Source organism: Lontra canadensis, unplaced genomic scaffold (assembly GCF_010015895.1).
Source record: "Lontra canadensis isolate GAN:19392208 unplaced genomic scaffold, GSC_riverotter_1.0 scaffold162, whole genome shotgun sequence".
Lineage (NCBI taxonomy): Eukaryota > Metazoa > Chordata > Mammalia > Carnivora > Mustelidae > Lontra > Lontra canadensis.
The window spans coordinates 927,293-999,381 of record NW_022631156.1 but is presented as its reverse complement, the minus strand read 5'-3'; positions in this window follow the sequence as shown (position 1 = coordinate 999,381).

Below are 72,089 nucleotides of genomic sequence, written 5' to 3'. Positions count from 1 at the left end.
GTGTACCTCACATCTTCTTATCCATTCATCCATTGATGGACATCTGGGCTCTTTCCATTGTTCGGCTATTATAGATATTGCAGACATTTCTGCAAAGAAGACATCCAAATGGCCAACAGACACATGAAAAAGTGTTCAGTATCACTTTGGATCAGGAAAATAGAAATCAAAAACTCAATGAAATAACACCTCACACCGTCAGAATGGCTAAAGTGAACCAATCAAGAAACAACAGATGTTGGCAAGGATGCAGAGACAGGGAAACCCTCCTGCATTGTTGGTGGGAATGCAAGCTGTTGCAGCCTCTCTGGAAAACAGTATGGAGGTTCCTCAAAAAGTTGAAAATAGAGCTACCCTGTAACCCAGCAAATATATTATGGGTATTTACCCCGAAGATACAGATATAGTAATCCGAAGGGGCATGTGTACCCCAATGTTTATAGCAGCAGTGTGTCCCCTGTACTTCTGATTTCTACAACTTTACCAGTTTGGTTTTGCCTCTGAGATATTTATAAAAGTTATTCAGCAACAAGTACCCTTGTCCATGAAGCCATCACTTCTCACCTGAACTGAAGAAATAGCTTTATACAGATTATGTCCATGTCAACTAGAATGGACCCTGTTCTCCAGTCTTCAAGCAGAGCAATCATTAAAAATTCAAACACTGTTGTAAAACTCACCTATTTAAACTATCAATAGCTACCTCTCATTCCAATGGCCTAGACCAAGATCCTTAACAGGATCCTTAATCTAACTACAGATCCTTAACTAACTACAAGCCCCCTCCCTTCCTGATCTTGGGCCATGCTGCTTGATTTCTGTGTCATTTAAACACCAGGCTCTCTATACACTCTAACCCCTGCACATGGGGTCTCTTTTTCCTACAGTGCATGCCCCCTTCCCATCTCTGCTCTTGACCTAATTCCTTCCTTGCCTCCCAATCTTAGCTCTAGGACAACTCCTTCATAAATACTTCCCTTCCTCGTTCACCTACTCCAGACCAGAGCAAGCCCATGTATTCTGCACTTATGTACATGTTGTCCTCAAGTTTGCAGCCATGTTTCCTGATAGAATTCTGTACTGATTTTCAGTGATTTTGTGATCTCTATCTACTTATCAATATATCTTAATAGATCAAGCTCCCGGAGAGTAAATTCAGCTGTTATCTTCTCTATGAAGACTTACTTCAACAATTATTGAATAAATCAATAATTTACTTGCAAGAATAAATTAACTGATAAGTACATGAAAGCCAATTTACACGAACTATTGAGAAACATTTCAGTAAGATAAAGCAAAAGCTTTAGAGAATTTCAAAAATAGATCACATTTCTTTCCTTTCTTCCTATTTTCTTTAATGTTCTTTTCTTCCTACCTTCATTCCTGCTTTTTTCCCCATTCACAACTGAGTACTTAGCACAGAGCTTTGTGTACCTCAGATGCTTAATAAACTATGATGAATGAGTTAGTGAGTCAGAATATTCAATTCTGTTCTTAAAACTTTCTAGCTGTATAATTGGGCAAGGTTATTTATCCTTCATAATTCTCAGCTAGTGGCTTGTCAAATAGAGTGAGAAATAGAAAAATCTATTAAAATGGCTGTTTTAAAAACTAGAAAAACAACTCATAGAAGTACTCTGTAAACTTAAAAGTTGACACAAACATATTTGTCATTATCATCCTTTTTGAATCTCTATTACCATAATTTACTTTGTAAAATGCACAAATCAAATCAAAGCCCCATATGGGCTAAGCATTGCAATCCCTATCCAGATATCAGCAGCATTTTTCACAGAATGAATAATATTAATTTTCATGGAACCACAAAGGACCCTGAATAGCCAAAGCAATCTTGAGAAAGGAGAATAAAGCTGGAGGCATCATAATCTCAGATTTCAAGATATACTACAGAGCTGTAGGAATCAAAACTGTGTGGTTTTGGCACCAAAACAGACACATAGAGCAATGGAACAGAATAGAGAGCCCAGAAATAAACCGACACTTACACAGTCAATTAATCTTCAACAAGGGAGGAAAGGATATATGATAAAAAAAGAATACAGTCTCTCCAACAAATGGTGCTGGGAAAACTGGACAGCTGCATGCAAAAGAATGAAAGTGGACCACTTTCTTACACCATACACAAAAATAAACTCAACATGACTTGAAGACCTAAATGTGAGACCTGAACCCATAAATATCACAGAAAGGAGCACAGGCATTAATCTGCCATTGGCTGTAACAACATTTTTCTAGATATGTGTCTAGAGGCATGGAAACAAAAGCAAAAATAAAACTTTTGGGGACTACACCAAAATAAAAAGGGTTTGCACAGAAAAGAAACCTGTCAATGAAATGAAAAGACAACCTACTAAAAGGGAGAAGATATTTGCAAGTGATATATCTAATAAAGGGTTAGTATCCAAAATATATAAAGAACTTCTATGACTCAATGTCAATAACAAAAAAAAATTCAGTTAAAATATGGGCAGAAGACATGAAGACATATATGACCATCAGACACATGGAAAGATACTCAACATCATTCATCATCAGGGAAATGCAAAACAAAACCACAATGAGTTAACATCTCATACCAGTCAGAATGGCTAAAATCAACAACACAAGAAACAACATGTGTTGGCAGGGATGTGAAGAAAGGGAGACCTTTGTGCATTGTTGGGGCAATGCAAGTTGGTATGGTCACTGTGGAAAACAGGATGGAGGTTCCCCAAAAAATTAAAAATTAAAAAATTTTTAAAAATTAAAAATTTCCCCCCCCAAAATTAAAAATTAAAAATACCATGTCATCCAATAATTCTACCACTGGGTACTTCAAAGAAAACAGAACACTAATTAGAAAAAATATATGCACCCCTATGTTTATTGCAGTATTATTTACAACAGACATGAAAGCAGCCTGTATCCCCTGACAGATGAACGGATGAAGAAGATGTGTTCATATCCATACAGTGGAATATTACTCAGTCATAAAGAAAATGAGACCTTGCCATTTGTAACCACATGGATGGAAATAGAGGATGCTTTGCTACGTGAAGTAAGTCAGAGAGAAAGGCAAATACTGTATGTTTTCATGTATATGTACAATCTAAACCATAAAACAAAAAGCAGAAACAGACCAATAAATGTGGGGAATAAAGTAATGGTTGTGGGGGGGGTGGAGGCCAAAGTGTGTGGGGGTATGGGTGGTACAGACTTCCAGTTATGGAATAAGTCACAAGGATAAAGCATGTGCCCAAGAGTAGTCAATGATACCGCCGTAGTGCTGTGTGTTGAGTGAGCCCAGCAACACCTAAGTGTGAGATCTCCATGTTGTACACCGGACGCCAACATCGCATTGTGTGTAGCTATGCTTCAATTAAGTAAAATAAATAAAATTTTAAAAATAAGCCCTAGATAAGAAGTGACTTTGAATATACTAATGTTTGAAATTTGAACTGAATCCTAACTTTTAGAATTCTTCCACGAGTTCAAATCTGAAACCCCAAGAAATCAAGCAAATGCCCCAGGCTCAGAAAAGTCCACACAAATCTCATACAACATAAAAGGCTGTCTACACTTTTCTAATGGGACACGTGGCTCTTTTAGGAGTTGTGTGTGCTTTACAGAGATGCTCAGAGCCACATGACAGAGGTTAAAGGTCTCAGAGATCACTCTCAACCCCTTTTAACGGGGCTGTTACCAAAGGCAGTTGCCCCAGTAAATCAGGGCAGGCTGGAGACCAGCAGTAAACTCAATTCCACTTTGCTCTCAACTACATTGAAAGTAAATTCTCTGTGGGGAATTAAGATGAATTTCACGATGAGAAGAAGTTTTCTTAAAGGGATTAAAGGAAACGGAGCTTATCATTCAGAATCTGTGCAGTTTTCCTCCAAAGAGTAAGTTATGGTCATAAAGGTGGAGGGTATGCAGAAACTCGAACAGAAGATGGTGCTACAGCTATGACTCTGTACTTGTCTCTTACTTGTTTTGTTGCTGTTGTTGTATCACGGGTATATACCAATAATTGACTCTAATGTGTCACCCAATCTGCTTTTATCATAGCAAAAATGATAAGGTCTCTTTGTGTACTAGACCAGCATTTAAATCCCAGTGTATTTGTTGGACTTCAATACTCCTGTATTACTTAAAAAAAAAAAAAAAAAAAAAATATATATATATATATATATATAATTTATTTACTTGAGAGAGACAGACATAGCAAGAAAGCATGAGCTGGGAGAGGGAGAGGGAGAAGCAGGCTTCCAGCTGAGCAGGGAGCCCAATGTGGGACTCAACCCCAGGACCCTGGGATCATGACCTGAGCTGAAGGCAGACGTTGAACCGACTGAGCCACCCAGGCGCCCATATATTATGTCTCATGTGCCCATAGTCATGCTATTTGGCCAGGAAAGCAAGAAGCATAATTATCATGGGAGGTTACAAAGGCATCAGAACGAATGCCAAAGTCTCAGTGTATTTCTTTAGGAACATTAGATAGTTTGGTAATGCTAATTTTTGGCTTCTTCTAAATATCCACTGGAAATCAGATCTCAGAAAAAGAGAAGAAATGGTCAACAGGTGGTATAAACAACAGGAGGATCCCAAGTTTGGAGAAAGATATAAGGAAACTGTGAACCCCTCAAATTTTAATACAAAGTAAATTAAATATTCACTAGAGACCAATTGTTTTCTCAATCGGCCCAAATATATTGAGCTTCCAATGTATACTTCTACAATTCTTTTTTACCCTAAATAGAGATTTACAGTGGGTTATATGTTCTCTGCTGACACGCAAAAGGCAAAAACAAAAACAAAAACAAATTAAAAAATGAATTAAATTCTCTCCTAATACCAAACAGAGATTTAAAAATAATAATAATAATTCTTGTTTGGTATGTATATAAACAGTCTATTTAAGAAGATACCATGTGCACCCTGTATATTAACATTGCTTCACAACATCATTTTCCAGGCACAGTGACATTTAATTTGAAGCGTATCTTTTAAGGTTAACCCGCACTCCGTTACAAGTTAGAGGATGTTCAGATTCTTTTTTTGTTTTTGTTTCTTGCCCCTCCCCCTTCCTATTACAGAGACCCCTTAGATTAAATGTTTGTCTCTATTTGATACTGTTTCTTTTGGATAAATTCTACAGCTCACAAGCCTGGGTAAGGTGAGGTGGAACATGCAGCATATATTTGTAATTATCAGTAAAGAGTGAATGGAGGGCACCTGGGTGGCTCAGTGGGTTAAGCCTCTCCCTTCAGCTCAGGTCATGATTTCAGGGTCCTGGGATTGAGTCCCGCATCAGGCTCTCTGCTCAGCAGGGAGCCTGCTTCTCCCCCATCTCTCTCCGCCTGCCTCTCTGCCTACTTGTGATCTCTCTGTCAAATAATAAATAAAATCTTAAAAAAAAAAAAAGAGTGAATGGATAATTTTAAACAAAGGGATGCTTGCAGGTGCAGGTTCCTTCCTGAATGCCCTCCTCTCCCTAAAGGATTAGAAGCAATTGGCAGTGGGGTGATCATTCTAGAACTGGCTGGCCGGAGGCCAGGCTCGTTCTCCATTCAGTTATACAACTCATGAAATGGCTCAGTATGGCCAGCAGCTTCCTTCACCAGCACTGCTTTAGGGAAATAACATACAAGTACTGAACTCAAAAGTCTAACACAGATGCACTTGGGAAGGAAGATGTTCTTTCATTTATTTATTTATTTATTTATTTATTAAAGATTTTATTTATTTATTTGACAGAGAGAGATCACAAGTAGACAGAGAGGCAGGCAGAGAGAGAGGGAGGGAAGCAGGCTCCCTGCTGAGCAGAGAGCCCGATGCGGGACTGGATCCCAGGACCCTGAGATCATGACCTGAGCCGAAGGCAGCAGCTTAACCCACTGAGCCACTCAGGCACCTGATTTATTTTCTTTTTTATGTATTATTCAAAGATTTAAACAATAACACCTGTGAAGATCAATTCTGAAATGTTATAAAAATGAAATTCTACATTTTTTTCAAAGATTCACATGGCAATCACCTCGCCATAAACCATCATATAACATCTACTGATTCCCCCCCACCCCCATTAAAAATATCCAAACTGGAAAGAAAAGTCTGCCTTTGGAAACTTCACTTGTGGGCTCATATCATGCAGCAGTAACTTCCTGCATGAAGGCGCTACTCAGCGATAACTAGTTTCCAGAACACACTCTCCGTAGCTTATTTCAGCTAACTGCTGTCATACCACAGGTCTTATCTTCCCTCTCACGAGATATGTGAATGAGACCCTTCCAAAGTTATGTTATTTCTATATATAACAATGAAGTTTGTGATGCGCAATATAACTTAATAAAAGGAAACTACCAGATTTGGTTATATCTGAGTTTATCTATGCGATGTTTTCTTTCCTTCATTCAACAATCATTGAACACCACAGGTGAGGCCCCGTCCCATGCACTAGGAATGCAATAAGGAATAAAGCAGACAGAAGAGCAAACTTGGTTCCAAAGTTCTATTTCAAAACTGGCCCTAGACTGAGACCTAAAGGAGCCCCCTATTTGTCCCCACTCAACTGTATCCATCCAGTCCCAGTTGGCCTATATTTTGCATAATCATTTTTTATACTGAAAAGTGAGACTTACTCTATTTCCAACGCTCATGATGAAGGATAATCCTCTTTATATCCTTACACTTTCACGTTTTATTACATTTTTCTTTCCATGCATTTGTATGAAACAAGCACTGATTTAATGGACTTGCTATTTTAGGTTAGATTTGTTAAACCCTCAATTTTCTTTTAAAGTCTCAAATCAGTTCTGTGATTTGAAACTAGCCTACTATTACTCACTTATTTTTGCCTAAAATAGAGCCTTATTTTATATTTAGAACTCAGAAGTAGTCTTCATTAATACAAATGCAAGCTAATCCATAAAAGCTATTGATTAGGGTATGTTAACATTCACAATAAGAGAAAAGAACTGCAGTTTGGAGTTGTCACAGCATGAAAGAAAAGAGTCTTGTGTTGAGAGGAAGGTTCTACTCAAAAACGGGCTCCAAGTTTTAAGTTTGATGAGGCTGTGACTTGTTTCGCTTAGAAGTCAAATTAAAATGTGCATGCAAAGGGACACCTGGGGGGCTCCAGGCAAGCAGCTGCCTTGGACTCAGGTCATGATCCCAGCATCCTGGGATGGAGTCCCACATCCTGCTTCTTGCTCTGTGGGGAGCCTGTTTCTCTTTCTGCCTCTGTCTGCCACTCTACCTCCATGTGCTCTCTCTCTCTGACAAATAAATAAATAAAATCTTTAAAAAAATAAATAAAATGCACATGCAAATTTTATAATAGATTGTGTTCTACCCATCTGGATAGCCCTTGCTCCCATTACAGTGTCTAACAGTCAATAAACATTAAATATTAACAAAGGAATGAATAAATGGATAACTAATTGATATAAACCAATAGCGGTTGGTGACCTAGCCAACACAATGACTCTAAGTCACCAATTTGAAAAGTTTTTTGAAAAATTACTCAGGTAAAGTTAGGCTTTTCTGCTTAATTATTACACAAAAAATAATTAAAAGTAAGAAATTTGGCCAGTAGGTGGACTCCGGGCACTTGCTCAGTGGGCTTCCGAGCAGGAGCACGCAGGGACAGTGGACGGTGAGCCCTGGGATAGAAGCTTCTCTGTGACCACAAGAGAGACAAGTCTGCGTTGACTGTGTGCGGGCGTGTGTGTGTGTGTGTGTGTTCTGCAGGCTTTTTCCTTTTTGGTCCTGGGCGAGTAAGTCAGAGGAAACAAGGTACACCTTAGATGGGAACACGCATTAAAAACAATTCATTCTTTGGCTATGCAAAGGAAGTACTGAGATGTGAACTTTCCAGAAGCTAACACACCTTGCTTTCCACTCTTATTTCAGCCACACCAAATTATCATGAATCTTTACACAATCCCATTAAAACAATCAGGTATCTTGTTTAGCAGCATAAAATCCAGAAGAAAACAGACGAATGGATCAAGAAGATGTGGCCCATATATACAATGGAGTATTGCGCCTCTATCAGAAAGAATGAATACCCAACTTTTGTATCAACATGGATGGGACTGGAGGAGATTGTGCTGAATGAAATAAGTCAAGCAGAGAGAATCAATTATCATATGGTTTCACTTACTTGTGGAGCATAAGGAATAACACGGAGGACATTGGAGATAGAGAGAAGTGAGTTGGGGGAACAAACCATGAGAGACTGTGGACTCTGAGAAACAAACTGAGGATTTGGGAGGGGAGGTGGATGGGGAGATGGGTGAGCCTGGTAGTGGGTATTAAGGAAGACTTGTATTGCATGGAGCACTGGGTGTGGTGCATAAACAATGACTCTTGAAGACTGAAAGAAAAAAAAATACAAAAAAAAAATTCCAGAACAAGATGGAGTTTCACTCAGCTAAGTCATTACTATTTGAGGTGCTGAGATAGGAATCTTAATCGTACCACAATGGTCCCATCTGTAAAATGAGGATGATAATGGCATATACTCCACAGGGTGGTACTGAAGCTTATGTAAAATTGTATTTGTAAGTCTCCAAGACCAGTCCTGGCAAATAATAAGCCCCACATATGTGCACTGAAATCTATGATTGGATGGGTGAATAAATACATATATGAATAATATGTTTTCTTCTATTTAGCAATATTCTTGTTTCTCATACTATAAAGTGCTACAATCTTTTGTGCTTTTTATATCCCAATGTTTAGAGTATTTGGCATGAGTAGTTTGATTTAAAAAGAAAAGTTGGTATAAAAAATAATACTTGAAGGCTACATTTGCCCGAAGTCAAAAGAAAATGTTTATGTTCAAAATGGACAGTATCATAGAAAGTAAGCTATTTTGTTTTGACAACAGAACAATCTCAACTAAGAAGCTAAGTCAAATAAGCCCATATATAAGCCCATCAGAATAAAAACTAAGACATTCAAAAAGGTATAAAGGCAACCATATGAAGGAGACAGACGACCCAGAGAGGCAACCATAACTTGAGGGCTCCTCAGCCTGATCTGATATGAGCTCCTAACAAGATGTGCACATATGAGTCTAAAAGTTCCCTAAAATGCTATGCAAACAGCATCAATTAATCTATTGGTCCATCTAAATGTCTATCAACATAGTAAAATATATATTTCATACATGAATTTTGTACAAGCAACACATTCTTATACATATACATGTGTCTGTTGACAGATGAATGCATAAAGAAAATGTGTTTGTAGACATAATGTAGGCATTAATAAAAACACATACACACAATGAAATATTCAGCTGTAAGAGAAGAAAATGTCATTTTCAACAACAGAGATGAAGTGGAGGACATTGTGTTCAATGAAATAAGCCAGACAGAGAAAAGCCAAAAAAGCATGGTTTCAATGACATGTGAACTCTGAAGGGGCTGGAGGATGTGGCAATCACAATGGAAAACATTTCTGGTCACGAATGAGTACCATTTTCCTTTTACACCTGTGATGTTTATTACCGCATGCCTTGTTCATTAAGCCTTGCTGACAGCAATCAGTTACCAAATCTCTGTGATGCTGGGCTTCAGTTGTTTGTGGTTCACAAGAAGCCTAAGAAAATCCTGAAGTCCGTTATACCAACCCAGGAGTGGCTAATACTGAACTAATAACTAAGACTGAACCAAGGAACAGCTGGCCTTTCAGATGTGATGTGTATTCTGAACCACGGCTGATACACTCATACTAGCCAATATCTGAAAGTTTCCCAAAATAAAAAATAGCTTACAGCTTTAGTAGAAGACCAAAAAACATCAAGACTGGTTTTCTTTGGTATTACATAGAATGCTTTTTCTGATCTTGTTAGAAGTAAAATGGTACTTTTCCTGAACATTTTTTGTTAAAATACTAGTATGAAATATTTCACCTGTTTAAAAATTATGTTTTCTCAAAAAAATATTTTTTAAATCAGATGTTTTAAGGCTGGAGATTTTTCTGGACCTTTTTTTTTTTTTTTCTAATGATGTTAGATAAACATGAGAGTGCCTTTGTGTTAACATCTATTGAGAGAAAAAAACCATGTCTAATTTCTAACGTATGAGTCCTTTATAGAGTCTCAATTATACTTTCTATTTCTCTTATTTCTACTTAACGCTTCCATTCAACCTCTAAAACGATTTCAAGCTTAAAAGTACATGAAAAGCAAAGATGGTCTGAAACTATAGCTTCAGCATTAACCTTCATGGAGCAGAGACAACTCCTTCCCTCCTTCCCCATGCTTTCCAACAGCAAGCTTCAGCGAGCCCATATGCAAGTGAAGTCAGACTCAGCAGGGATTTCTTCCAATTTGTGGAGAGACACCAGCAATGTGATTAATAAAAATTATTTACAAAGTATAGCAAAGCAAGATGACCAGAAATATTTTTCCATAAACTTCCAATGTTCTCACCTTCTTTGTGGAAAAGGGAGAAAGGACCAGGGTTACCTAAACATGGTCTTGGATATACACATTCTCCCTCACATCCTGGGACCATACATAAGAGATGTGCTTCACCTCATCTTTATATATCTCCAAATATTATTTGAGGCATTTATGCATTAATTTGCAGACTTTTTTTTTTTACTACGGCCTTGATTTTTAATTTCTTTTTCAAAAACTTAGAGATAGTACAATTCACCTTTTTGTGTGTATGCATACAGTCCTATGATTTTTGACACATTGTCATATAATGATCATCTCAATTAAGATATGGAACAATCTCATCACTCCCTGCCCCCCCCAAAATCACCATAAGCTGTCCTTTATAACTCCTTTTTTTTTAAGACTTTATTTATTTGACAGAGAGAAGGAGACAGTGAGAGAGGGAACACAAGCAGGGGGAGTGGAAAAGGGAGAAGCAGGGAGTGCAGAGCAGGGAGCCCCATGCGGGGCTCAATCCCAAGACCCTGGGACCACGACCCAAGCCGAAGGCAGACACTTAATTGACTGAGCTACCCAGGTGCCCCCTTTATAACTCTTTAATATAAAAACAAACTTTTTTAAGATTTTATTTGACAGAGAGAGAAAAAGCATGAGTGCACGAGCAAGGGGAGTGGGAAATGTGGCTCCGCTGAGTAGGGAACCTGGTATGGGACTTGGTCTCACTCAGAACCCTGGGATATGACCTGAGCCCAAGGCAGATGCTTAACTGACTGAGCCACCCAGGTGTCCTAAAGCCAAATGTTTTTCAGGCCAATTTCATTGTTTCTATTTTATAATCACTTAATATGATCCATTTTAGTTTTTAAAAAGGTTTCTAGAAACAATCCATTTATTTTTCAGCAAAGAGTAGTAACTGCTACTTAGCAGGAACTAGGTCAGGCATATATGTCAGTCTTGCACTGTACACATATTTCAGTGGGGTCAGGTAGGGACCAAGTGGTTAAACAATAAACACAACAAATAAAAACATTATGTATTATATTGGAAAAAAATGTCCTATAAAGTCTGTAGGTAGAGTTGCAGGAGGAGGACTGAAAATTTAAATAAAATGGTTGCTGAGCAACTCATTCCATAAAGATTTTTAAATTCTGGGAAATGGGAGGGGAGAGATGAACCATGAGACTATGGACTCTGAGAAACAAACGGAGGGTTTTGGAGGGGGATGGGGAGTTGGGAGACCCTGGTGGTGTGTATTAAGGAGGGCACATATTGCATGGAGCACTGGGTGTGGTGCATCAACAATGGATCTTGGAAATTGAAAAAAATAAAATTAAATTTAAAAAAGAAAAAAAATAAATCTCTTTGTGACATTTAATCTGAAATTTTAGCCTATTTTTAGTGAATTTACATAAAAAGTCTTAATTTTAATGTCCTAAGTATATCCTACTTTGACTTTAATTTTCTCTATATTGCAATTTTTTAAATTTCTAATTAAATTCATCTCTTCTATGTATATTTGAAAATTGTATAGGCAGAAAGGCAAGGGAATCAAGGGCAAAAATGAAGTATTGGGACTTCATCAAGATCAAAAGCTTTTGCAAAGCAAAGGAAACAGTCAACAAAACCAAAAGATAACCAATAGAATGGGAAAAGATATTTGCAAATGACATGTCAGATAAAGGGCTAGTATCCAAAACCTATAAAGAACTTATCGAATTCAACACTCAAAGACCAAATAATCCAATCAAGAAATGGGCAGAAGACATGAACAGACATTTCTGCAAAGAAGACATCAAGATGGCCAACAGACACATGAAAAAGTGCTCAATATGACTCAGCATCAGGGAAATACAAACCAAAACCCAGTGAGATTCCACTTCACACCAGTCAGAATGGCTAAGATTAACCAGTCAGAAAATGATAGATGTTGGCAAGGATGCGGAAAAAGGGGACCCCTCCTACACTGTTGGTGGGAAAGCCAGCTCTGGAAAATAGTATGGAGGTTCCTCAAAAAGTTGAAAATAGAGCTATCCTATGACCCAGCAATCACACTACTGGGTATTTACACTAAAGATACACATGTAGTGATCTGAAGGGACATGTGCACCCGAACATTTATAGCAGCAAAGTCCACAATAACTAAACTATGGAAAGAGCCTAGATGTCCATCAACAGATGAATGGATAAACAAAATGTGAGACACACACACACACACACATATACATACAATGGAATACTATGCAGCCATAAAAAAGAAATCTTGCCATTTGCAATGATGGATGGAACTAGAGGGTATTACGCAAGTGAAATAAGCCAGTCAGAGAAAGACAATTATCATATGCTCTCTCTGATATGAGGAATTTGAGAAACTAGAGAGGACCACAGAGGAAGGGAGGAAAAGATGAAACAAGACCAGACCAGGGAGGGAGACAAACCATAAGAGACTTTTAATCTCAGGAAACAAACTGAAGGTTGTTGGAAGGTTGGCAGGGAGGGATAGGGTGGCTGGGTGATGGGCATGGGGAGGGTATGTGCTGTGGTGAGTGCTGCGTGTTGTGTAAAACTGAAGGATCTCAAACCTGTATCCCTGAAACAAATAATACATTATATGTTAATTATTAAAAAAGTAAAGAAAATCACATAGGTATGAAAAATAAAGAAAATCACAAATATAAATTTGTCTGAAGTTTTCTATTTGTTTGCTTAAATTTAGACATGTGTTGATAAGTGATTTAGCCATGTACAATTATAATCCCATCCTCTCATACCTAATTAACATGACCTTAAGTGACTGAGAAAGTTGTTAACCTGTATGTTTGAGTGATGCCAACACATAAAGTTGGACTAAAGCAAACTAAGGGGGAGCCCAAATAAAACCCAAACTGCCAATCTGAGTTCTAAGACTCTAGATAACAGAATGATAAGATCCCATAAAATAAAACATTAAACCTGAAACAGAAGATCAGAAAATCATGAAGAGTACAACACACACACACACACACACACACACACACACTCATACACACATCTCTGGGCACACTTCAGCCCTCCTGTGATGTGGAGAATGTAAAGAGATTTGGGACTCAGGAACATGAAGTGTAGACAGGAATGGACTCAAGTAAGGGGCTATGGCAGGACTAAGAAGAGATGCAAAGGCATGAACTAAATATTTGGACAAATTAAATTGCGAGATTATCTAACTGCGGAATTCTCCTCATCCACTGGCAACTGTAGGGAGGACTCGACTCCAAGCAGAAGACTGAATGCAAGGTTCTCTGTAGGGATCCTCACTGGTCCAGGAGTACAGATACCCAGAACAGGAGCGTATACTGGTTTCCAAAGACAGGGACACGCTCACTCTTGATTGCTCGACAGCAAACACTGCTGGCCCACACCGTGCTTCTCAGCAGGTTTTATGGTGTCCCTCTTCAATGTGAAATGATGGCCAGGAATCAGAATTAAGGAAAACCTCCAAACAAGAAAGAATCCAGAACAGGTACATAAAGGAAAGGAGAAAATAGGACAAGTGGAATGGAATGTTTATGTTATTTACTAAAAATTTAAAAAAAAAATTCTGTTTTATTCCCAGAAATTTGGCATTAAGCTTAATATATAGGACTTACCCAGTAAATTTTTGTGGAATGTTATAACAAATTTTAATGTACACATTAATACATATGTACATATATATCTTAAATACCACTTTGTAAAATATTATATACTAATATAAAAATCCACATTTCTAGTATGCATTTTATATAATTCAAATTGGCACAAAAATGTGTTTTGAGAAACATGTACTTTTGTTTTTATTAATATTTTATTTATTTTATGACAGAGAGATCACAAGTAGGCAGAGAGGCAGGCAGAGAGAGAGAGGGAAGCAGGCTCACCGCTGAGCAGAAAGCCTGATGCAGGACTCGATCCCAGAACCCCGAGATCATGACCTGAGCCAAAGGCAAAGGCTTAACCCACTGAGCCACCCAGGCGCCCAGAAACATGTACTTTTATGCTTAATAAGAAATAATAGGTAATAATTATTGAGCTTTGCAAAGTGCAGACACAGTTCTATATAATTTACATAAATTAAATGATACAGTCATCAGACCAAATAGTTTTCAAACTGAGATAGAAAGAGGTCAAGTGATTTATCCACATACAGAGAGCAGGAAATTATAGAGCCAGGATTTAAACCCAGGGTTTCTAAAAAAAGCTTAAAAATCTTCAAGAACAAAGTAATAAGAAAACATATTCTCAGTATTCCATGGGATCACAAAGATTATAAATTCAGTCATTTAATCACACGTGGTTCTTAGGATCTTCTTGATATGGTTTGGAGTGTTACTGGGGTCCAGAGCCCACAGCCAAGAACAAATTCTTAAGACTTCTTTGGTGCAAAAAAGGTGGTTTTATTAAGGCATGGGGACAGAACCCATGTGCAGAAAGAGCTGTATTGTAAGTATGAGGAGGGACTGATTATATCCTTGGGAGCTGGGGGAGGTGAGGACAGGGGGTGTCCAAGAGAACTCTGATATGCTAAAGCTGACTCCCAGGATACTGGAGGCCTTGCTCTTTCAAGCTAAGGTTGTTTCTTCCTCTAGCAAGGCATTAACACGAAGACAGATGGGAGTTCCTGGAGGAAGGTTATACTCTTCCTGTCTCAAGTATTCGTCAACGGCTGCAGGTTATAAGGACATTTAATTTCATCTACATTCTCTTCTGTCTGTTTCCCACATCACTGTGGAAGGGATGGTGATGTCAGGGCCCCAGAAAATTGAGTCTATGGGTCTCTGGAAGGTAGACTAGTGATAAGAACGCTTTTTTCCCTGTAAATCACAACACTGGTGAACTGAGGGAGACTCACGTTCCATGGGACTGTGATCCTTGTCCATGAATCATTTGCTTTTTCCTTCCCTTAGTTTTAGGGCAGGCAAGAGAGCCTGGAGAACGTCACGCAGATCCCACCTGGGGGGGGGGGTGGTGTCAGCTTGTGCTTGCCCTCAGCTTGCCTTCTGCCCCCTCATCATTCAGGGGCAAAGATACTCTTTAACCAAGAAGAGGAAAACTACAGGTTTTCCTTAGGTAAATCCTAAAGCATCTGGGCATATAGTTGAATAGATGTGATTTTAAGACCACTGAACTCTGAAAATGTGAAAAATAAACCTTTTCATGTGGGGTACAATCAATGGGAGAGGAGAAAATAGCATCAAGCACTTTATTGCAGGATACCAATTAGACAGTGTGATTAGAAATGTAGGTCCAATGTCCTGAGCAGCTTCTGTAATCTTCTCATTATTAGATTAAACACCATGTATCTAGAAGGCCTGCCCTGCAGTTTCTCTGTGAGAGTGAGGAGGGAAATGACCTAGAGCAGGCCCAGGCTGGCAGGCCCCAGAAGATGGGAAGTTACTAGCAACACTAAGAGATAACTAGACCCTTGAGCAAGAGATAACCAGTGGCTTGAATAAGAGATAACTAGCTGCTTGACCAAGAGATAACCAGCTGCTTGAGCAAGAGGTAACCAGCCCTTGAGCAAGAGATAACCAGCCACTTGAACAAGAGATAACCAATGCCTGAGCAAGAGATAAGCAGGTCTCTTGAGCAAGAGATCACCAGCCTTCAGCAAGAGATCACCAGCCACTTCCACTTCTGTAAACAAAGTTCCAGACACTGTCCTGATCACTGTTTCGGCCTATAGCACCCCCCCACCCCATTTAACCCCATTACCAGCAGTCAGCACAGCCCTTGGGACCCGACCTCCTGGACTGCCCTATAAAAGCTCTGTAACCCTACTATCCGGGGCACAGAATTTCAAGTACAAGGTCCTCTGGGTCAGCCAGTGCAAAATAACCCAAGTTCTCCTACTTCTCTGAGTGTCACTTGGTTTCTCACTGGTCTGATTTTTATTTTCTGCAACAGTAGCAAAGAGACAGCCATTTATGAGATGGTATGCTAACAACTAATTGTTTATTATTACTTCACTATACAGCCCATCTAAAATCCAATTTTAATGTAACCAATGTAAATAAATAACCTGTGTTCAGTCCTGGGTTGGTCCCTTTTTATGATTTATTCCTGACTGTACAAAAGACAGCTCCTCCTTCCTGATAGCCCAGATCTATGGTACCCTCCCCTGAGGGAACAGTGGAAAGGGTACAAAAACCATCCATCTTCTCCATCATTTAAGAGGCAAATTAGAGCCCAGCAAAATCATTATGCTGTGACTCTTAATTAAAGGTGTTACTTATCAGTCCATAGATGAGAAATGCTATGACACTATTCCTCTTGCAGAAGAAGGAACAGCTCGGGTCCTATCTGGGAAAAGTACATAAAGAAACCTCATTTACAATTGAGTCAGGAGGCTCTGGGGGGGATTCACACTCGGGTCACCTGGTACAGCGTGTACAGCCAGCAGAAAGCAGGAAGAACACTCTTCACATACTAATTTCATCTCCTGTTTTTAAGAAAAATAAGACCCCTCCCTCCCCAGCAAAGGCTCACTAACCACTGCTTGCAGCCAATGAGAAATTGCCACTGGTTGATTTTCTGTTCTTCTCCAAAGAACTTTTGTTTCAAACAACTCTCCTAAAACCTAAGAAAAGCTGGCTTTCCCTTTGTCTCTGGAGACTTGCCTTTGGTTAGCAGTAGTTTGCTTGGACCGAATAGCCATTCCTCTGCCATTCCCAGTTCCCAAATTAACTTGTTCATGCTACTAAAATAATGACTTTACCTCGTGACCCTATTTCCATACTGTATGACCCTCTTTTTATAAATTAGATATATCACAAAATGATGTCCTTCTTACTGTACAGCAAAGGGTTGAACTCATGGCAAGCAATGAATAAACATTTAGGAAAAGGATCTGAAATCAGAGAGCTCTTATTGCCAAACTCAGGCAAAATTTTTATCTGGCTTTAATTAGTAAATTCATACCTTTCATAGTCACATGTCTTTGAGATTCTTTACTATTCTCAGTAAAAGAGTTTTCCTGCCAGGAGGACAGACCCTCATTCAAATGCCAATATTCAGAACTGCAATCCCAAGGTCAACAGTCAAGAGCTAGGTTACCAGATGCTAATATAGGTCTTTAAGAATGGTTGAGCCAGAGGGTATCTGGTGTATGTGTTTGAGGGGGGGCATGGCTCCCAAAGTTGGCCTTCTTCTGAAGGCAGAAACCCATTGTTCCATTGTTTATATACAAATTAAGTTGGGTTTACACTGAATGATTAAAGAAGAGATACATGCAGCCTGTCCCTTGAAGAATACAGAATTACATAACTTAGAACTATCTAAATGCATCCCTGATCTGTTAATTTCACACTAATAAATACACCAGCATATGTTGGTAGCAAATATTCGACAACTCTACAAGTCTTAGCTACTTTAAAAAGTACTCCATAGTGTCTCTTTCTAGAGAGACCTGAGATTATTTTTTTACCACCTCCCTTTGGAAGCCAGAGTTTAATCTCCATTCACTTTTGAAATATCTTTTGTCGTCCACTGAAACTGCAACCCAAATTTACCCTCCATCCATCATTGACATTTTTCTTTGTGGCCACCGCTGAAGAGGGAGTGCTTCTTTTCAGCAGACAGAAGTACCATCTAAGCAGCCTGCTAGGTAATTTTAACCTTCACCAGAGAGTGCCGTGTTGATGTGCAAGCTACCAAAGGCGCATTAGGCAAGCTGCACTCACCAAAGAGATACAGTGAAATCCAAGACAGGGAGAGAGGGATTCTGAAAACCCTGTGTCATGTCTTCCATCAGACAGTGTACCTCTCTGCATGTTACACAGACAGTGTGGCTTAGGATAGCACATTCCCTTACACAGACAAAAAATACAGTTTGTTTTGTTTTGTTTTTTAAATGGAAATGTGCTCAATATTTAAATCAGGACTTGCATGTTTTTATCTAAACGGGGATTCCCCTTGGTGTTCTTTAACAAATGAGCTCACATACTGCATTTCAATTTGATTCAATTGAGATAAAATATTGTTTATAAGAAGTTGGAGTTTTCCTTATCACATGTTGTAACACCAGTGATTAGAGCCAACTTGATTTTTTTTTTCCTAATGTGTTAAGCTCTATTTTTAACTAAAATTTGGAGATAAATGTAGCTTTACACATTGTTTTAAAAAACAGTACAGGGGGATCTTACATGCCTTTTCCCCAGTCACTACCAATGGTAACATGTTGAAAAATCAAGTGACAATATCACAACCTAGACACTGACTGTAACACAGTCAGGAAATCAGAATACTTTCATCACCACCAAGATCCCTCATCTTGACCTCTTCTAGTCGTGCCTACTTGCCTCCTGCCCTTACCCATCCTTTACTCCTAGCTCTAGAGGCTGCTTTCAGGCAAATGGGCTGGAGCAATAGAATGTAGAAATGGCCACAACCTACCTCAGAGTATCCACAGGCCCTGACTGACTTGTGGGCCCCTTACAACCAGGCAGAGTTCCCAGAAAAAGGAGGATCCATAGTCACCATACCTCCTCACCACCTCCCCACCCCCCCACCCCCCCGGAAAAAAACAGCCTCCTGGCTGACAGCCCCTCCTCTGTGGGCCTGCCCCAGCTCCCTTGCAGTGTTTCCATAAACTTCTGTTCCTTTTGTGCTGCCTCGGGTGAATTCTGTCACCTCCCACGGGCCACTGGCATCCACCTGACCGTCACCCCATCTCCGGGGGCTCCCTTCCGATCAGGGGTTACATCGCGCTTAGACACCCCACTTTACCGCCCCTTATCTGTTTTCCAGGTTTACGGTTTTGCCATTTCAAGAACACTGTATCAGTAGGCTCATACGGTACATCCCCTTTGGGTTCGGCTTCTTCACACCCGTTGTTCTCTGGAGACCGATCCAGGCTGGTGCACTCACCCACAGTGCATTCCTTCTACTTGTTGAGCGGTATTTCACGACATCCACGTGTCAGCTGCTGTTTAATCCTCCACTCACTGAAGGGTATCAGGATGGTTCCCAGTGTGGGGCTGCTCTCCATAAAGCAGACTCAAAGGTTTGAGAATAGGTTTTTGTGTTAACGTTTCCTCTTCTCTAAGATGAAGGCCAGGAGTGCAATTGTGTGTCATACTGGAGTTGCTTATTCAGCAAGAAACTGCCAAAAATGTTTCTAGAGTAGTTGTACAATGTTACAATCCCACCAGCGATGTGTGCTGAGCCTGGTGAGCCCGAGTTTCTACTTCTTCACCAGGATTTGGTGTGTAACTGTAACTCATCTTAGTCACTGTAACAGGTGTGCAGTGATACCTGATTATGGTTTTAACTTGCATTTCCTTAATGGTTATAATGTTAAACATCTTTTCCTGGGCTGCTTTGTTTAGATCTTTTGCAAAATATCTCTTTCTGTCTTTTGCTCATTTTCTACTCAATTTGTTTTTATTGTTGTGTACTGAGTTCCTTCTATATCCTAGACACTAGTTTTTTTTTTTTTTAATTAACATAAAATGTATTGTTTGTTCAGGGATACAGGTCTGTGATTCATCAGTCTTACACATTTCACAGCACTCCCCATAGCACATACCGTCCCCAGTGTCCATCCTCCAGCCACCCCAACCCTTCTACCACCTTCCCCTCAAGCAACCCTCAGTTTGTTTCCTGAGATTAAGAGTCTCTTATGGTTCAGATACACAGTTTGCAACTCTTTTCTCCCAGTCTGAAGCATCCCTTCCCATCCACTTAGCAGGATCTTCGGCCGAGCAAAGATCTTCATCTTGATGAAGCCCAATTTCCCACCTTCTCTTAATGGATCATCCTTTCTGAGGTCAAGTCTAAGAACTCTTTGCTTCTCTTTGGATCTGAAAGAACCTTTCCTAAGTTTTTACCTTAAGAGTTTTATAATTTTATTTTTTGTATTTTAGCTCCTGATCCCATTAAGTTTTACATAAGGTGCAAGACTCGTGTCGAGATTCATTCTTTTGTACAGGGATGCTCAGTAGCTCCAGCAGATTGTTGAAAAGTCCATCTCCCCTACACTTGCCCTCAAGCAAGCACCTCAGATGCTTGCGATTCTTGACATGTGGGGGTGACCCAAAACTTCATTCCCACAGGGGCTTGGGCCATCAGTGCTGCTACCTGAATTATTAGACTGTGGTCATTTTCCAAGGACTTAATCACAGGGCCTGACCCTATTACAAGATCTCCTGCATTGCAGACATGCTCATCTTTGCATCTACCCATTGTGGCACAGCTGTCTACTCCCTTGGGACTCAGTACCAACCACCCTGGAGCATAGTGACTCCCTTCTCCGCCGGTTGGTTCTGAGCTTTGAGTCCAAAATGGCCCAGCAGTGGTCTTTACTCTCAGTGCAATACTTTTAATAGTTATGGGGCCATTCATATGATCCATTTCCTATCAGGTAAATTCTGGTATTCGTTGATTTTGGAGAAATTGGTGCATTGCACGTAAGTTGTCTAAGTTAGGCCACAGAATTGTTAGTAGCATTCCCTTACCCTTTGGATACCTGCAGAGTCTGATCTGATATTCCTGCCTTGCATCCCTCTCTTTGTCAGCTTGCCAAGAGGCTTGCCAATTTTATGGGTTGTTTAAAATAAACCACTTTGCTTCATTGATTTTCCTATGGCTTATGGAGTCCCTTTTGTTCTCAGTTTCATTGATTTCTGATCCTATCTTTATCATCTACTCCCTTCTTGCTCTGGATGTATTTTGCTTTTCATTTTCTACATTCTTGAGGAGGGAGCTTGCAGGATTGATTTGGGTTTTCCTCTTTTCTAATGGATGTGTTTAATGCTATCTGTACATTTCCCTCTGACCACTGCTTTAGTCATGTGTTACTGATGCTGATACACTTGGGGCACACCGTTACCAATGTGGCTGGGAGGGACCACACGTTTTCTGTGGCGTTGGCTACAAGTTTTCCATCTTGCTAGACTGCCTCCATATTGGTATTTGGGAAAGCAAGAGCTGATTTTCGAGGGAGACTTTTTTTTTTTTTAATCTGAACCCACTGAGTGTTTCCAGGTTGTCATCTTCTTAGCACACACTTTTGATACGTGAGGCACAGAGAAAACCCAGGGAAATCATAACAGCAACTTTCTTCAGTTTCCAAAGTCCCTACCCATATGTGTTACTATCTATCATCTATCAATCACATATGAGGAACATACAGAAAATATTACACATCAGAAAAAAAACATACAATAAGGAAAAATATGTCTACTCCATCTTACTTCCAACCTGTTTTTGATGGACACCGAACTGCTTTCACAAATCTCCTGGACAAGAAAAAAGAAAAGAAAGAAGTGCTTTCGACCCTATATAATGTCGTAATGACATAAAAATTCTAAAATAATTGGCAAAAGAGTGAAGTGCTTATCTGTATTCAACTACATGGTTGTTTGAGCTAGCTTCCATTATTCAAGGGTCCCGGCTTCAGTGTTCACTTACAAAACGGGGTTAATTATAAGTTACCTGCTGAAGCCCACGATCTTACCCTGCTTGGCCATAGCTAAAAATTCTTTGCACTTGCATGTTGTAAGGCTTTCTTATATCTTACTTGCTGATTATGGAACAGATATATCAAATTCTAATATACAAAATAATAGTTTAATGGATTGAACTATTTATCTGAAATATACAGAATTTTCATAGTATTTCAAACACAGATGGTTTTGAAGACTCATAAAACCAAAGGGCTTGCACCTATGATTTTCCAAAAGAAAGTAAAGCAGTGAAAAATGTAACTAAAACAGGCACTGCTCCTCTATTCCATCCAGAACACAAAAGTAAGTATCAAATTGGTTTATTTCTCAAACAGCCAGTGCAAATGCATAAAAGACATTGGGTCAGGCACTGCCAGAAATGTAAGAATGAACCAAAACCTGTACCTACAGTCTAGCTCATGACCCACTGGTTGAACGGGGTCTGCCTGGTGTTGGAACACAACCCCCATCCTCCCTAGTGTGACTGGGGTTGCGTTGGATCCTGTGAGAAAACTCTAAGAGATGGAGGGCAAGAGTCTTCCTGGGCCAATGCCCCAAATAAACATGGGAGGATCCCAGAGTGCTTTCATGTCTTCCTTTAGATGGATATGGTAAGTGTGGAGAATCCTTAACTTGCTTTTGTCATTCAAAGCTAAGAGATAATCATCATTGTTCACTTGTCCCACTTGATTGCCTGCACATAGCCCACATCCCACACATAGCCCACGTCCTGCACGTAGCTCACATCTCACATGCAGTTCATGCTGTGCATGTAAATCTATATCTTGTTTGTAACCAGATCTTGTGTAAAGTATAAAAGAAGTGATTGTAAGAAATAAAGTTGTCTACTGATCATTAGTCGGTAGTCCCCCCCATCATTTCGGCTCTGATCACCAGGATCCCCACCTTGCAAAGACGACAGCCTGGCTTTGTTATGTAATTTTAATTGCAACCTTTGGCTCAAACAAAGCATTTGAATTGAAGAAGCTCTCACCCCGAGGCAGAGATGAAATATTTTAGAATCTCTTACCACCAACTACCATCTTCCTGCCAGGCAGGAACATCTGTTGCAGCAGAGGCTGGGAAGGGCGGTGTGGCATTGTCCTCACACTAGAGGGAAGACTCAGAGCAGCTGGGCCTCCTGGCACCATCACCCCTAATGGCATAGAGCTCCTGTGCCATCAGGGGAAGAGACACAATGAAGAGGAAATTAAAGGAGTCCATGTGATTTATTTCCACATCCTCTGCAACTATCATCATGCCGGGTGGAAACAGGAGCTGCAAACTTTTACAACAGGAGTGGCATAACCTGATTTCAACTCCCTTCTCTTGCTGTCCAACACTAAGGAAGGCAAGAGCATCACTAGAAACATCAGTTTTCATCTTTGAAATATAGGTATGGAAATCACTTACAAAATTGTGAAAAGGACAAAATTTGAAGATGCTTTTTATAAATACACTTTGTGAACTTTAAAGTGCTATGACAGCATAAGGGAGAGGAAAAGCATCAACTACATCCACATTCTCCTCTGACAACCAGATACGAACACTAGTGACAAAATATCATACCATTATTCTCTTTAATACATAATTTAACTTTCAATAATTGCACATGAGATATCATAAAGTAGTACTTTTAAATTTAGATACAATTGTAGCTTGCAAGTGATTCTACCACTGAATCTGCAAAAAAAGTATTTAAAAATTGGCAAACCTATATAACTTAAAATGGTAATTTGTAGATCCCCCAAACTATCACTAAAATCATGAAAATATTGATAACTTGTCAATTACATCAATCTATCAAAATAGAGAATCTACCAAACTGAAAGTTTAGAGAAAGGCCACTGATTCGAAGTGGTTTTGTTGTTGTTGTTGCTGCTGCTGCTGTTGCTGTTGTTTGTTTCGTCTTTTAATTTCCTATAATAAAAGTAGAAACAGAAGTTTGAACCAACCAAAACATTTTCTATCCCCAGATGGTTGTAAGGTCAAATGTTTTCCCATACGCAATCCCTAGGAGTACTTCAGTTTCTGTATTTATTCTGAATCCAGAACTTCTAGGAAACAGGGATACATTTGGTAAGGACACAAATCATGGCATGTGCCCTTCTTGGAGAGTCCAATCCTCAGGAAATAAATTTCAAAAATAAAGCAGTGGCAGCAGAAACAGATAGGAGAGCATCCTCAGGATGGCAGAATTTTACATGTTCCATAAATTCAAAGTGTCAAGGGAGCCTGGGAGTAACAGTAAGAGAAGCTGACATTTAATCTAATAGAGGCAGCATAGATTTAATAAAATCTCAAGATACTAAGTATTGGAACTCGTAAAGAAGATCATATTGATTGGCTAGAGTGCACAAGTCAAATCTCACGCCATGCACGCTGGAAATCTCAGAATGGAAGGTTCAGATAAATTTTAATGTGAACACGTCGATATTCACATTCAAGTTCAAAGGTGACAGACAGTACGGAAGAAAAGAAATGGCACAAGTCCAATGGCAAAAAAATTACACGGCAAAATGAAGGAAAACTATAACTCCTTGAAGATGCAGAGTTCATTATTAAATACCTGCTGGAGAATCTTCATTAATATGCAAAAGATTTGTTCCAACTATGGTTAGAAATATGTGTATGAATTATGGTCTTTAAACTTCTTAAAGGAGGGGCACCTGGGTATCTGTCAGTGAAGTGTCTGCCTATGGCTTAGGTCAGGATCTCAGAGTCCAGGGACAGAGCCCCACATCAGGCTCCCTCCTCAGTGGGGAGCCTGCTTCTCCTTCTTCCTCTGCCCCCCACTCATGCTCTCTCTCTCTCTCTCTCAAATCAATAAATAAAATCTTAAACAACAAAAACCAAACAAATTTCCTAAAGGAAAGTTTATAAACAAGGCACAATTGTGTCTCAATTTAGTACAGTGAATATATTTTACTATTAAAAAATTGCTATCATTACATTAATGAATACAGTTGACCCCTGAACAATGTGAAGTTTGGGGGCATCAACCCCCCTCCTATACAGTCAAAAATCCATGTGTAACGTTTGACTCTCCCAGAACTTAACTACTAATCATCCCCTGTTGACTGAAAGCCCTACTGATAACAAACAGTTGAATAACACACATTTTGTATGTTATGTGCATTACATTCTATATTCTTACCATAAATAATTGGAAAGGGAAAATGTTAAAATCATATGAAAGAGAAAATACATTTACTGTACTGTACTATATTTATAAAAAAAAATCTGCATATAAGTGCACCCATCCAATTCAAACCCATATTGTTCAAGGGTCAGCTATATATAAGATGTATATAATATGTTTTAAATAAAATATATATAACAGACACTTCAAAATCTTTTTCTGGTATGTAACACATATTTTATATATAGATAGATAGATAGATAGATAGATATACACACATATGTGTATATATATATATATATATAGTTCTGCATTTCTCTCTGATCGTCTTGGAAAGATCAGATTCTTTTTAAGTTATGTAAGAGGTATTTTATATTTCAAATCCCTGGCTCCCTTTTAGAGATTCTTATTTTCATCCACAAAGTCAAAGTTAATCTTAAACCAAACTTACAAAATGGTACATCTTATCTCTTTTCTTTCCTTCTCTCCCTCCTTTTCAATTATTTCTCATTTATATGGAACTAAGAGCTTTTGGGCATCTACTGCTTACCTTATACTCCTCTTGATTCAACTTGCCCTCCACCATTACAGCGATTTGCTTATATATTTTTACTCACAAATTATAGAAACCATACTTGTTAAGAAATCTAGATATCTACTCAAGCAATCATTTATTAGTCTATGAATATGGAAAATACAGAGAACTACAGAAAAAGAAAAACAACACTGCAAATGTAATGTTTAAAATTATTTTATTTAGGGCGCCTGGGTGGCTCAGTGGGTTAAAGCCTCTGCCTTCAGCTCAGGCCATGATCCCACTGGGATGGAGTCCGACATCGGGCTCTCTGCTCAGCAGGGAGCCTGCTTCTCCATCTCTCTCTGCCTGCCTCTCTGCCTACTTGTGATCTCTGTCTGGCAAATAAATAAATAAAATCTTTAAAAAAAACATAAAATTATTTTATTTGAAATAATAAAACTTACCTTTGTAATTGGCCCATGTTAGATAAAAAATAACTTTTTTAAAAGATTTTATTTATTTGACAGAGATCACAAGTAGGCGGAGCAATCAACTACATCCACTGAGCCAGTCAGGCGCCCCGATAAAAATATAATTTTAATAAAAACTTTGGAAATTTTATATTGAATGATTGCCTCACCCTGAAGGAGATGGAGCATAATGAGAGTCACATTAACACCTACTCCTGGGTTCCTCCTGGATCAGTGGATTAAGCCTCTGCCTTTGGCTCAGGTCATGATCTCAGGGTCCTGGGATCAAGCCCCATATCCAGCTCTCTGCTCAGCAGGGAGCCTGCTTCCTCCTCTCTCTGCCTGACTCTCTGCTTGATTGTGATCTCTGTCAAATAAATAAAATCTTTAAAAACAAAACAAAACAAGAAAAACACCTACTCCTATTTGCTAAGCACAATTACCATTAAAAATAATTTAAGAACTAGGATTATTTTAATGGGTCAGCATGAACTGTATAGAATATGTTTTAATATATCAAACAAGTTTCCCTAAGTGAGATAGTTGTGCAGATTATGAGAAGACCTAATCAAATTGATTGAATTAAAAAAAAGAAGCAGTAAGATTCTCTTTCTGAGCCCTTGGTTGTGATAGGTGTGTTCTTAGGATAAGTGATCAAATACTTAGCCTTCCTCTCTCAGACAGGACTCAGGAGTAGAAAAAAAAATTAAATACAGTGAAGATGAATGCACTTTAGTAGGCACTAAACTCCATTCTCCCCAAATGATACCCTGAGACCATTTCCACTCTTCTGCCTTCTGGTTTGGTGACTGGCAGGGGAACAACATTTGTTGAACAAGGACTACCAACAAGAGCCACTAAGTTCAAAATCTATTGTAAACCCCACTATTCTGAATGGGAAACACCTTATCAGTAAACACCTGCATTTCACAGTCTGGACGTCAGAACATTAAATTGTGATTCAAGGAAAAGAATCTGTTGAAAACATAAAACAAATAGAAAATTAGATACTTCAAATCTACTTCTATTTTTGCTGTCTCTGTATGATTAAAAAATCACCTTTTCTGCTGCTTCATTATTGATGTAGAGAAATGCAACAAATTTCTATATATTGATTTTGTATCCTGTGACTTTATTGAATTCATTTATTGATTCTAATAGTTTTTGGGCAGAGTCTTAGTGTTTTCTATATACAGTACCATGTCTTCTGCAAATAGTGAAAGTTTTACTTCCTCCTTACCAACGTGGATGCCTTTTGTTTCTTTTTCTTGTCTGATTCATGTGGCTAGGACTTCTAGTACTATGTTGAATAAAAGTACTGAGAGTGGAGATCCTTACCTTATTCCTGATTCTGGAGGAAAAGATCTGTTTTTCACCATTGAGTACCATGTTAGCTGGTTTTTTTTAAAATATATGGTCTTTTTTATGTTAAGGTATGTTCCCTCAAAACTTCCTTTGTTGAAGGTTTTTCTCATGAATGGATGTTGTACTTTGTCAAATGCTTTTTCTGCATTGATTGAAATGATCACATGGTTTTTATTCTTTCTCTTGTTGACTGCTGGTGGAAACGCAAACTGGTGTAGCCACTGTGGGAAACAGTATGGAGGTTGCTCAAAAAATTAAAAACAGAATTACCACATGATCCACTAATTTCACTACTAGATATTTACTCAAAGAATACAAAACCACTAATTCAAAAAATTTATGCACCCCATGTTAATTACAACATTACTTACAGTAGCCAAAATACAGAAGCAACTCAACTGTCCATCCATAGATGGATGGATAAAGAAGATATGGTATACACACACACACTGGAAACGCACTCAGCCATAAAAAAGAATGAAATCTTGCCATATGTAACAACATAGATGGAGGATATAACAGCTAAGTGAAATAAGCCAGCCAGAAAAAGACAAATGCCATATGATTTCACTTATATGTAGAATTTAAGAAATATTTCAAACCATCTATGAAAAATAGAAACAAACCAGAGGGGAGGTGGGTAGGGGAGTGGGTGAAATAGGTGAAGGGGATTGAGTACACTTATCATGATGAACATTGAACAATGCATAGAACTGTTGAATAATTGTATTATATACCTGAAACTAATGTACACTGTATATTAATTACATTGGAACTTAAAATTTAAAATAATCATCCCTTCACTTACTTCAGTGATATCAGGGAGCAACTATTCCAAGAAGGCTAAGCTATACTTATATCTAGTTTTCTATTAAACACCCAAATCCTCAATTTCAGAGTTTTAGCAAAGTAAAGCCATGTTGCTAGAGTTTTGTGGCTATTTATATAGGATTATAATATAGTTACAAAGGTAAGCAGTATACAAAAATATCAATTCTAGCTCTTTTCAACATGTAGCCATGCTTTATTTGGAAGTCAGTTTACACAGAAAGCAATATATTTATTATTTTTTTTTATATCAGCATCTTGAATGTGAGTCACAAAGCAATACAGATGGGACCATAAAAAACAGTCTAAGGCAAAAACTGCTTAGCTTGAAGAAATAAGCTAAAAGGGCCAATATATTTTAATGTTGTAAGAATAGTACAACTCAGGCATATTTCATTTTTCTGGGTAAAACCCAATAGTGATAATTTAAACATCTCTTAAAATGCTGCTCTTTTAGTTTTTTTTTCTCCGAATCTCAATGTTAATATATTTATGTTATATACTATTCTGTATCCATGATACACAAATTAAAAAGACATGTCATTTCTACATGGTGCTTGTACTAAACCTCATATTTTTTCAAGAGCCAGAAAAGTCACTGAACTCAGTTGAAGATATAACATATGACTCACAGGAAAATTGTAACAGGAAAATCAAAGTTCCTTATTCAACATGTAGCAGAAAATCTATACAGAAAAAAACTCAGACCAAGACAACAGATTCCCAAGAATGGTTCTACTCTTCCCCCTCCAGTCTATTTTCTCCACAGTAGAGTATCCTATGAAAGGGCACACTGATCCATGTCTCCCTTTGACTTCAAATTCTGTAACTGCTCTCCTTATATGAGATAATCCTGACCCATTACCATGGCTAGAGGGACTTTGGTTGGTCTTTGCATTGCCTGTTTCTTCAGCCTTTCATGACTTTCTGGCTCCTTCTCCTTACCTATATCTTCTCTCTCAGGGCTTAGCTCAAATACCTTCTAAGAGATTTCTAACCCCTATAAAATGCATCTCTCATTATTTACTTTAAAATCCCATTTGTTTTTATCACATTAACAATCTATAATTAGTCCATTTCTTTATTTCTTGTAAATCAGCCTCCCCCACCAGCATATAAATACCTCAAAAGCAGAAAATACACCCATTTTGTTCACTGCTATGTCACTAGTATATGGCTGGCACATAATAAGTTCCTAAAAATTTTCCTAATTATTGTATTCATTTGGGATTATTTTTGAATAAAGCTTATATACATAGTGAAAGTAAAATGGAATGAATTTGATTACCCAGAAAACTACCATAACCTTTTCTCTTACAAAATGTCATGTTAATTTTAACCTATTTATAATCCAACCCAGATTAGTTTTATATTTAAACATTTTTATTCTGAACTGGTTATGTTACTGAAACAGTCAGCTTTCACTGTCCTTTAAAGAAAGGAATTGAACATATACATGAATAGCCATATGTATGGGCACACAATTTTATTACACCTGTTCTTCACAGGATGTATCACAAAGTTGGAAATTAACCAGTGAATCTGAGATGGGTAGACCGTTAGTTTACATAACGCATATAAATAATGCCAGAGGTTGGTGATCTGTGCAATTCAAATGCAATACTGTAAATTACGGTGTGTTATAAGAGGTGCCTTCCACAGAAGATGGCTTTTGTTCATTCATTCATACATTGTCTACTAAAAAACGGGTTCTGTTGGATTTCCACAATGCATTCCCGAATAAGAGAAAATCCTGTAATCTACTCTGAAGTCTATTTTGCTTTAAAATATTCTGATTGAGCAGCTTCTCTAGATGATTTTCCATCCTAAGAATGGAAGGGCATCAAAGTGAGTAAGTTTGAAACCATGAGCTTGGTAATAACGGACACCCTTAAAGAGGGAGTCCTACAACTGTGGTCAGAGAGAAGTTCCCTCCTAGCACTAACTACTAAATATCAGGTGACCTCAGTACAATGATTGTAGCTTATTTACTTATGTTTCCCTCCTGTCTATCACAGTGTTTAGTGTTTATGAGGGCTCCATAAATGGCATTTAACCAGATCCATTAGCCAGAGCCTATCAGCATTCTTGAAAACTTATGAAACAGATAATCTCACTTTACTGGCTTTTATGAAACAGACTTTACTGGAAAGTCTGGGAGGTAAGGGTTCTGAAGATTACTTATTGGGCAGACTGATATAACTACAGAGTCACAAAGGAAGATTCAGTGGAAATATGTTCTGGATTATCACCTGGAATCTTCTTTTCTCTGTAGCAAAATGATGCTGGAGGACACAAGTCAAGATCTAGGCTTTAGCCCAAACTACAGCTAATTTGCTGTGAGCTCATGAAATGAGAAATGTAGACTAGATGTCCACCAATATTGGTCTAACATCAAAAAGTTATGATTCTGAAATGTTCCCTCTTGTATGTGAAAACAGTCTGTTTTCAATATTTATGCACTCAATCTGTTAGGTGACCTTTGGTGATCAAGCAGTGAATCATTCAACTCTACTAAGGTCTGGGCACAAATGCAAAGGGCCTCTGCTGTTTACAAGCTGTGAACACAGGGAGTGACACTATTAAAAGAGGCTGTAGTATGGTGACTGTGAATTTCAGCTGTTCTGAGTCACTCTCATGGTAAAGTTTTCTATTAATTGTGTTTTCATGTTGCTTCGGGGCAAGGGGCTAAAAGGAGATTATTGTAGTAAATAAGCCCTTAGTATAAAAACCCATGCATGCCCTATCCAAAAAAAAAAAAAAAAAAAGTCAAAGGAAACTATTAACTTTGTTTGTCAGCTAGCTATCTAACTCATGCATCCTAGAGTTTTTGTTGTAGTTAAAGGTAAGAAATGCCATATGAAGCCAGTAGTAAAGTAGATCAATCTTAAGAATAAGCAAGAAACATGGGAGGGAGGTGGGAAGGAGGGAGGGAGGAAGGTAGGCAGGCAGGCAGGCAGCAACTGTACTGCCTAGGAGATCCTGAAACCTTAGGAAATGAGAACACACAGATATACCTGTAAGGATGAAGGTCTTAAGGTCTTATTGCATAAATGACAATGCACTGGTCTCATTGCATAAATAGCAATGTGCTAAGAGACCGGTGAGGGCTCCCATGGCCTTGGGTTTTTAAAAACAGGCAACATGTGAGTTTCCCATGATGTTTTTATTGACCGCCTAAAAGGACCAAGAGCACAGATTCTTCGTCATGAATCCTGGCTGTTCTAAGGAATGTGGAATGGAAATGTTTTACAGTTTTACAATAAGCCCCTTCTGCTGTGTTTCATACAGAACCACAGGCCAGCACCTCAGATCTAAGGACTAGATTTCTTACATTCATGATCGCTATTTTTAGCATGAAAATAATAGCAGAATAATAGAAGGATGGAGGAAGCCCTAGCTTCATAAAAAAGGACAACTAAAAATTATTCACCTAAGGGGGGGTGGGAGGTTGGGTGAGCCTAGTGGTGGGTATTATGGAGGGCACGTATTGCATGGAGCACTGGGTGTGGTGCATAAACAATGATTTCTGGAACACTGAAAAGAAATTTTAAAAAAATAAAAATTTTTTAAAAAGTCTAAAACAATTATTCACATAAATAATACAATAATTTCACGGATGTTTATTGGATACTGACTAGCAGAAGGGGCTGCACAGAGAAAAACTTCCTGCCTTCCTAGAACGTAACCTCAAACCACGAAAGATCATTAATTTCCAGCACCATGAGAACAGTCCTTTAGCCATGGAGGCTCACTTCCTCACTGTGGAGGTTTGACAAGCAGGGAATTCACAAAAGATAAGGTTCTTCTTTGTCCTTTTTTTTTTTTTCCTGGAAATTCAAAATTCCAATAAAATCTCTGCTTAGAAAATTATTTTAAAATGAAAGTTTGGGGGGAAAATGCAAGTATGGAGAACTGACATCTTACCAGTTGATTCTGTCTGAAGATTTCCCTGTGGATTGTTAGAACAGGTGTTTAAAACCTAGAATAGTCGAAATCAAGCTTTGTTGTTGTTGTTTTTTTTTTTCTTTTTCAAGTTTTGAAGTTGACCCCACTGCTGTCCAGCACGTGTAACAATTAATCTTTGAATTAATAGGCAAATACAAACTTACAAATGGTTTTTGAATAAATTAGAAGTGGATTTCTCTTCACATAATTCTTTTGGTTTATCCACTACATGTTGATTTATTACATTGTACAGACTGATGTGAAGTGTTATATTGCAAGGCTACTGTGTTCTCTAGGAAAGTGAAATGGAATAATTTATAATGGCTAATTAAATTTTAGGAATGTGAATAAAATTACTGGACCAATTATGTTGAAAAGCATACCATATAAGTGAATTAGAGTAAAATAAAATGCATGTTCCCATAAAATACACAGCATCTGTACTATGTGGAGGAAAATGACTTCCTACATGGGATATAGATGGTACAGGGGTGCAGGGAGGGGGAGGCCAGAGTCACTTGTGGACATTTCTCACAATACACCTGGATGGCTGGTTTCCAGCCACAGGCAATTAAACACCCTGTGCAGAGTATTACACTAAGCACACAGTCTACAGTTATCTCCTGCTAGCCTTAAAACATTTTCATAAATTAGGAGTATCACCTTCTGTTAGAATAGAAAAACTGAGGTTTACTAAATTAAAATTATTGAATTAATGATGCACAACCAGTTCATGACAGATATAGATTTGAGCCCCGGTTTATCCTGCCTCCAGATCCTATGTTCTTAGCCACCTCACTGCACATAGGAATACTTTGATCTCACACTAGAAAGCACATTACTGTACCTGCTCACCCTAGGAAGCCCCTCTTTCTGTAGTGTAATATATTATACCCACTTTTCCATTTATACGGTTTTCTCTAAGATAGACTTCCTTCAGGGTTTATCGTGGGAGAGAGGACATCAAGCCAGTGGAGGAGGAGAAAATAAAAATTGGCAAGTGGAAATAACTGAGATAGGAGCAGAGTTCTCTAGAAACTCTGGCCCTCAAGGTGATGTTGGAAAATTCCAAGTCACTAATTCTTGGACTAAAAGAGTTTGTAACCATTTCTTGGTACCCCTCATGCCCTAGCTTTGCCACCATGACTGTTGTCACTTTAATATCCCAGGGTTCTCTGAGGAGGGAGAAAATCTCTACGACCTTAACTTTCTACAGTTCACTTCAATGTAGCCAACCACCACCATGGATTAAAAACTCAGTGTCAATTCCTTAAAAACTAAACAAAAGAAAGCACAGCAAACACAACGTGATCATCCCCTCCTATGTCCTTAAGTAGCTCAGCTACGTTATCCATATTCAAGTCTGAGTTTCCATAACATATCTCTTGAAAATTATCTACACAATATGAAGAGGCATTTGATATTAAAAACACACTATTTAAAAATATTTTGCTCCATGATGACATTCAGAATAAAATCACTGCTCTGCCAAATGTCTTATTCTCAATGAATTAAAATAATTGAGTATTATATCAGAATTGTGCAAACTCCCACTATTAATACCTGGTTATTCATGACAGATATCTATCATAAATAATAATAAATTACATATATATATAATATGTATAATTTTGTATAATAATGGATTATTATATATATACATGAATTATATATAATTGATGTACCTTTTATTTGTTTATTTATAACTAAAGCAGATAGGATTTGCCTTCTACTTAAAGACTAGAAAGAAATACGAGATGGTCTAACTGTTAAAGTAATAATTCATCTTGTGACCATGTTCATAGATATTTGTCAGATAGATGTTATAATTTATTCCAATAATAGTAGATAATGTCGGATAATATACAAAGTGATACCTGAATTTCTAAAGAAATCCACAACTAGAAATATGTTATTTTTTTCTTAGACTATATTATAAAACTATATCTTTTGGAACACTGCAAGAGTTTTGTAAATTTCTTACAAATACAAATGTGTAAAATGAAAACAATCAGGAGAAAAGATGACATTCTTAAGATGGGTTTTAAAAAGACTAGATATAGAAGAGAAAGTCTTCTTGAAAACGATTTTCAAAGATGGAAGTGATAGGCCAAGGTCACCTAGTTGACTAGCAGTCACACTTCTCTCCCTCAGCTTAGCCCTCCTGCCTCCAGTTAGCCCTCCTTCGGGTTGCTCCTGGGTCTATGTGTTTGGTCCACTCTGCCCCCATCACAGCCTGTACTTTCACAAATCCCATGCACCAACCTCTGCACAAAGGCATAAAGACCAGGGGGTGCCTGGGTGGCTCAGTGGGTTAAAGCCTCTGCCTTCGGCTCAGGTCATGATCCCAGGGTCCTGGGATCGAGCCCCACATCGGACTCTCTGCTCAGTGGGGAGCCTGCTTCCCTTCCTCTCTCTGCCTGATTCTCTGCCTGCTTGTGATCTCTGTCAAATAAATAAATAAAATATAAAAAAAAAAAGGCATAAAGACCAGAACTGTATACATAGCACTTCTCAGTAGTTGGGAACTCTGCAATATTTCTACCGAAATACCAAATGATTCTAATCAAGACGGATCTCAGAGAAGATAGATCTAAAATCACTTTCTGTAAATAGCTTATGCTCCATGATTTTTCTGTTCTCTATATGTTTGTAACTACTTAAGAATAAGTAGAGCACACACAGATGTGAACACGCAACTGTAAATTACACCCTTGGTTCTGGTGGTTAACAGAACTTGGAAACTAAATGCCAGTTAGAGTGTCTGTTCTCAAACCCACTGGGATTACTTGCTCAGTAAACTTCTATCTTGGCATGACATGATTAAGAAAGAAATGACAACTTTAATGCATTATTTTAAACCTACAATTAAACAGAACTGATTTTCAAACGACCATAAATGGCACAAATCCTACCATATATAAATAAAATCTCTAGAATTGTTAGAGGCTAGTTCCCAATATATTCTTGAGAGGACATGCTGAATTTTAATAACAACTGCAGAGGATGAAGAGCATTGATCAAGATTCTTATTCCTTCTTGTTAACCCTTTAAAACAATCTATCACACTCATGAACTTTCTGCAGCCCTTTCTGAGTCCACTCCTGGTCTGTGCCTGCATTTCTCTTGGGACCTGTGTGAATGAAGACAAAGTCTATAGAGGAACTAGGGCATATTTTGAAGTCAGATACCCAAGATACTATTCCCATTTCTAATTTTGGTGTTTTTTCTTTTTTCTTTCTTTTCTTTTTTTCTTTTCTTTTTTTTTTTTTTTTACCAAATTACTTCTAAGTCTTGGTTTTATTGGTTTCCATAATGTTATTTTAAAAATGAAAATGAAAGACTATACTTTCAGGGATCATTTCTATAGTTTGTTAAAAATGAAAATGAGAAAATATTTGCATTAAGTGTCTTAGCAGATTGCCTTCAACATAGTTAATATTCAACAAGTCAGTGGCTAACATTGTTCCAGTTATTCATCTAATTCTCACACTGAACTTTTCCGCAGGCACTAGACTCGAGGTTATAAATTTCACTAGCTTCTAAGCTGCAATTTTTCTAAATCAGAATTGATTCTCCTCACTCATATAAACCAGCTCTTCCTCAAAACTGGCTTATATCATCCTCCTGACACAAATACCTACTCTCAGTCCTACTCTTGAAAATCTCAGGTATTGGCTCCACTACCCACTGGGAACCTGAGCAGGTGGCAAGAAACATAATGTCATTGTCTGAAAGGGAGCCACAGGGGTTTTGTTTTGTTGTTGTTGTTTTTTAAGATTTGCCTCATGGAGTTGTTGTGACTAAATATGTAATATACATAAAATGTTTAACCTTTCTAGCCACAAAGCAATGATTCAAGAATATTAACAAATACTGTTACAATATTACATTATTAGCGTCTTTTTTATAATCTTCCTTCTTCCCCTTTCAATTCTACAAACTCATTCATATATTCAAACCAAATCCAATGGAAATCTAGATTTTAAAAGATTATTTGGTATTAAAAAATTTAATTTTCAAATAAATCTTTGGAATAGAAATTCTTCACCGTAACTTAGCATTTTAGGTCCGTGCCCTGTCCCCCACCCCCACCACTTTACCACAAATACATTTCCCATATCAAAGAAATTAAGAGATCTTGTACAGGTCTTAAGGGCACTTTTTCTCCTACGGGAACTGTTTTCTTTCTTATGTATATTAAAATCTTACCCTCTTAATTATTTTAAGAACTCTGGGATATGGACCATAGACTCAATAAGGTTTGCTTCTCTGCTCTTCCTAAGATTATTTCTTATCAATGGAATTTTAATCAATAATGCACTTTTTAAAAGTTTTCAATAATTTCAGCTTGAAGCTCTTCAAAATTTATGTTTCTGTATTCCAACACAAAAAGTTAGGCAACCTGGATGGACGGACCATTTCTCCTACTATTGTCACCCAGTAATGCATGTCAAAATATAATAATAAAGGGGATCCTAAGTGGCTCTGTCAATTGAGCATCTGACTTGACCTCAGCTCAGGTTTTTATCTCAGAGTCATGAGTTCAAGCTCCGCATTGGGATCCGTGCTGGGCATCGAGTCTACCTAAAAAAAAATAAAGTATAGCAGTAAAAATTGTTTTTATATGCCAAGTTCAGCTTAAAATGGAAAAAAAGTGAAGAACAAAATTTTCAGGTGATAAAAGTGGAAAATGATCAAAGGTACATGAGGAGGGTAGGGAAACCCTATGCTTGGGTGAATGCCCAAGAGGTGGTCCCCAGCACCCACGAAGAAAACGGAGAGATTCTTTGTGGATTATAAAAAGGAAAGTCAGTAGAATTAGGCTTGAGATTTCTAAAAATGGCAGTTAAAATAAGAGAGGGTGGGGATTTGACTTACTAGCTGTGGGCAACAGTGGAAGGTAACTGTCATCTCTATGAAGTCTTGAGTGAAGAACCAGAAGCATTGACCTGTAGCATGTTCACATATAGAGTAGTTACAGGAGTTTCAAATTGAGAACATAAAATAACAATTGGACAAGGAGAATTGAATTCCCTTGGCACTGATGGAGCAAAATAAAAACCACTCTGCTGAAGCATTTTTATAATGCAGTCATTCATCTGCTACAGGAAAAAATTTGCCCCCTGAAGAAAAGTTGACAATTGAAACATATATTGTGGGGGACAGGAGGGGTAAATAAAGGAATATCAATGAGTCTAGACTGTAGAAGAAGTAACATCTTAGTAACTAGAAATGATAAGTTAATCTGAAAGAGACAATACATTAAATGTCTTAAAATAAGCAGAGAAATTACACAAGGTCTAAAAGACTTAAAATAGTCCATTTTGGAAACAAAAAATCAGATTAAAAAACCAAAAGAATGCTTAGAAATCTGGAAGCAGTGATAAAAACTACATCTGAATGTCAAAGAGAAGATTAGACAAAGCTGAAGAGAAAAGAGCAAACTGGAGACAGAAAGGAGGAAATTGCCTGGGATCCACTGCAGAAAATTACGGAAAATATGAAAAAAGAGGCCCAGAAAAGGCAAATAGGAGACCGAAATTACATTAATAAAACAATCCTGAAACAGGAAACTGAGAATGAGGAGGGAAAATATTTGAAAATAGAGTATCTGACAAAGTTGATTAAATAAAGACATGAGTTTCCAGCTGGAGGAGATATGGAGTCCTGGGGAAGAACAACAAAAGCGAAATTGGCAAGTAGTGAGATTTGGGTGAAAGTGCAGAACAGTAACAATAACGAAAATGTAAAGAAAACTGCCTTCCTCAACTGGCTCCTTCTAAGAGAAGATAAAGATTTCCCCGGAGAAACTATAACAGCATGCTGACCACCACACAGGTGTGAGAGTGGATTTCTGATTTTCAATGTGGTCTGAACATTAGTAGGAAGAAAATCTAATCTGCAGCAGGTAGGAGTCCCTCTGCTCACATGCACCCTGCAAAAAAGAATCGCCTTTCCTCTCTGGAGTGCTACTATCCCAACTCGGCATCAAAGCCTTACCCACAGTGAAGTCCAAAGCAAAATAATCAGGGTAAATAGTCTCAAACGATCCAAGGACCAATGGCACTATAGTAAGAACCAGAATAAAAACATTAAAAAAAAAATCAGAAAAATAGATTTCAGAGACTGGAATTATAAAACATGTAATTTAAGAAAAAGTTTGAAACATCTAAATCTATCTATTTATATCTATATCTACCTATCTATACATAGCTATATCTAGCTATTTGTATATACATACACACACATATGTATACATATACATGCATGCATATATATAAAATCTCAATAACATGAACAGAAAGTAACAGATTTCAAAGGAGTTTTATTTGAAAATTAAAACTTATGGGACTAAAAATGCAATACATTTAAATTTGCTACATAGTTTACATGTCAGATTCTCATTAAAAGAATACTTATTAACTGGAGGATAAATTGGATGTGCAACACAAAGAAACAAAAGATACAAAAGATGACAGATTCAAAGGCACTGCCAATAAAATGAGGAAATCTAACATGTACCTAAGGGAAATCCAGAAAGACATACTATAAACATTGGAAAGAAGAGCTATATATATTATATATTTTAAGAGTAAATGGAAACAAATTCCAGAAGTTTTGAAAGACACACATGCATAGATCCAGACAGCCTATCAAAATTCAACCATGGCAAACTAAAGGATATTTTCTCAACAAATCTTTCTGGAATAGCTGTGCATCCACATGTTTAAAAAACAAACAAACAAACAAACAAACATATCTAGACAGAGACCTTACACCATTCACAAAAGTTAACTTGAAATGGATCATAGTCCTAAATGCAAAATGCACAACAAAAAGAAAGGATAAAGAAGGAAGAAAAATTCTGAGAACTTTATTTCAAATTTATTACTTTAAAGAAGTTATGAAGAAATGTTTGCCAATGAATTTAAAATTTTAAATGAAAAAGACAAATACCTAGAAATGTAAACCCAAATTGACAAAGGAAAAATATCTGAATAATCAGTTCTGTAACTATTGAAAAATTGAATAATTAGAAATGTTGTCCCTCAAAATAATTTGCAGCCCATATATTACTATGGGTGAATTTTATCAAAACTTAATGAAAAACAATTACACCTAATCTTACACAACTTTTTCAGCATACACTAAAAGGGAGCTTTATTAGGCCCAGTGTAACCTTGAATCAAAAGCCGATGAGGAAGTCAGGTGATTTCCATCCAACATTTCTCATGAATACTGATGTAAAAATTATAAACAAACCAGTTCCAATTATAGCAAATTAGTTTCACTCAGGTGTTTTCAGAATGCATAATATTTGTTAACCAAGTTGCAGGTATTCAGGAATTCAAGTTTGATGTAATATTTTAAGATCAATTGACATTTTCACATTAATGACAATAATGGGACATATGACCAATGAATAAATTTAGGAAAAAGATTTTATATAATTCATCATCTGTGACTAATTTACATTTAAAAATCTTACAAACTAGACAGTGCACAAAACATGTTTTTTGGTTGTTGTTTTTTTTTTTTTCCCTCCAAGTTTTTATTTAAATTCAAGTTAGTTAACATATAATGTGGTATTTGTTTCAGGAGTAGAACTCTGATTCATCTCTTAGGTACAACACCCAGTGCTCATCACTAGTGCCCTCCTTAATGCCCATCCCCCATCAGCCCATACTGCGCCCACCTCCCTCCATCGACCCTCAGTTCTCTTTTAACTATAGAGTGTCTTATGTTTTGCCTCTCTCTGTTTTTATCTTATTTGTCCTTCCCTTCACCTATGTTCATCTGTTTTGTTTCTTAATGGAAACATCTTTAATCTTACACAGATATTTGAAAAATTACCAAAAGCAAACATTGTGTATCATAGGAGACTATGGGATATTCTTTCCTTTCAGTTTAGGAATGAGAAAAATCCCTGTCATCACTGCTTTAATTTAACATTGATTGGGATCCAACTTTGTGCCAGAAGAAAAGAAAATAATTTAAGAATGTAGGATTGGTGGGGGGGGTGGGAAGAAAATTATTAATTGAATGTAGTCTGTTAGCACATATAAAAAAATCCAAAATAATCTATTGAAAACTTAATGAATTTGGCAAGTTTATTGTAGCAATATACAAAAATTAACTGCAGTTCTATATACCAGGCATAACTTAAAAAGCAAAAGAAACAAAATTGTTTATTATTGAATAATAAATATCAAATGTGTAAGAACAATTCTCACAAAGATGGTAATTTTCCATGATCCAGTTTTCTACTGGGAAAAATGAGAATCTTTATGGAAAAACTAAAGACTGAAATAAATGCAAAGATGTTTCATATTCATGGGTTTGAAACATAAAGTATTATGATGTCATATATAATAATACCTACAGTAAAAACAAAAAATAAAACAAAAAACCTCAACACAATTATTAGTGAAAACACCCAAAGCAGATATTAAAATTTATATGAAAATCCAATGACATGAGACTAGTTAGGAAACTTTTTAAAAAGAAAAACAATGGAGGACTTGTTTTATCAGATATAATATAATATGTATGCATATATACCAAATGCTTATAATACTTACATGAATGCCTCAAGTATACACAAATACAATAGTGTGAAAAAAGAACAGAATAGAAACTTCAGAATCAGAGCCACTCACACATGGGCATTTGACGTAAGACAAGATTTGCCCTACAGACAAGGGAAGAGACTAAAAGATTTGAAAAACTAATACTAAGTTAATTATATATATATATATCTATATATAGAGAAATATATATGTATGTGTATGTTAAAAAAATAAATACCCTGCCTAGGACTATGCACATAAATCAACTGCAAATAACTTGTAGATCTGCGGGTGGAGCACAAAACAACAAAGCTTTTAGAAATTATACTAAGATAATATATTTTGACCTTAGGGCAGGTAAAGAACTTTTAAACAGTTCAAGAAAAAGTACTAACCATTAAGTATTAAACCTAAGAATCCTTTTCTTCAAAAGATACCATTAAGAAAGTTCAAAAGAAAACCACAAAGTTGAGAAATAAGATCTGTAATGCATGTAACCAGCACATATCTTGTTTCAAGTGTGTATTTAAAATTTTTTAAATTTTATTTAAATTTTTAAATCAATATTTTAATATATAAATATATTTTAAGTACATTTAAATATAAATAATTAAATATATTTAAAATATAAAAATATTTTAAATCAATAAGAAAAAGATAAGAGCAAATAAGCAAGTTAGTTGAAAGACCACATTGCAGCTTCAATAGTTGAGTGTTCGATAACTATAGGAGAAATGCTCTAACATTAACAACTAAGGAAATAAAATCAAAACCATAATTAAACATCACTACACACATACCAGAAGATCTAAAATTCGTTAATATCAAGGGTGACAATTGTATGGGGCACCTAAAGTCTCATTGGTTGCCTCTGGATGTTTTAAGTTACTACAGCCAGTTCAGAAAAGAATCATTATCCAGGGAAGCTGTATATATGCATCTAGTAATTCTACTCCAAAGTGAGTGTGTGCACATATGTGTATGTACATGCATATTTATACTATAATACATAAATATTATTTATATATCTAATATATGATTATATGTATCAATATTTATTACATGTTGTGTGTGTGTGTATATATATATATCTACATATAGATATATATATAATCTCCAACAGAAATGTGTACTCAGGTACACCAAGAAAAATACAGAAGAATTGTCACAACAGTTTAATTCATAATAACTGCCAAATGAAACCCAATGGTTGATCAAAAGTAGAATGGATAAATTGTGATGTATTCATATAATTGAAAGATATGTAGCAATATACATTTAAAAAAACAAGAATTATTTACAACAAGGATAACTATCACAAATATATGGGCATGATAGAAAAAGACACAAAAGAATATATTCTATATATTTATGGAAAGTCAAAAAAAGAAGACAAAACTAAGTCATACTCTTTAGGAATTCATACTTAGTTTGTCTTGGAGAAACATATACAGAGAAGAGATTTCCACAGAATTCAGAAAAGTAGTGTGTTGTGTGGTAAAGAGGAGGGACCTGAGAGTCAGGCAACATGGTCCTTCCTGGTGTGAACAATGGGTTGCTACAGAACTGCTCTCTGTGATAAAGCATCAACTTGGTCTTGTGCTTATTTATATATATATATGCTCTATATTAAAAAGAGGAAATGGATAAAATGTTACTATTATTTAATGTAGCAAGCAATGTTACCTTAATTTTAAGTGGAATTTAATTGTATTCACTAAACTAAAGCAGGATTTTTTTTTTAAGATTTAATTTAGAGAGATTGACAGAGAGCATGAGCTGGTGGAGGGGTGAGGGAGAAGCAGACTCCCCATTGGGTAAGGAGTCCAATGTCAGAACTTGATCCCAGGACCCTGGGATCATGACCTGAGCTGAAGGCAGATGGTTAACCAACTGAGCCACCCAGGTGCCCCATAAAGCAGAATTCTGAGTGTCAACTTTTTTCACTTCAATTGCTTTACTATAAATAATTTTAGGGACTGTAAGAAAACGAAAAACAAAACAAAAGAACTTAATAAAGGGCTGATTGCAGCTTTATTCGATACTTGGCCTCAAGACTGAAACAAAGTAATGACTGGTAAATATTTCTTAAGAGGAAACTTAACCACCTTAATTAAATTTCTGTCAGATTTGTTCTATGCTCAGAGCATGTTGATATGGGATTAGACAGCACATGTCTAAATCTCACAGATCAAATGTTTCTTGGAGATAGTGTGTGAGAATAGTTTATATTGAAGGATGAACTGAAGAAGAGCACAGAGAGTAAAGACGTGGACAACAGTTGTTCAGACTAACGAAGAAGAGGACACCAGGACAGCAAAGGGAGAGCTTCACTTGTCTTTGTGGTCTTAGGAACGACTAGTGTTTAGAGGACATGGCGCCAAGATGAACTGCGGGATGTTGGGCTGTGGGAACCAGAAGTCAAAGCCTCATTAAAAATCTGTGACACCTGCTCCTACACTCTTGGTGGGAATGCAAGCTGGTGCAGCTACTCTGGAAAACAGCATGGAGGTTCCTCAAAAAGTTGAAAACAGAGCTACCCTATAACCCAGGAATCACACTACTGGGTATTTACCCTAAAGATACAAATGTAGTGATCCAAAGGGGCATGGGCACTAGAATGTTTATAGCAGCAAAGTCCACAATAGCCAAATTATGGAAAGAGCCCATCAACAGATGAATGGATATAGAAGATGTGGTGTATCTATACAATGGAATATTATGCAGCTATCAAAACCCCTAAAATTTTGCCATTTGTGACTACATGGATGGAACTAGAGAGCATTATGCTAAGTGAAATAAGTCAATCAGAGAAAGGCAATTATCAAATGATCTCACTGATTTGAGGGATTTGTGAAATAAGACAGAGGATCATAGGGGAAGGGAAGGAAAAATGAAACAAGATGAAACCACAGAAGGAGACAAACCATAAGAAACTCTTGGTCTCAGGAAACAAACTGAGGGTTGCTGGAGTGGAGAGTGCTGGGAAGGATAGGGTGTCTGGATAATGGACACTGGGGAGGGGTACGTGCTATGGTGAGTGTTGCAAATTGGGTAAGACTGGTAATTCACAGACCTGCACCCCTGAAACAAATAAGAGATTGTATGTTATTAAAACAAAACAAACTCTGTTCCCCAAGCACTGTGGAGAAACAGTGATGATCCTTCACAGGAAGGATCCCTTCCTGTCAAGACAATAGCCATGAGGGATCCCTAGAAATACTTGAACTGAGGCATAACTTTAAGAACCATGTGTAGAAAAAAAATTATATGTATATGGAGATATACAACAATGTGTATGGTATATACTATATACAGGATAGAACTACATAGTTCCATACATATAGAAAATATTGAGGAAATTTAGCTAAATATGTAATGATTCCAAGGCATAATTTGTGGAACAATTTTGTGGTACACTAATATGGATAATACATCCATTCATCCAACAAACGCTGGCTAAGAGTTTACCATGAGTTAATCATTTTAGTGGGTTCTGGAAACGAAGTTAAATAATATATGCTCCATAAAACAAGAACCATGGAGAAGAGGAGATAGGTTAAAAAAAATCATGGCAGAGAATAGTTACAAAAATGTGTTTTGGGGGACCTGGGGTCCCCAAGACCATTTCATGGGACCTGGGAACCGAACTCAAGTCCATATCCTTGTGGTGCTTTGTTTGCCATCTTCAGTGTCTGCTCCTTGTGAGGAACGAGAGGTTTTCGGGAGGATGCGTGTTCTGTGAGGGCATCAGTGTTCTGCTGTCTAATAGAATACACATTTGTATGTTCTTGGTTTCAAAATGGTTTCTTGGTACAAAGGCTCTGTGGGGCCCTCAATAATTTTAAGTGTATAAATGGGTCCTGCAACCAAAAAAGGTTGAGAACCACTTGTATATGTGTACTATTTCTACGTGTGTTAATTCTATGAAGAAATGTCCATTTCCATGGGGTATTAGTTCTCTGAAGAAATGACAAAGTGTTTGGGGAAATAAGGAAAAAAAAATTACTGAGAACAATGCAGAGATTAAGGGAGATCAAGACGAGGGACTCCTAAATTAGACTGGGATTATTCTTGAAAACTCAGTCTGGTTTACTCAACCTTATCATCACCAGATGACACAGAAACCTACAGAGAAGGCAAAGGCTTCAGAAGAAGGGAGGGATTTGTAGGCTGTAATGAGATATCACTACAATACAGCTTTTGAGGATACAGAATTAAATGGCAGATATGGGCTAATCATAGAGTTTTCACTACAACAAGGCCACCAAAGATTAGTTGTACTTTCTTCTGTACTACAGACAAATGGAGACATGGTTACCTTACTATTATCTTCCCAAGACCTATTACTGTTCTGTTAGAGCAAGGGTCTGTTCTATTAGAGCAATGTGGGCGCCAGCATAGGCATCTCCAAGCGCAACCACCATATTGTAATGAACTACTGTTTGCTTCATTCACATTGCCTCCTTTCATTGTAAATGAGATACCACAAATATCCTGAAATATAATAAGACCCTGGGTAAAAAATATCAAATTTCCTTACAAATATGTTGACTACTTCAGTGATTAAACTTTTTTTAATAATTAAGTCAAATCATATAATTTCACATGTTTAGTATATAGTTACTTGAAGCTTTCACATGCAATTCTCAGTTCTTCAGATTTTTTTTTAAAGATTTTATTTATTTACCTGACAGACAGAGATCACAGGTAGACAGAGAGGCAGGCAGAGAGAGATGAGGAAGCAGACTCCCCAGTGAGCAGAGAGCCTGATGCGGGGCTCAATTCAGGACACTGGGATCATGACCGGAGCGGAAGGCAGAAGCCTTAACCTACTGAGCCACCCAAGTGCCCCAGTTCTTCAGATTTTTAAATGGCTAAAGAAGTTTCCTTGCCCAAGTAAGAAATATTTGCTCTACACTTGTCATTACTATAAAAGATAGTACTGACGAAGCCACACATACATAAAAAAACCCAACTGAACAAGTAAAAGGAACATTGCTAGTAAAAAACAAAACAAAAACACCATCATAAAGTATTACGCATTATAAAAGGTATTTCAGGTTCTGTAGTAGCAGTGATTTTTTTTTCTTTTCCTAAAGAATAAAATGTTCTTTTTAATTGCTGTCTACGGTTTTTACATGCTTTTCTATTAGAGAGTATAAATATATAGGGTTGTCAAGTCCTCATGCATTATTTGCAAATTATAGCTGTTATTTTAAACACAAATTAAGCAATCCCATGTATTTTACATGACAGGTTTACAATTGTTCACAGAGAATAATCATACAGGCCCTTTATAAAAATTGCCCACATGTGACTCATCATATTATTACAGTGTTCGTGTAAAATGAACGTTGGGAAAGCTTAGCTTTTTGTTCCTGATGCCAAAGGATTCTGCATTATGAATGGAAATAAGTGCAGGCAGTTGATTTTCCCTTTCTTTTTAATTGAGTACAGTTGAGACACAATGTTACATTAGTAGGTGTGCAACACTACAATCCAGCTTTTCTCTACGCGTCTGCTGTGCTCACAGCTGTAGCTCCCATCCGTCCCCAAAGGACACCGGCAGTATCACTGGGGACATTTCCTGCACTGCGTCCTTCATCCCTGTGGTTTAGTCACTCCACAGCCGGAAACCTGGGTCTCCTGCTCCCCTCCAACAATTTTCCCCATCCCCCACCCACCTTCCTTCCTGCGACCATCAGTTTGTTCCACGTCTAATTCTGTTTTGATTATTCCCTTGTTTTTTAGATTCCACATGTGAATGAAATCATAGGGTATTTGTCTTTTTCAGCCTGACTTACGTCACTTAGCATAACCTCTAGGTCCATCCGTGTTGTCACAAATAGCAAGGATTCTTTTTTTTTTAATTTTTTTTTCTAGTTAAGGAATGTGTGTGTGTGTGTGTGTGTGTGTGTGTACACAAATACACACCCACATCTCTTTTTTTTAAAGATTTTATTTATTTATTTGACAGAGAGAAATACAGGGAGAGAGCAAACATAAGCAGGGGGCACGGGGCGTGAAAGAGGAGAAGCAGACTCCCCACTGAGCAGGGAGCCTGATGTGGGGCTTGATCCCAGGACCCCAGGATCATGACCTGAGCTGAAGGCAGATGCTTAACGACTGAGCCACCCAGGCACTCCCCCATCTTCTTTATCCATTTCTTTATCAATGGACACTAGAGTGGCTTCCATGTCTTGGCTATTGAAAATAAAGCTGCTGTAAGCATAGGGATGTATGTATCTTTTAAAATTAGTATTTTTTTTTTTCAGTAAATAACCAGTACTGGCATTAAAGATCATATGACAATTCTACTTTTAATATTTTTTTGTAATCTTAGATACTGTTTCCCAGCTTTAGTCTAGCTCAAGTGTTAATTTTGAGTTAAGTCTCTGCCTTCGGCTCAGGTCCTGATCTCAGAGTCCTGGGATGGAGCACGCATCGGGATCTGTGGTCAGAGGGGAGCCTGCTTCCCCTTCTCTCTCTGCCTGCCTCTCTGCCTAATTGTGATCTCTCTCTGTCAAATAAATAAATAATTTTTTTTTTTAAATGCTATGTGGACTCAGGAAATCTTGCAAGATGAGGCAGCTCCACTGTCTTGCCTGATGTCATTTAATGTAGTTATTCCTGACATTTTCTCCTCATGTAGTTTTTAAGAAATTCTCTTCTCTAGAGGAAAATGATGCCAACAATCAGAAGTCATTTCTTTCCTTTTTCCCCACAAAGATATTTCTAGAACTTTACTTTCTAGAAACAAGGCACAATCAGTGTTACCATTTGAATAGCAGGTGTTCTGCAAAGTTAGATTACAGAATTCAGAATTGTAATTGTTCAAAACCATGAGTCATACTATAGGTGACATGCACTGGAGACTATTTCACCAAGCATAACTTTCACATGTACTTTAGATAACTTTTATCTTCTCAGAATTGTTATTCATGTAGTTAATGTTTCAGAGATTTATACTTTTTTTTAGTTTGGGAACAATTTTTAAAAGATTTATTTATTTTTTAGAGAGAGAGAAGGAGGGGCAGTCAAAGGGAGAGAATCTCAAGCAGATGCCCTGCTGAGTGTAGAGCCCAGCATGGGGCTTGATCCCATGACACTGAGATCACCTGAGCCAAAATCAAGAACTGGCTGATTGACTGACTGAACCACCCAGGCACCCTAATAATAATTTTTTTAAAGGAAGGATTAATACACATAACTGTGTATCTATTCCAAGAAATTAAGTCTTTCCCATTGAGAGTCTCTGGAAAGACTAAAGCAAGAAACCAGAGACTTTACACAAGGGAGTTGGGAGGAGAGAGCCCACAAAGGCATAGTTCTGTGCCCAAGGATAGATAAGAACACCCTTTACGACCAAAAAGAGCACTGTGGAAACTAGCAGGATGGGTCTCTAGAAAGAAATGGGGGTCATATCGCTTCCACCCTCTGCGACCTGCACAAGGTCTGAAAGACTAACCTTTGTCGAGGGCCACGCAGCCTCTTAACAAACATTGTGAACTCTGTATTTGAAATTTGGACAGAGAGTGGGACTTAAGCGATCATAAAACACATCTCCCCAGAGTCACTAGCAATGAACACAGTGTAATGTGCACAATGACCAGTCAGCATTCCATGATGATGGATGGGAAGACAAAAGCAAAAAGCAGTCATGACACGCAGAATACACAGCCACCAGCATTCATGACACGGGGGATTGACTTCAGAACTGGCTTTCACTTGCAGTCGCTCTACGGAACGTGAAGAAGTCTGACATGCAAGAGAACCAAGTGACAAGAGAGGTCTTTCTGCACATGACCATCAATTACTTGTGAATAACAATATATATTATAGGGAGACTTGATTCATTTACTCTCATTAAGGTTTTGGGAGATATGTTATCTTTTATTTCAAATTAAATATGATACTTTTGCAATTCATTAATTGTTTTCTGGGTCTCACTTATGAGGCAGATAATGGGCATTTGATACTATTGAAGAATCAACTCAAAAACTAGATACCAAAGAAAATTACCTGAATTAAGAGGGGCCCACTGACCAATAAGGAGGTAATCTGGACATCAATAATAATAAGACTGCAACAGATTAAAGGGGATGAGGTCATGACTTCAGGCTGACACTAAAATCATAGCTTAATGGTCACATGTGGAAGATACTAGAAAGCCAAGTCATTAATCATGAAAATAATACAGGTAAAGAATAAAATACCCTGTTTTGTCTTAAGATAAAATGTATCTTGTGATAGTAGTTGATGAGAGAAGATCATTTCTTGAAAAAAAATGTATTCTTGCTAATAAAGGAGGACAATTAGAATACCACCAAATTTAATCAATAATGAAATAAAACAGTAAGAAACATAATGCAAAAGTATGGAACTTCATAAGTCATGCTGCTACCAACTGAACCCATTTATAGTTTTAACATCACAGTAAGAAAACCCAGAATTTATGTGACTCCCAGTAAGTTACCAACCCACAGAAGACAGATTCTTGCAACCAAAATATAAGAACTCTGAATCAGAACCACACTTCACTAATTTAGAGGAAATACAGGGAGTGAATATGTAATCAGCAAAACTGAGTATGCAGGGGGCTCTACAAGACATATCATTCATTTCCCCCACACCCAAATAAATTCCAAGCAGTTGAATTGCTAAATGTGTAAGTTTGATAAATGCATTCACTCTTCCATTTCCCTGATGTGCAAAATTAAGGTTCTAAAACTTTAGGATTCTTCTGTCTACAAGACATTTCACTGTTTCCTTTTCTGTAAGCAGTAGTGACACTACCTGTGGTTCTAAATGCATATTTCCCCCCAAAATGTATGAAAAAACCTGACATTTGAATACCAAAAAGAAGCTAAATTTATGTCATCTGTAATAATTTTAATTTGGTGTGAAAGCATTATTGTTCTATGGAGAAGATAACACTAATAGCACTATAATTGTAGGAGGTAATTTATGTGCAGAATGCTGAATACATTGAAATGTACTCAAAGATGGCACATCGTCATACACGGTCATGGTAACCAGCACTGGCTATGAATACTATCATTAATAAACACCTGCAATAAAGTTACTTTCTGTTTAGGCCCTCTCAACCTTCAGGAAGTGGGTTTCCATCTGCTACTGAGTCCCCAAATTTGTTGTTCCTCGGGCCAAGAATACTTACCTCTTTTTTTGCCATTTGCTCTGATTCCCAAGGACACAAGCTGTCCAACTGTTGGCTCTGTATCTTCCTCCTCTCAACTGACAGATATTATCCTCAATAATCTCCCCTTAGGTCTGCTTACTAAAAGCTGGAGAAAGACACTGTAAACTGTGTGCATGAGGGCAGGCCAGAGACGCAAGAGCTAGGGGACTTTATAGGAAATAGAACATCACTGTTTGTTGGGTTCACTGATTGGGAGATTAGTAGGAGATGGGAAGGGAGGAAAATTGTGTGGCATCCCAAAATCTGTGAAAGATGTTCTCTTGCCTGGTGATTCACACCCTGATGGCTATTAGAGGTTGGCATTGCATAGTGATAATTGGTGGTAATTTGCTTGTGGTAATCAAGCAATTTTAAAGAGATATTTATAGATAAATCAAGAGCAAAGCATTAATAGTAGTTTTGAAAAACTGGAGAGATCAGAGACAAACAGGAAATAAGCAGTTTGTTATTATAGTTATCTGGGCCAATTACCAAAGAAAATTATGAAGTATAAACATACTTTTCTCTAAATCTGAGAAAAAAAGATGTAGAGGACGAATTATGTTCCAAATGCAGCCCTGCTCATACTGAGAAAGAGGGCAAAGAATAACACCTCACAGTATAGCTTTAAATCTGCAGCAGGGTTAAGAATCAGTGCAGAAGGGGCACTTGGGGGGTTCTGTTGGTGAAGCATCTGCCTTTGGCTCAGGTCATGATCCTGGGGTCTGGAGATCGAGTCCCTCATTAGGCTCCTTGCTCAGCAGGGCATCTGCTTCTCCTTCTCCCTCGGCCCCTCCCTCTCCCACTGCTTTGCACTCTCAAATAAATAAATAAATAAAATCTAAAAAAAAAAAAAAAAGGATCAGTGCAGAACTCTGTTAAAAAGCATATTTCAGGGCACCTGGGTGGCTCAGTAGGTTAAGCCTCAGCCTTCAGCTCAGGTCATGATCCCAGGGTCCTGGGATCAAGCCCCGTAGTGGGCTCTCTGCTCAGCAACGAGCCTGCTTCCTCCTCTCTCTCTGCCTGCCTCTCTGCCTACTTGTGATCTCTGTCTGTCTGATAAATAGATAAAATCTTACAAAAAAAAAAAAAAAAGCAGATTTCAGGCCTCCATGCTCACCCTAATTTTATGATTCAATGACGATTAGGTGGGGATCAAGTTTGTTGATCTGTGCACCAGAATTTTAGAAATACTTTTGTATTCTCTACAATAGGGTTTCTTAAACCTCAGCACTATTGATGATTTCATCTAGATAATTGTTTGCTGCAGCAGGTGGCCTGGGTCCCACAGAATATGCAGCAGCATCACCAGCATCTATGCTGCGGGTACTAGGAGCTGGCCCCACTCATGCTCTACAACAATAAAAGCCTCTCCACACATGGTCAGGTTCCCCTGGGGTGGAATTTTTACAATGGAGAATCTCAGAAAAAAAAAATCTTTTAAGAAAGAACATGTTATTATAGAAAAAAAATAAGGAACACCTAGAGTATCAGAGATAAAAAATAAAATTAAAATCTCAGGTGATAAAATGGAAAATGGAGTAGAGGGGGTTGAAGGAAGAAAACTATGGCTCCACTAGAGACTGATGGTAAATGTCATTTTACTCTTGCAGAGAATGATGTGGGCATAAAGAGTTGTCTGTAATGCCATAGAATGGAGAAATGAAAATGAGGGTCAAGAACACAGCTGCTCTGCTGACCTCACACTTCATCAATTACCTGCTGTCTTCTCCCTGACCCTCCTCCCAAAGTCCAGTTTGATTAAACTAGGGGAGTCACCTCACCCAACCAGACCCATTAGCAGACTTTCTACCTTTTCTCTCTTCTTCTTTCTGTCTCCACTCCATTCCCTCATCAACCTCATAAGTTGAAAAGAAAAAATACCCCCTCCCGTGGTTGAAACTGCAGAATATAAAATTAACAAGTGGAGATGGCAGGCACTCCTATTTCTCACAGGGAAGAACAACATTCTCCAGTGGACGAGAGAAGAAAGCACACAAGAACATAAAAGAAACCAATATGGAAACAGAGAGGTAGAGAGTTGGGGTATCTTTAGGTCCTGGACTCACTGCTTGATTAAGAGGCCAAGCTACATCCTTACTCATTCTGAAATTTAGGTCTTTAACACCACCCTGCATTCTTCAATCCAAATTATTCCATTTATCCCAACTAGTTCAGTAGACACTGAGATGAAACACATTTCTAAAGAAAAATGACAAATATTATAGAATGTACATGTTTTGAGAGTAGATGCTATAGCTTATTAAAGAAGAAAACAAAATGGTCAGAATAAAATAGAGTCTGGTACTTTCACAGGGAAAAAGAATGAGCTTTGATATTTAGTGGCTCACTATTCAGAGATACAAAAGCATCGGTATGGAAATGACCTCTTGAGTACAGAACTGAAGAACACGGGAGTACTTATGGCCTATGCATTCATTCTTCCAGTTTGTAACTGTGACAAGAGAAGGCATGATCTAAGAGGACTGGATATTAACTACAATAACATGCGACAATGACAGGTCCTTGGCAGGAGATGTGTACACAAACCTTAAACAGGGTGAGAAAGGCTTCCAAAGGTATTTATTGATAGTTAGACAGTCCAAGAAAAGGTATCTAGTTCCATGTTACATGGCTTGTAGGACTTGGTCCTTTTAATATTTATCAGCAACTTTGATAAAGATGGAGAAAGTGCTTTAATCACATTTTCTAGGTACATGAAGTTGAAGAGATAGTGATGGCAGAATAGAAATACCCTAAGAACATAAACAAAAGAAAGCGATAAGGATTCAGCACATCCTACGTTTGGGTCAAGGAGCCCACCAAAGAGGGCTGGATGGTGAACTATGGTTCTGTACATTGGAACATGTACAAACAAGACTCAAGGTTTAATTGGCTTGAAACATGGATTTCAGCAGCATAATGGGCACACCAAAATGTTAATGCTATTTTAGTTGCCTTTATGTATAAATAAAGGAGATCAAAGTTCTTTCTGCACTGATTGGATCACATTAAGGGCGTTACAATGGTTCTAGGTCAAGTATGAAAAAAAAACATTGATAAACTAGAACTCACCTAGAAAACTATAAACAAAACCATAAACTGTTTTGGAAATCATTTTATATAAGGAATGGTTGACAGTATGAACTAAAAAATAGAAATTTGGGATTTGTCAGCTTCTAGTTTATGAAGTGATTTTCCATTTGTATTGATTTTACCTAAAGGTGATGAAAGAAACCTGAGTACACAGAAAAAACTATAAAGAGGAATTCATACTAAGCCAAGCACCTTATAACTTTCATCCCACCCTCAAGTTTGGTTATGGAGGGAGTTCTTTCTACCACTAAAGTGTTACCCAGGAAATCTAAACAAGAAAACAAATATAGTCCATTTTGTCAAACAGAAATATGCAAGGATTGCCCCCATTCACACAATAGAGGACTGTACCAAAGCAACTCATAACTTGAATTATCTTTCTTCTTCCATTTAGTATTAAGAAACAAATATTAAGAAGCAAAAACAAACATAGTGTATACATGTATACAGTGTATTTACATGTATTTTACATATATATACTATGTAATATATATTTATCATTATGTGTATACCAATATACAGATACACACACACACACATATAAACACACACACATATACACATTTCATATACTTTATATATTTTGTAGGTGGAATTTTTACACCTATTGGCAGAATGGCCATAAGACATGCAGCCTGGTTTACATGGGAAGATATAGGTTTATGCTTGTGGCACTAGTGTAATTGTTTTCCTATCTCCTATACTCCCCAAATTATCCTGGTGTAAGTGGTAAAGTACATAGTCACCTTATGATAGGGAGCTAATTATTTCATAATTGTCTCTTCTCAGTTGAGAAGTATTTGTATATATTATGTTTCAGGGTATATGTCATGTTCATATAAAATTTCATGGTTTTCATGTGAAAATTCCTCTGCAAGGCACAAATAGGGTAATTTTAAGAATTCATGAACATGAATATAATACATCTGTATATAACAAATCTCAGATCTATGGTTTTTCTTTCCAAGAAACAGTATTATTAATAGTTGATTTAACCAGTCAGAATAGTGAGAACCTTATTCTCCCAAGTAGGAAAATAAAAATGGACAGATTTTATATATTTCATGGACAATAATATGGAATGTGATGATGGATGAATGTGATGATGGAATTTTGTTTCAGGCAAATACTGATAAACATTTATGTAATTTTTTTTTCATTTATGTAATTTTTTTTCTGCCTACTAACTTTTCTGTGCCTGATGAGTCCAGTGAATCAATGATTTTCAAATACATTTTACAATTCATATACATGTAGAATACAGTTTTTTAAATATCCTGGTATTTCAATATTTATGTACTTTGCAATCTCATTTTCTTCTTTGTTTTGTTTTTGTTTTTTTCTATATGGTAGGGCTTTATTGGCCTTATTTTCATCCTTAACTCTTTTTATCACATCAAGGCTTTTAATAATAAGCTTAACTAGCCAATAGTGAAGATTTATTGCTTTAATAATACATGTTGGTGTATCATACCCTTGGTACATAATCAAGTTCTTATGTTTATTTTTAAAAGCCTTCTTATCTTTCATGTGTAAAGATTATTATAACTCTCTACTGCCCCTGTGATCAATAGTATCTATCCATCTATCTATCTGATGTACTGACTGTGAAATTAAAATACTATCCTGTCCATGAAAAAATTGGCTGCACCTACAACATTATGAAAGCTAGTCACTGTTATACTCAACGAGAGGTTGGAATGATAGGAAATGAAGATTTTAATGAGAGTATGTTTATCCAACTGATACAATAATAAAAGCATTTACTGAACATTTTCTATTTTAATAAATAACTAAATAGTTGCATGTATCAACTTGTATAATTTTCACAGTCTTCAAATTTAGTACTCTTATTATTTACATGTTGTAGATGAGCAACTGGTTTTGTTTGGACCAAAGTAATGTGTATTAGCAATTGGATTTGAATAGGATTAGAAGATTAGTAGTATAGATACTAATACCAGCCAAGTGAGAAAATAAGTATGTCAAGAAAATCAAAGTTGTGTTTTAATATATATAAGTATAAATACATGTAATATATTATAATTATAATTATAACATATATTTCTAATTATTAATTATATTATATATATATCTTAATATAAAAGGCAAACTCTTTTCTAAGTCAATTCTACTCTACATATTTATTTTTATTATTTATTTTATTATTCTACATATTTATTTTCAATGGCTTATTTCCACCACTTTTGCTTTGTGAATGACTTGCAAGACAAAAATCCTTTTTTTTTTTTCAAATTTGTTTATGGTTATTTATGGGATTGATAAAATCAATAATTATTTAAAATATCTAATAAACTATTTATTATGCAAGAATACCTAAATACTATAAAGTATTTAGTTTCAAAAATAATTTGTCTTTTGCTTTGTCTGCTTTTACGAAATTGAAAGAATTGGAGATATTGTGTAAGACCACAGAATTTACTGAAAACACCTAGATAGATGACAAAGCCTAAGTCACACTCACTTGCACAGTAGTATTATTTTGTGTGTGTGTGTGTTTTTAAGATTTTATTTATTTATTTGACAGACACAGATCACAAGTAGGCAGAGAGGCAGGCAGAGAGAGGGGAAGACAGGCTCCCTGCTGAGCAGAGAGCCTGATGCTGGGCTCCATCCCAGGACCCTGGAATCATGACCTGAGCCGAAGGCAGAGGCTTAACCCACTGAGCCACCCAGGTACCCCATGTTTTGTGTGTTTTAAACAGATAGCCAGGCTTTGCGATTTTTTTTTGGTCACAGTGATTCCAGCAGGTCAGGAAACAGAAGCAGCCCTTCTCCCCGTCTTGCTGTATGATGGACACAATAATGAGATTGCCCCAAGGAGTCACAGATGGTCCTTTAGGGACAGGAGATGAGCCTGCGAGAACCAACAGAGAAGGAAAAAATCTTTGGCAGTCAGAAAGAGGGAAGGTGGCTTGCACCAAGGCCCCAGTGGAGGGAGCAAACTGCCCTCCCCGCCGAGGCAGCCCAGTCCGAACAGGCAGAGGTGGGGGCGTGGGAACGAGAAATACTTTCTCCTACTCCAATGTTAATTGAGGACAGAGACTAGAGTTGAAATGGTAACCTCTTTAGAGACTGGCATCAATCTCCTTGGGCTTTCCTCTGTCGGTTCCATGTTCCTTCCTCTGACAAATACCTTTTTCTCTTTTCTCAAAGCTTCTTTCCCCCTCTGACCCATTATCCCTTGCCACAGCCCCTCTTCTTGTTCTCTTTAGGTAACGATTTTTGTGGCTTTGTTCCCAAACATAACTGGCTAGATTCCTGCAGTTCTCAGTTCAAATTGTTGCAAAAGAGATCTGTGTGATTTAGCTCATCTTGAGAGAAATCAAGTGCCTAAAGTTTTTGGTCATCATACAGTCTGGGAATTGGCTGGTGTCATGGTAGGTGCACAACCCTCCACAGTTTGCACTGGCAGGACAGGAAAGTAAAGGACTTACATGGTTCATGCATTTATTCATTCATTCAAGCAAGCAAATATCATGACTCAGTCATATTCCAGACACACTTACTAAAATAATTAGCAAAAACAGATACAACTCCCAGCCCTCATGAAGCTTACATCAGAAACAAAAATAACCATATATAGTCAGTTAAATGTATCAGATGTTATATGGCTGGAGTTATAGAGAAAAATAAAGTACTAACAAGGGGTAAAGACAACATGTTGAGTTTTGTCCAGAGTGGACAGGGAGATATTTATTGAGAAGTAACACCGGAGTAAACACATAACAGGAATGAGCAGACAAGCCATAGGCAGAAAAGCTTTCTGGGAAGAGGGAGAGTTCAGTGCATGAAGATTCAGATGAAGGGTGTCTAGAAAAGCTCAAGGAGTAGCCAAAAGACCACTGGGTCTGAATGGGGTGAGCCTGACAGATGGCAGAGTACGAGGAGGCTGCAGACCATTGTGGTTATCTGGGTTTTTATCCAGAGTGATAGAGACAGACTCCGGAGGGTCTCACACAGAGGAGTGACAGAACTTTTGTTTTAACAGGTTTCCACTATGCACACTATGTTGTGGCTAAAATGCAGGAGTTTGAGGGAAAGCAGACATGAATTAGGAGTCGGCTGAAATTATCTCCATAAGACCTGATGATGAGTAGGGCCAGTCCAAGGGAATGGGGTTGAACGTACTTTGGATGTAGAATCGATAACACTGATGGGTTGCATGGGATTGGTGGCAGACAGAAGGTAGTCAGGAGCCCCCAGGCAGGTGCTGGCTGTACCACAGTGAAGACAGAGTTGCTACAACTGGGTGGGAAGACCCAAGTGGCAACTGCAAAGACAGAACCATCAGAAGCTCAATTCCAATGAGACTTTGAGATACATAGGCGGAGAGGTAACTAGGCCACTGGGTGTGGAGTTGGAGGGATAAGTCTGTGCTGAAGAAAGACATTTGGGAGTGAGGACGGTACATGTGGGGTACAAAGTTCTAAGACTGGGGGAGACCATCAGGGGATACACACACAGTCTAGAGCACCTGTCTACACTGTACTCAGAAACACCTGAGCAGAGAGTCACTCAGCCCAGAAGGTAATGGGGGAAAAGTGACCTCACACGGTGATAGTGCATGACAGCAGAATGATGATCTAGTAACCCTCACTTCCTACCTCTGAAGGACTTTGCACAAATGCTTCCTGGATCATCACTGACCTCAAGCAAAATTCTGGGCAGAGATATTAAGAATTCCTCTAATATATCCACCCCGCATCTTACTCAGTTAATTTACAGTATTTCATGAGGTTTCACCTGAAGGACTCCTCTTCAGCAATCGTGTATCCCACAGACTCTTCACCCGGCAGTTCCCATTCTTTCTTTCTGTACTTCCTGAGGAATGGATAGTGGATTCTGTAGCTTTCATTCCCAATATGTTCATCTTTACTCAAGTATCCTTTCTAAGGACCCCCCAAGTGCTCCATGAGTGGGGCTGGCTGATGTGCCTTGATCTTCAGGACTAGCCTCCCTGCAGAAGAACCACACTTCTCATCCTCCTGTCCATGGCCCCTGCTTTCCCGTGTTTCATTCTCATATGTCTTCCTAGTTTTAAAGATTTATTTATTTTGGAGAGAGGGGGAGGGAAGGGGAGGGACAGAAAGAAAGGGAGACAAGGAGACTCCCACTGACCATGGAGCCTGACCCCAGGACCCCGAGATCATGACCTGAGCCGAAGCCAAGAGCCACCCAGGTGCCCCATGTCTATTTCTTTCTATTCAAATAATCTCTATTTTGGACCACAATATTATAAATACGGTAATGTGATATTGATAGTTATGTCCATGGCGTGATAAAACGTGCCAAACCTAGCTGATTCATCTATTGTGCCCAGCAGTGGACGCTACCTAAATGCTGGCAGCGGATCCCAGTGTTTGGGGCTGCCGCATACCACTTCAAGGCTCCCCATGTGCCATTCATCATCATGCTCTATAAAACGGAAGGTGAACCATTTTACTGTGAGAATAACTGTATAAAACCACTTCAAAGCCCTAAGCCAGAGTTGAACCATGGTAATTCACACACCTTCTTGTCAGTCCTGCACTCTATAAATCATACTTCGATCATTTCAGAGAACACCCAACTATAATTTATACTACCTTCAAACTCATAGGTGGAAAGTCAAAGTTTTTGCCAATTCTTACTTCATCTGCAGTGGTTAACTGCAATACTCCTGTTTCCTTGTTCTAAGATGCACTTTTTTTCCTCCTTTGGTTGAAAATACTGTTTTCTGAAATTTAGAAAAGATGTTTCTTTTCAGATTATACATAAATCTGGATCAAAATAACTGTATTTTTGTTATAGTGTAGGTTTTTTGGTTGTCGTTTATAGTGATGTTTGTTCTGTTTTCTGCAGATGACATCGTTAGGCAAGAGAGGACATGCCACAATTAAGCCATGAATAGATGCTGATCTATGCAAGCAGAGTACTCGAACACCAGACCAAAGTTGGTTTCGAAAACAATCCCTACAGGAAAGCAAAACTAAACTAAAAAAACCACACCAACCTCCCGCCCCCTATCGCAAATACCAAAAACCGCTATGATGGCAGTTAACAAACCTGGACTAAAATAACACAACCTGCTATTGTTTGACACCGAATGCTACACTACAGCTCATTTGTCATCTAACCCACAGCAAAGAAGCCTATAAATACTTACATGGTAAATAAGAACCCTGATCAAAAGTCTAGACAGTTGTGGTGTGAAACAGTATCAAAGACAAACGGGCATGGTTCCAAGTAGAGAAGTGTTATTTTTTATGCATTTGGATGAAGAGTCAATGTGCATTTTGCTACCAGCTTGTGTCTGAACCACTGTCTTATGGTGGGGGACCTGCTGCAATCAGGAATCCAGGAGGTGGAAACTCAGTTGTGCAACTGACTGTGCTTTCTTCCTAGGATCAACGTTTCCTCTCATCCTTCCTAAGAGACTCCAATTTTAATGTGAGGTATGTGTGGATCCAGGATAGTCTATTCCATTCCTTACTGCAAGGATAAAGCAGGTTCCACCGATGTAACCATTTGTACCCCACTCAATAATTCAGTGTTGAACATGGGGTCAAATGGAAAGCTTTGAATCTCAGGACCTTTCAGGGAAGGGAGAGCAGGAAGGAAGCCAGGCTTCTGAACCCCTGCGGCATGCATGAAACTAGACCCAGTTATCCCCATTGTGGATTCCTTGTCACTAACTCTGGGGTCAGTTAGTTTATATTTTAGTGTAAGTCCATAGAAGTCGTACGTTATCTTACTTGCAAACAAGAACATCTTAACAGAGGTAGGTCTACCCTGGCTGTGTAGGGTCCTCTAGGCTGAAGGTGGAGGTGACAGAGAAGGGAGGCCCAAGGACAAGCTGGTAAATGAGGCAAGACTGACAGGTTATTAGAACCTACAAGGAGGATAAAAAGAGTACAGTGAAGTTTTTCTTTTTAGGTGAGTTGAGGGAGGTTTACTTGAGAAAATGCAAAGCTATACAATATATGGGAGGTACCTTACACAGTAGACCAAGGACTGATGGACTGTTAGTTTTTACTTCAGAGACAATTAACACTAGACAGTACAGTTACTGCAAACAGAGAGTCTCCAGGAATGGATAAATAAAAAGTAACCACTGGCGGCTTAAGCAATTCTAAATTATGCACATTATTACACACACAGAAGGTTCTATTGTATGTTATACTCTTTTCTAGGACAAAATCAGTGGGTTAGTCCCACATGTGTGCTTCAACAATAGGAGGCACTGCTATTGGCTATAATGGATATAAATGGATATACAATGGATATAAATCCATTATCCTTGGGTTGTAAAGATTATCTCACATTGTGTTGTTATAAAAAATAGATTCATTGGAAATTCTTGTACACCAAATGCATTTAACCTGGATCTGATTATTTCACTGGCAAATTTATAGACCTGGAATTAAATGAACAAACTTTAAGTAAATTCATTAAAACAACTGCTAACTTTAGACATAATTATTGAATAAATGTTTGGAAATTTTGGAAGATCAGGGAAAGCCTTGGTGGCTCAGTCAGTGAAGCATCTGCCTTCAACTCAGGTCATGATCCCAGGGTCCTGGGATTGAGTCTCACAACAGGCTCCCTGCTCAGCGGGGAGTCTGCTTCTCCCTCTGCCTGCTGCTCTCCCCACCCTGCTCATACATACTTTCTCTCTCTCTCTCTCTCAAATAAACAAATAAAATATTGGGGGAAATATTTTGAAAGATCAAAATTTATCTATTTCTATTTTCCTTAGTCAAAAAAAGAAATTTTCTTTATGATACTATATAACTGAACTATAAGCCTAACTCTAACAGATATTTGGAATCAAAAATGAGATTTTTGATAGTGAATAACACCAGGGCACTCGTTTCAAGCAATACAAACATCGCAAGGGGAATTTTGTGAAAACTGCAAGTGTGAGGTACCTGGATGGCTCAGTTGGGCATCTGCCCTCAGCTCGGGTCATGATCTCAGGGTCCTGGGATCGAGCCCCACATTGGGCTCCCTGCTCAATGGGGAGTCTGCTTCTCCCTATCCTCCCTGATTTTGCTCTCTCTCAGTATCTCTCTCAAATAAATAATTAAAAAAAAAACTGCAATTACCCAATGACTATTTGAGTAGATAAGCTTTGTGGAAGCCTTGTGATTTCCCTTGGTCTGCTTCTGTCCTGTGCCATCCCAGACAACAGAAATGTGACTGTTTGAATGAAGACCACAAACCCTCTGTTATACTAGCCACATCTCAAGTGCTTCATAAACTCCTTTTCTCTAGTGACTACCCACCATACGAAGAGGCACAAATACAGAATATCTCCACCACTACAGGAAGATATACTAGAGAGTGCCAAGCCAGTTCTCTGTGTTTGAAAAGCACTTAGCTTTCACTCTTCTCTTTCTCCAATTCTTTCACTCATTTGAGAGAAACACTGAGGCCCCAGTGCTCTCTGGACACTAGGATTTGGTCATGTACAGAACAAAGCCCTGTGCTCACACAGGTTGCATGAAATGGGTAAGAAAACACAAGTGCCATGTTTGGTATCCATAAGTGCAATGCAGAAGCAGGTGGTAGTAGGTGGCCCAGAAATGGGCAGAGGAGACAAGCTGAATGAAGGATGAGATGATTATCTTGGGTGGAGATCTGAATGGGGGTGGGGGGAGATGTCCAAGAGTGTGCAGAGACAGAATAATCCATGGGGAGGGAATGGTAGGTAAGCACACAGGTAGGAGGCCGGATCCTCTCTACTTGAGTCAAGGAAGAGTGATACCCCCCATTTGACTGAAGAGACAGTGATATAGTGGTCAGATTATGTCCATTCTCGTCTTGGAAGTCCTGCTCAGGATTCTGGATTACACACAGGAATGTTCCAAAGTCCCTGGAGGGTTTGAGCATGGGGTTAAATGCCATAATAGGACTTGGTTTTTGACAGCATTCCTCTGTTGTGTGGAGGAAAGAATATGGTGGGTGTATGTAGGAATGAACAAGGTAACAAGAGAGCCAACTGGTGGCTAAGTGACAGGGACCATTATGGTAGCACTGGAAGTCCAGAGAAATTAAGACTTGAGAATAGTATGTATTTTCTATATTGATTATGTCTCCTATGTGTCTGCTCTAGTTTTGGACCACCAACACAATCGCTTCTCGGCCTTTGGGCTAAGATCAAGTGTGGACCACCAACACAGAGTCTGAGGCTTTCAATACGCATGATTATCATCTCTGCGGAGCTCCAGTCCGGTGTTCTTGATTCTGACTCACCACTGGTGAGTGAAGACCTTGCCAACTCTCAGAGACACTGGGCTACATGGGGTCATTTCAGAACCTATGTTCACAGCCTCACAATCATTAATAGTTTCAAGAAAACAGCCTTCATGTCTTTTCTCTTGAGAAGTATTTTCTACACCAAAGAGACACATCTCTTTATACCCTTTATTTTAATGGTCATCTTTTCCCTGCCAATTCCAGAGTGACCATGTCCTGGTAACTCTTGTTTTCCAAAGGTTAGGACCATGTCAGATGCATCAGATACTGTCTACTCTTCAGTTTTCTTCCGTATTCCCCTTTTCATAGTACATCACAGATTCCTTGGTAACAATGGATTCAATCAGAAGCCAAATAATCAAAAAAGACATGATGAAATATTTTATGAACAGAAAGTTTGAGCAATATGCAGATTTAAATGCTCAAAGAATCTTAATTTTTTGTTAGTAATACTGGAAGTTGACCTTACTCAACTGAATGGATTCCTCCACTGGCCATTTATCAATTGTTTAATCCACTTTTAAATTATTTATTTATTTATTTATTTTTTTTTTTTTACCATGCATCAGATAATTTTATACCTACCTAGATGGTGGCTTTTCTTGCTGAGTTCCCTCGTAATGGTATTTTGTATGTTCCAAACTGTTCCTACACTTAAAACAGCTCCTTTTTTTTTTTTTTCATTCATAAACCCCCCCATCCTTTTTTATGACTCCCATATGCATTCTTTTCAGTGACAATTTTCTGTTTGATCCTTGCTTCAGGGGATGGAAAAAAATAATAATAATGGCCTCTTCCTCCTACTTGTTTTCAGTATAAAACCCATGTCTTTTATCTATGGATTCCATCCCTACTCATTTTGCAACGAGGACATAGACTGTGTTACAGCATGCTCATTGAGCCATTGTAGCTCAAGTAATCCAGAACATAAGACAACAATAAGTAAGCCTTCTCTATGGATTCAACAGTAAGCCTCTTTCTTCTCTTTTCTATTGAAATTTCATCTCTAAAATCCCTCTTTTGTCTCAAAATCAAACTCTGCCACTTCAAGTCTTTTTATTGACATCATTTATTCTCTCCATTGACCATAAACTGTTTGTCTCCTTGAGGAACTTTTATATCCTCTCACCTTCGGTCAGTTATTTTTGCACTGACCATTCTGGCTGCCATACCCTTTCCCACACCTGTGCTACTTATGTTTGCCTTCCAAGGAATAAACATTTTCAAACAATATGGATGCTGTGCTCTTAGGTGATCTAATCTCCCCTCTCAAGACCCTAGTGCCCAAGTATCTCTGCTCAACTGTTTCTGCATGTTCCTGGGTGTGGAGTCTCAGGCTAACACCTTCAAGACGTTCATTTTATAAACACTGTCCTAATTACAACTGAAATGAGACTTACACATGTTGAGAGGCCTCTGTGTGCGACAAGGTACTGATATTAATTCTGCTCACTTCCCCCTGAAAGTATTTGATTATTTTCCCTACTGTCCAGAAGAAAAACTGGGGGCTAGAAAATGTAATTGCTCAAGTTTAGAGAGCTACAATCCTACTGACAAAACAACTCTACACATGCATATATAAGATTTAAAAAAATAAGAGAAACCTATCTGCATGAAAGGCCATTCCAAGAATAAAGAAACTGTATTTGTAACAGCCAAACCATAGAGATAATATAAACGTCAACAGGAGAACAAGAAAACCATGTTACATTCGTAAATATTCTTCAGCAATATTGAGGAATGCATTAGCGATATACCCCAAACCATGGATGAATTCCATAAATAGCATGTTGAGTGAAAGAAGTCAGGAACAAGGAGTATAAACTTTAATGTTCTATTTTATAGGAGTTTCTTTACTTTATTTAAATTCAATTAACATATAGTGTATTACTAGCTTCGGGGGTAGAGGTCAGTGATTCATCAGTCTTATACAACACCCAGTGCTCATTACATCGCAAGAAAACAGCCTTTCAAGAAAACAGCCTTCATGTCTTTTCTCCTGAGAAGCATTTTCTACACCAAAGAGACACATCTCTTCATACCCTTTATTTTAATGGTCATCTTTTCCCTGCCAATTCCAGAGTGACCATGTCCTGGTAACTCTTGTTTTCCAAAGGTTAGGACCATGTCAGATGCATCAGATACTGTCTACTCTTCAGTTTTCTTCCTTATTCCCCTTTTCATAGTACATCACAGATTCCTTGGTAACAATGGATTCAATCAGAATTAATTAAGGCCCATCGCCCAGTTACCCCATCCCCCCAAATCCCTTCCCTCCAGCAGCCTTTAGTTTGTTTCCTATGGTTTGTCTCCCTCTCTGATTTCATCTTGCTTTATTTTTCCCTCCCTTCCCCTATGATTCTGTTTCTTAAATTCCACATGAGTGAGCTCATATAATTGTCTTTCTATGACTGATTAATTTCATGTAGCATAATACCCTCTAGTTCCATCCATGTTATTGCAAATTCAAGATATCTTTTTTTTTTTTTTGATGGCTGAGCAATATCCCAATGCAATTTCATACAAGTTTCAATAAAAGGCTAATCTATTGTAATAGAGAAGAGAAGCTACTGACTGCTGGGGGAAAGGATAACCAGAAAGAGATAATGAACATGTTATCTATCTGGATTTCCATGGTAGTAACATGGGCATATTAATTCATACAAATGTATTAATTAGACATTTAAAATCTGTGTATTTCACACAATTTTAATTTTACCTAATAAAAATATTACAAGTATTATGTTATTCACTTAAGAATGCAGTTGAGCTCTATTACTTAGGATTGATCATAGAATTAAAATAAGTAAGCTATAACTCTAGTAATAAAGATAAATATGCATGATAATACTGAACACATATTATCGAAGAACATGAAAGATTCCTACCTAAAACTGAATGCACTTCAAGTTGAAAAAAGAGGAAGTGAGAATCAAAATATATTCTTTCATCTTTGTCTTTTAATGGAATATTTTTGTAACAGTTTTTCTTAGTTGGTGGGTTTCCATTTACTTATCTTTGTTTATTTACCAGAAAATAATTCAACTATCAAAAAACTGCAGAAACTCAGAGATTCCAAAGACCATCTTGCTTTCAATTCATTTTTGCAACATTAGTGGTTTATTTGTGCTAGATGAAGGAAAATCCTTTCATTAAACAAGCATTTCTTCCAAAGCTCTATTCTAATTAGATAAAAGCATCTGGTTCTGCTTCCAAAAGATATTTCAAGCAAAAGCTTCAGTGCACAAAAACTGAAGGAATTTGAATATAGGTCTGCCAGTATAGAGCTGGGAGAAACTTAAGCTTTTGATAATTTTAAACTTAAGCTTTTGATAATCTGCAATTTCTCAACCTCTATATCTTTATATGTGACTATTTAACAGATATAAATATAACCAATAAATTCAATTGCATTTATAATATTTTTAAAATTAAAACATAATGCACAAACACCTAGAAGGTTTAATGTTTCAATACTATAGCAAACACTTTCAGGCTAATTCTTAAAATAGTTTAGCAAGTCCTAAAGATTAGAAGAAATTCTAACACAAATGTCTCTATTTAAAACAAAGGAGTTTGGGCCCCTGGGTGGCTCAGTTGGTAAAGTGTCAGACTCTTGGTTCTGACTCAGATCATGATCTTAGGATTATGAGATCAAGCCCTATCATCAGGCTCCACAATCAACACAGAGTTTACTTAAAGCTGTCTCTCCCCCTCCCTCTGCCCTTTCAACTCTCTTACTCTCATCTCTCTCAAATAAACCTTTAAGAAGTATCTAACTAATGGAATCAATTCAAATTTCCACTTTCTTCAGGAGTATTCAATTTTGTACACTTCAACTGAGTGACTTACAGAGGACTGTATAGTTTAAAGCACAAGGAACTTTGAATTTGGGTACCTCTTCAATGCAGGGTACACATTTCAATGGAATGATTCAATAATCTGAATGTCATTTTCTTCTTGATCTGTGTATTTGTCTGAAGATAATTATATGCCCAGTATCTATTTTCAACTAAATAGATGGTAATCTCAGTCTCTATACAACAAACCCAATAAGTGCTCAGAGCCAGGCTCTGTGTTTACCTCTGTGTTTATAACACTTGGTATAAAGACTGTACCATGTTTGAGTGACAATAAATCTTGTTTCCTCTTCCTTAGCCATCAGTGATATGGGATGACGTAAACAAAGATGTGAATAAAATATCCCAAAGCTAGTGATTCAGATTTTTATTCCCTATCTCTTCAAGAATCTTCTCTCAGGGGGAGGAGTCAAGATGGTGGAGAAGTAGCAGGCTGAGACTACTTCAGGTAGCAGGAGATCAGCTAGATAGCTTATCTGAAGATTGCAAACACCCACAAATCCAACAGGAGATCGAAGAGAAGAAGAACAGCAATTCTAGAAACAGAAAATCAACCACTTTCTGAAAGGTAGGACTGGCGGAGAAGTGAATCCAAGACAACGGGAAGATAGACTGTGGGGGGGAGGGGCCGGCTCCCGGCGAGGGGCGGAGCAACGGAGCACAAAAGTAGGACTTTTCAAAGTCTGTTCTGCTGAGGGACATTGCTCCAGAGGCTAAACCAGGGTAAAGACCACTCATGAAAGAAATTGAGGAAGACACAAAGAAATAGAAAAATGTTCCATGCTCCTGGATTGGAAGAATAAATATTGTGAAAATGTCTATGCTACCTAAAGCAATCTACGCTTTTAATGCAATTCCTATCAAAATACCATCCTTTTTTTTTTTTCAAAGAAATGGAACAAATAATATAAAATTTATATGGAACCAGGAAAGACCTCGAATAGCCAAAGGAATATTGAAAAAGAAAGCCAAAGTTGGTGGCATCACAATTCCAGACTTCAAGCTCTATTACAAAGCTATCATCATCAAGACAGCATGGTACTGGCACAAAAACAGACACATAGATCAATGGAACAGAATAGAGAGCCCAGAAATAGACCTTCAACTCTATGGCCAACTAATCTTCGACAAAGCAGGAAAGAATGTCCAATGGAAAAAAGACAGCCTCTTCAACAAATGGTGTTGGGAAAATTGGACAGCCACATGCAGAAAAATGAAATTGGACCATTTCCTTACACCACACACGAAAATAGACTCAAAATGGTTGAAGGACCTCAATGTGAGAAAGGAATCCATCAAAATCCTTGAGGAGAACACAGGCAGCAACCTCTTCGACCTCAGCTGCAGCAACATCTTCCTAGGAACATCGTCAAAGACAAGGGAAGAAAGGGCAAAAATGAACTATTGGGATCTCATCAAGATCAAAAGCTTTTGCACAGCAAAGGAAACAGTTCACAAAACCAAAAGACAACTGACAGAATGGGAGAAGATATTTGCAAACGACATATCAGACAAAGGGCTAGTGTCCAGAATCTATAAAGAACTTAGCAAACTCAACACCCAAAGAACAAATAATCCAATCAAGAAATGGGCAGAGGACATGAACAGACATGTCTACAAAGAAGACATCCAGATGGCCAACAGACACATGAAAAAGTGCTCCACGTCACTCGGCGTCAGGGAAATACAAATCAAAACCACAATGAGATATCACCTCACACCAGTCAGAATGGCTAAAATTAACAAGTCAGGAAATGACAGATGCTGGCGAGGATGTGGAGAAAGGGGAACCCTCCTACACTGTTGATGGGAATGCAAGCTGGTGCAACCACTCTGGAAAACAGCATGGAGGTTCCTCAAAATGTTGAAAATAGAACTACCCTATGACCCAGTTATTGCACTACTGGGTATTTACCCTAAAGATACAAACGTAGTGATCCGAAGGGGCACGTGTACCCGAATGTTTATAGCAGCAATGTCTACAATAGCCAAACTATGGAAAGAACCTAGAGTCCATCAACATACGAATGTATAAAGAAGATGTGGTATATATACACAATGGAATACTATGCAGCCATCAAAAGAAATGAAATCTTGCCATTTGCGACGACGTAGATGGAACTAGAGGGTATCATGCTTAGCGAAGTAAGTCAATCGGAGAAAGACAACTATCATATGATCTCCCTGATATGAGGAAGTGGAGATGCAACATGAGGGGTTATGGGGGTAGGAGAAGATTAAGTGAAACAAGATGGGATTGGGAGGGAGACTAACCATAAGTGACTCGTAGTCTCACAAAACAAACTGAGGGTTGCTGGGGGGAGGGGGGTTGGGAGACGGGGGTAGGGTTATGGACATTGGGGAGGGTATGTGCTATGGTGAGTGCTGTGAAGTGTGTAAACCTGGCAATTCACAGACCTGTACCCCTGGGCATAAAAATATATTATATGTTTATAAAAAATAAAATAAAATAAATAAATAAATAAATAAAAAAGAATTTTCTCTCAAAACTGAAAGATAAATATTAGAAAACTACTTCTCTGATGTATCATACTCAGCACTTAAACATGAAAGAGCTGCACAGTAACATAATATGTGTGGCAACAAACAAACAAAAGAAGCTTATCAGTATGCCACAACTTTGGCAAATGCCCATCAAAGCAACAAGCCTTCTGGAGGCCCTCGGTCAACTATATATAAAAGTTCACAATAAACTTTGACTCTCAAGTACATATATAGAGAGAATGGGCTTTAGGTGAACAACTGTGTGGCTAAAAACTGGTAAGAAAAAAAAATCCATTTTACCTCAGAGTACAGTATTATTGCTTTCGATACCCAAATTTCAGTGGTTTTGGTTTTTTTTCCCATATTATTTGCTGATTATTTTTAATTCATGTCACTCATCAAATATTTTTTGAATTGAATTGAGTATGTTTATCTTAGTAGTGATTGTACCAGAAACTCCATTAAAATGTGGAAAGGTCTGCAATGAAACAGCTTTACAATGTAGTTAAGTGAATCTAGCTCTTCTCCTGTGCTCTGACAAGCACTAGCAGGCTCAGAGGTGGGGATTGTTAACCCTGGGTTTGAAGATATGTACCTTATTTAAAGACCTGTACTTTTGTTCATATAAATAATATTCTAAGTACAGTTACCTCCCTTACAGATTTCTTCTATTTTAAAAAAAATTATTTATTTATTTGACAGAGAAAGAAAGAACACAAGTAGGCAGAGAGGCAGGCAGAGAGAGAAGGGTAAGCAGGCTCCCTGCTGAGCAGAGAGCCCCATGCAGTTCGATCCCAGGACCTTGAGATCATGACCTGAGCCAAACGCAGAGGCTTAACCCACTGAGCCACCCAGGCGCCCCAGATTTCTTGAATTCATATCATGACAATTTCACAGCCCATAGAATTTCCAATATATAGTAAAATGATGATCAGGTTCATAAATTCTACACCATAATCGCTCTCACTTGATGAGCACCTGGCTTCCTTCCAATACTTTCAATACGAAGCCTCATCGTATCTGACTTGTTGGGGTTGTTTGTTTTCATTATTCAAATGATATACCAAAACAACCGTTTAACAATTTCAAACAACTCAAAGATACATATAACAATGATTCAAAGTCTCCTTTCCCTACAACCATATTAATATTTTACTGTGCATGTTTCCAGACTTTGTGTTTTCCTTATTTACATGAATATATGTTAACATGAGATCTTTTTCATATAAACTGAATCTAATTATATGTGTCCTTATGAAGTCCCTCAATTATTGTTTAATGGCCATACACATTTCCATGAATGGATATGAATAAACTTATTCAAACTCAATATAAATGATAAATAACTAATTTTTAGATCTTTGCTTTGGGGGGAATAAAAGCTGCAATTTTGTATAGGTTAATCTTTGTGCAAACATAAGCACTTTTGTAGAACAGATTTCTACAAGTGTTATTATTCAATTAATGACTGAATTTGTGTCTGAAATTCTTCCAAGCAGAGGAGTGCTTTGACTTTTAGTTTTGACCATCAAATCCTTGTAAATGTTACATGAATAATTTAAATAAACTATATGGTTTAAAAACAAAAATTGTATCTAGTTAAAACTGTGACAAAATATCAGAAATGCTTATCCTTCTGAACTTTTTCTCTGTCCCTCTTCTATTACTCCTAATAAATATATTTCCAAATTGTATTAATTTAGATTTTTTTTAATGAAAAATACAGATAGCTTTTGAAATGACTTAGCAAATATCAATCACCTTAATATACTGAGTCAGATGCTCCATCAGCATGATGTCAGTTAAACAGCCATTTATAACTTGGCAGAAAACATGTAACAATGTAGTCATGTCTTAAGAACAGGCAATACAGTTGGATTCTGGGAAGATGGGGTCGGAAGCCTGGAGAATCTGTTTCCCCATCTAAATAACTATAGCAATGGAAAAATGAATGTGTTGCAAGGATCCTGGAATTCTGGTGTCTATGGAAGGCTTGGAACATCCAGGAGAAATGTACTCGGACAGTAAATTAATTTCAGTCCATTTCAGCTCTTAGCATAGTAGCAGCCACTTACCCCACCCCTCAACCCATGGCAGGCAGCTGTGCACCTGTTCTCCTGGAGCACCTCTCACACAGCCTGTGAGAGTCAAGGTGAGCAGTCAAGGACTCTGGTCTCTCTGGAGAGAGATGGGCATCCACTGTCCTTGCAAACCCCAACCCCCTCAATCTCAAGTGACCTACAGAGGATTTTAAGGGCAAACTTCCTTTTCCCCTGTACATTTTGTGTATTTCTTTTTCCTTCTTGGGAGCCAGACATTAAGGGCTAGGATGTTCACAAGCAGCTATGCATCAGGGTGAACTGGGAAATCACTGTGCAAGCCCCAGGAAAGGTGCACGCTTGGAAAAGACTGGGACAGCCTGCAACTGACACCACAGACTGATCTGCACAAAGGGCCTTCAAAAAACGAAAAACAAATATAATAAATCAAAGCGCAAACCCTGGTGAAGGAGAGAGATCTGGCTTCCATATTTACTACTTCATTAGATTTAAAAGTCCAGTTTTAACAAAAATCAAAATGTCTACAAAAGAACAGAAAAGTATGGCCCATTCAAAAAAAAATTTAAAAAAAAACCAACAAATCTGTCCCTAAAGAGAGCTCAAGGTGGCTCAGGGAGACAAAGACTTTAAAACAATGGTCTTAAGGGAGCTTAAAGAATTGAAGATGTGGAGAAAGGCAAGCAAATGATGTGTGAACAAAATGGAAATGCAAGGAGAGAGAAAACCTACAAAGAAACCAAAGCAAAACTTTGGAGCTCAAAGGCACAATAACTGAGATGAGAACTTTATTAGGATTCAAAGGCAGATTTGAGGAAGCAAAACAAAGAATCCATTAATCTGAAGTTAAAACAATGGAAATTATCAAGGCTGAGGGAGAGAAAGAGAAGAGATTGGAAAAACAAAACAAAACAAAACAAAAACAATGTGAACAGAACCTAAGGGGTCTGTGAGACACTGTCAAATATTCCTACATACGCATTGTGGGGATGTCTGAAGGAGAACAGAAAAGGGCAGAGGGAATATAGGAAGAAATAATGATTTAAACATTCTGAAGTTTTATGAAAGGTATGAATAGAAATGTCTAAGAAGCTCGAGAAACTTCACATAAGATGAACTCAAAGAGATCCACACTGACAAGCATTACACCCCCTTTTAATTTTAATTCTTTTACTTTTTGAGAAAAAGAAAGCAAGCATGAGGGGAGGAGGTGAGTGGGGCAAGAGGGCAGGAGGAGGGAGAGAAAAATCCTTAGCAGACTCCACCCTCAGCGCAGACCCCAAGGGGTTCAATCTCCGGACCTTGAGATCATGACCTGAGCTGAAATCAAGAAACAGGATGCTTTACCAACTGAGCCAACCAGGCGACCTTCATTATACCCAC